This window comes from Panicum virgatum, chromosome 9K, assembly GCF_016808335.1.
Source record: "Panicum virgatum strain AP13 chromosome 9K, P.virgatum_v5, whole genome shotgun sequence".
In the NCBI taxonomy this organism is placed as follows: domain Eukaryota; kingdom Viridiplantae; phylum Streptophyta; class Magnoliopsida; order Poales; family Poaceae; genus Panicum; species Panicum virgatum.
Window position 1 is genome coordinate 41292730 of NC_053144.1, and position 60948 is coordinate 41353677.

Below are 60948 nucleotides of genomic sequence, written 5' to 3' on the forward strand. Positions count from 1 at the left end.
ATAAATCAAAACACTCCTATTTCTCTCTTCCTCCACTCGATAGGTGAACCCCACAAGTTAGTTTCTCCTTTAACCTCCAGCCATTCTCCACCATGGAGCGGGTGCAGTACGGGGCGGGGGTGACCGTGGTCGGGAGGGCACACTTACACACGGATCATACAAGTTGCCTCCTTCCCCGTTCCGCGGAACGGGAACTGTACGATCACAGGATCGTGGATGGGACGCGATTAGGGACGTCGAACCAGATCATGAGTCACGTTTTATGGATTGTGTTTTGATATGGAGTGTATTTAGGTGGGTTGAAATGAGTTATGTTAGATAATAGAGTGGGCTGGAGCAGGTTCTATATAAATACGGGTTGGAGTGAGTTGAATTGGATTGAAATTGATTTTTTGTGTAGAGTCAGACCATGAAATTAAAACCTCACATTTACACTATAAAATTTTATCGAAATTGGCCCAAATTTGTTGGAGATCTCAGTAGAACTGACAGCTACTCTGTACAAAACAGTATGGCTAGACCTACATGTGGGCTCCATGTCAAGAGCCGGACTCTGGAACTAAAATCTCACGTTCACACTATAAAATTTTATCAAAATTGACCGAAATTTATTTGAGATGACTCAGTATGACTGACAGGTACTCTGTGCAAAACAGTGTGGCTAGACCTACACATGGATCCCATGTCAAAGTCGGACTCTGGAATTAAAATCTCGTGTTCACACTATAAAATTTTATCGAAATTGACCGAAATTTGTTGGAGATGACTCAGTATGACTGACAGATACTCTGTGCAAAACAGAGTGGCTAGATCTGCACGTGGGCCCCATGTCAAGAGCCGGACTCTAGAATTAAAACCTTGCGTTCACACTATAAAATTTTATCGAAATTGACTGAAATTTATTGAAGATGACTTAGTATGACTGACAGCTACTCTGTGTAAAGAAGAGTGGCTAGACCTACACGTGGGCCACATGTCAAGAGCCGGACTCTGGAATTAAAATCTCACGTTCACACTATAAAATTTAATCGAAATTGACCGAAATTTTTTGAGATGACTCAGTATAATTGGCAGCTACTCTGTGCAAAACAGTGTGACAAGATATATATTATAAACTTTTTTTAAGAAGCGGATTCTTATTGAGTTGTAATTATAATTTGGATAATAGTTTATTACATTATGAGCTCAAATATTTGGGTTGGATTGATGTGTGGTAGTGGTGGTGGTTTGGGATGAAATGAGTTCATATAATATCTCTTATGAGAATGAAGTGATGTGCGTATAGTTTGGTTTCCAGTCCATTTGCATGGTGAATCGTGAGGAAGAAACGAGATCTGAGTGAGAAAGAAGAAACAAGATCAGAAAACAGGAAGAAACTTACCAACTATCGGACAGCGGCATTCAAGTATCGTCACGTCGCAACAAGTGTGGCTCTTCGGCAATGGACGCCAAGGCGAGCCTACATGCCATGATCGAGCCATCTCCTCTCCATGTCCTTCACTCCTTCCTCCCCGGCGTTGGCAATCGGCACCAACGTCTTGGCCACAGCGCTAGTGAAGCAGAACTAGATGGCGGCCCAAGAAGCCGCAACACCAGGGTTTGTAACGGATCATACGACCTTATTAGTCTCTTCACAATTCAACTTGGATCTTCAGTTTTTTACCTCAAAAATTATATAATATTAGAGCCCGGCATTTAAATTATCTATGCCAAATTTGAATATTCTTTACCACCCCTAGTTATACCTAATGTAAATGGGCTGGAGGCCCAGTGTAAAGTAATGGCAAAAAAATCTAAAAATCAGGGGGGTGGGGGGGGATCAGGGAAAATGGCAGAACAAAAGATCTAAACTTTGGACCTCCCACACAGCAACCAAGTTCCCATACCATTTGTGATAAAGAATTGTATACGCTAATTTGAAGTGTGAAGTATGATCACGACGTTCCAGGTACGTCATCACAATTGTCTAAGGATCATGATCCAATATACATCGCATGGTAGTATTTTTTTTCTCCCTCTTATTATATCCTTATATCCATTATCATTTGCTTTGTTTTGCAAAAGAAAATATGACTGATCATGTTAAGATATTGTGTTTAACATTTGGGATACTAGATTCAACCTTTCTTCAATCTGATCCAACAGTTCAAATAAGTTAGTTCAACATTTAATATAAGTAAAATGTTGAACCAACTTATTTTAAAATGTTGATATTGAAAATAATATTTTTTTAGAAAATATAGTCATATAGAACATCATGGTATGGACGAAATTGAAATTGAGTGCACCTCATTAGAGAGAAAATTGCGTTTAATTTTGAAAATGACATGTTCTATCTGGCAGTAGCCTACCACGCCTCTCCAGGCCACACCATGTAAGTAGGGTGCTCTTGTGCTCTGGCCCGCTGACCGGCAGACCGGCCAACCTCTAACCATCTCCTAACGGGACCTCCTAACGAGCTTGGGAAGAAAAGCGTTGTTTGTTTGTTTCCTTTTCTTTTCCCTTCGGTATTCCTAACCATTACTGGGACAAATTTTCGTTTTCCTCATCAGTTGATTACTTGATTTTTTTTTTGTCCGTTGAATTGTGCCTCGGGATCGGTGGTTGGTTTTGTTTTGGTAGCCTGATGGTGTTGTTGGGCCGTTTTTGTTTACTTTTCTGGCGTCCTCATGTAAGTCGGCCCAACCCATCACTGCAATAGGCTTTTCGGAATGAAGATGTTTTCGTTGTTCATTTGAATTCGATAAATGCACTGGTCGATTGAATTTTTGCCATTCGCATGGCATCGTCCAACTTTGCTTTTGTGAACAACGCTACGCTGCACATTTTGATTGAACTGAAAAAAAAAATCGACTGATGCAATAACAGAAAAAAAAAACACTCGAATCGTGACGTAATGTCAATGCGTAAGTCACTCCCTCTCCCTTTTCCTGAGGGGAAAAAAAACTTCGATTGAGGCTCGCTGAAGGCCACGGGGAAATAAGCCTATTTGGACAAGGCATCGAAAGCCCGGGTAGCATGCTGCAATGGGCCTTGGCCACCGCCCACAAGTGCATCCCATACATCTTCTAAAAGTTTTTTTTCTTCCACATCTTCTACTGTTTGAGATTCGTACAAACTAATTCTATCTGCCCGATCCGGCGCTGTAGTCACCCGCCTCCACCACCGTGCGCCCGCTGCCTCCACCATCGTACGCCCGCCACCTCCGCCATGGCTGCCCGTCGCGGCCTCCGCCGCCTCCGTGGCTGCCCGTCGCGGCGGCCACCACCACCCCGGCTCCCTCTGTTGCCTGTTGCCTGCCACCCTCGCTCCCGGCGCTGCCCGCCGCCGCCGTCGCCGACCCAGCTCCCAGCGCCACCCGCTGCCTGCTGTCAAGATGTTGATTTAGAAAATGTTGATTTAGGTTTTGATGATTGCTGAATCTATAATGTCATGATGTTGAGATAGCTGGTAAAAAATGTTGAATGTGGTTTTTTTTTCTACAAATTGTTGAACTGTGCTGTATAAAATGTTGAATCTATTCTTTTCAAATGTTGAATTATTTTCAAAAAAATGTTGAATCTAATTAGACTATAATTTGGGCCTAATAGGCTTTAAAGTCATGTTGCTTAACCATTTTTCGGAAGTTATATAGGAAAGTATTGTCCTCCCCACCACCCACCCCACCCCACAAGGCCTGTCGTCATGGTTAGCCTAACCTAACGTCCGGTAGCAAAAAATAAATGAAGTCATAATTTTTTTTTTGCTCAAATCACCGCCAGGGCAGGGCATCATCCACCCACCAGCTGCTGTTCACCGTCCATCCATGGTTGCACTCCAGTCCACGGGAACCCAAATGCTCACGCAACGGCGCAAACACTTGTCGCCTGACTAAAATACATAGGGAATCGGCCAGGCCGATGTTCCAGCTAGCAAGTCTATTTTGTTTGCTTCCTGGAGTACTATTATTTAAGGCCCGACGGAGGTTTAGCCCGGATGATGCCGTGCTCTCTCTCAGGGGCTCTTTCAGTTTTGCAGAATGTTAGCAAGGAGGGTATGCGTTTTTGTGATGTGATTGGAGCTCCGGCCATCTCGCTCGACTCCGGCCAGGGTCCCATGAGGTTGGGCGAAGATTTCACCGGAGTTTTGCAGGCACAAAGGGAAGGTCGTCGGTGACCATTCTATGACAAAACCGTCATGTGACGTGCAGTAATGAGAGAAGTTGCTCGCGTGCGTGCGTGTGGAAGCTATACGAAAGCGCAACATGGGACGCGCTGTCTGAAAGTCGAGCGGTTGGCAGCAACACATGTTCCAGGGGCCAGAAAAATGAGCACGCAGTTCCCTACTGCCAACCATCCAGATTCCAGCACCAAAGTACCCTTCAACCATTCCAGATTTCCTTGTAAAAAAAAAACTATTCCAAATACCTCACCCCACACCGGGTGCTCCTCAGGGTCACACGTGTGATCCTAACTGGACCTGTCAACATCACTTCCACCCCTTCAGGATTTTGTGTTTTGGACCTAAAATTGGTCCAACAAATCAACCCACTCGTGTTTTGTTGTTCAAACAATAATAATTGTTGCAGTAACAAAAATAAAGTTCTAAATTTTGTGTGATGCTTTGACTGACAGTCACGCATGTGACTCCTAACATTTGCACCCCATCTGGGTTGGATGCTATTGGGTCTTTTGGTTGGAGTTGGATCGCAACACTACCACACCACCACTGACACGTGGGACTCACGAGGGCCGGCAAGCGGGCGTCACAGGCTGGGGTGCTCCATGAGTCAGAGCATGTTTAGCCTGGCTTCACCACCGACTTCTGATGAAGCCCTACCAAAGGGCTATTTTTAAAATAGCTCCACCATCAGGCCATGAAGAAGCTGCAAAATGTCTTCCCCTGTGTGACTGATTGATTGAAAATAAAAGGATGTGTTTGGTAGGGCCTCTAGCTTCACTAAAAATGACTCCGGCTCCTCTAATAGAGCTGAAACTATTTTGAAAAACATTTGAAAAGGTTTATGACCTACGGTGACAGCCCTGCCATATCCTCCGTCCCCCGCTACGACTGCACTATCGTCGTCCTCCGCTTATCTGGCGGTGGCGGTGTCCTTTCGTTGCCCTGTGGAAACTTCTGCCGCCGTGCACGACTGTTCTTCCCATCACGCGTCCCGCTGATGAGCACTTGCGCCGAGGGCATTTTCACCAGGGACGAGAGGACTACTCGAGGTGGAGATGTTTTGTGGATCCACCCCACTAGTAGAAGCCTAAATGGAATTTATGGACGCCTCACGTCTCAAGCCGGGCGAAATTGCCCAATTGGGAGGGCTTAGACTGAAGCTGGCCTTAAAGCTGGTTTTCTAGCCCTTCCAAAGAGGCCCAAAATTGTGGCTTTCCATGGCTTTCACCCTCACCTAGGGCGACTGGGCTCTATTTATTTGAGCTTCTAGGCAACTTTTCAGCACAAAAGTTATAAGGTCAAAAAAAAAGCAAACTTCTCGTGCAGCTTCCGAAAATCTGAAAAGCTAAGAAAAATTGAGTTTATATGTGTAAGCATCTAGGCCCTCAAGGTATGTTTTGGTGATTAATGACAACCATTATTGTGACTAATGAGTTTGTGCAGCTTAATAGATCATTATCGCTCATTTGGTCATATGTCAAAAGAGAGACCCCTCAATTTCGGTTATTCTAAAAGGCGATCTCGGTTTTCAACTTATATATGTCAAGGCTAAGGATCTTTCTAGTCCTAAGTGTCACAAGGTTGAGAAGGACACTTAGGTTAGTATAGGTTTTATAGTTTTGTAGTGATCGCACTATTAAGAGGGGCTAAGGCTTAGTAACTTGAGCATGGACATGGTCATTTGAAAATGGATGCACACTATGGTCACTCAGGTTTCTAGAAGTTCAAATAAGTGGTTCTCAAACTATATCTCAAGAATATTTGGATTTCATTCAAGACTCAAAACAGAAAAGACAAAATCAGAAAAAGTCTATACACCGGTTTAACCGACGCTCTCAATTTTCTATACGTCGGTTAAACGAAGTCAGCAGAGTCTGGACAAATTCAATACACCGGTTAAACCGACGTGTTTGAAGTTAACGTCGGTGTATTGGTCCAGAGTTGGTTTTTCCAGGGAAATTCAAGTTCTATTCACCGGATTAACCGACGCTGTTTGAATCAAGACGTCGGTGCAATTGACCAGTGAGATGGTTTTTTCAAAGGAATTTAAAAGTTGTACTCACCGGTTAAACCGACGATAGGTTTGAGTTAACGTCGGTGCAGTTGTCCAGAGACTTGGTTTTTCAGTGGTTCAGTGGACAACTACACTCACCGGTTAAACCGATGCTACGTCGGTTAATCTGCCCCAGTTGTAACGGCTAGTTTTCAGAAGAGGCAGTTTACATTCACCGGTTAAACCGACGATGACAATGGGGGGTACGTCGGATTAACCGGCGCTACGCAGTTTTCTGGCAGCTTTTCTCCAACGGCTCTATTTGTGTGAGCTGCCTATATATACCCCTCCAATGGGTCATTTCGCCCACTCTTGACACCAGGCAACATCCAAACACTCATACCATAGTCAAGAGCCACTTTGAGCTTCATCATTCACATACTTGTGCTTTCAATCAATCAAGAAGCAAGATTAAGGACTTGAGTAGAGAAAAGCTAGTGTGCATCCATTCTTGGTGATCGGTTCTTGCTCAAGTGAAGGCCTTAGCTTGTTACTCTTGGTGATTGGCATCACCTAGGCGATCTTGGTGATCGGGGTGTTTCTCACGGAGCTTGCCAAGGATTGTGGGAGCCCGGAGAAGAAGATTGTACGTGGCTTGAGCTCCACCACGCCGGGATGGTGAACGGAGACTCTTAGTGAGCGCCCAAGTCTCGGTGACATGGGAGGTGACAAGACTCTTAGTGAGTGTCACAACGTGGACTAGGGGTGTGTGCCAACACATCGACACCACGGAAAAAAATCCGGTCGTCTCTTGTCCACTCTCTTTATTCAAGCATTTTCTTTCATGCAATTTACTCATGAGCTTGACTTAGAGATCATAACTTAGCTCTACCTTGCTAGTCTTTACTTTGTTTTTATCTCTCTTAGCTTGTGTAGGTAGTTTAGTTATCCGGTTGGTGAATTGGTGCCCTACTAGTATTGCATAGGTTAAGGTTGCTTTACCTTGCTTTAGAATTTGAAAAAGGCCCAATTCACCCCCCCTCTTGGTCCATCGATCCTTACAATTGGTATCAGAGCCTCGTTGCTCATTTGGATCATTAGGCTTCACCGCCTAGAGCTATGGCCAAGATGGGTGGTTCGCCGCCTCACTTCGAGGGCAAGAACTTTGCCTATTGGAAAGTTCGCATGGCCGCATACCTTGATGCGATTGCCCCCGAAGTGTGGTTGGCCACTAAGACCGGATTCACCGGAACTCCCACCGCCGAGCAATTAAAATGGAATGCAAAGGCTAGAAATGCAATTTTCGAAGCCATTAGTGAGGAAGTCTTTGCTAGAGTAAATGGCATGGACTTAGCAAGTGATATATGGAAAGAGCTAATTGAAATTCATGAAGGCTCCACAAAAGTCCGTGAACAAAAATATCACTTATTTAGAGCTAAATATGATTCTTTTAAAATGCTTGCTCATGAAAATTGCAATGATATGTATTCCCGCTTGAATGTCATTGTCAAGGACATTAATGCTCTTGAAGTTTCCAAAATTGACAGTGGCTCCATCAACCGCAAGATTCTCATGCTCCTTCCGAAGCCCAAGTACAACATTATCAATGCTATGCTTCAAAAGGAGAATCTTGATACAATGGAAGTGGGAGAGCTTGTGGGCGAAATTCGCGCTCATGAAATGAGTATCCTTGGTATGACAGAAGAGCCAACAACAAGCAAATCAATTGCTCTCAAAACCAAGGTCAACAAGCACCGCAAGCTCAAGATGATCAAGCAAGAATCTAGCTCAAGCAATGAAGAAGAAGATCATCATGAAAGCTCATCCGATAATGAAGAAGATGGGGAACTTGCTCTCATGATGAGAAAGTTCACACGCTTGAGCGACAAGATAAAAAAGAAGGGTTACAACTTTGACCCCAAAAGAAGGATGTTCCGGTATAGGGAAGATGTCAAGTACAAAACATGCTACAATTGTGGGGAAAAAGGACACATCTCTCCCGATTGCCCCAAGCCGGACAAGAGAAAGAAGAATAACAAAGGCAAACATCGCCATGATTCAAGCGATGATGAAGAAGATGAGAAGAAAAACAAGAACAAGAAGCTTGAGAAGAAGAAGAGCCATGACAAAAAGACCAAGCTCTTCCCAAAGAAAAGGGGCAACACCAAGAGAAGCTTCTTGGTGGAAAAGCAAGAGTGGGTGACTGATGTCTCATCAAGCGAAGAATCAAGTGATGAAGAAGACATAGTCACCATCGCTCTCACAAATGAAGAACCATCACTACCTCCACCTCCAATGTGCCTCATGGCCAAAGGTAACTCTAAGGTATGTGAGAGTGAAAATGATAGTGATGATGAGCTTGACCCTAATGAGTTTGCTAATCTCATTAATGAGTATACATCCGTCATCAAGAGGGAAAAGGGCAAAGTCAAGGTTCTTGAGAGCACTCGTGCCAAGTTAGAGCTTGCCCACTCCGATTTGCTTGGCAAGTACAATGACTTGCTCAAAAAGCACAATGAGTCACTTGTACTTGCTAAGCAAGTTGAAGAGAGCCACAAAAAGCTTAAACAAGAGCATAGGGAGTTGGCTCACAAGTATCAAGAACTTGAATTTGCCTATGAAGCAATTGACCCAAGTCTTGAGAACTTTGCTCATGAAACTATTGAGAAGGTCAATGCTTCTACTTCATGTGATGACCTACTCATTAATGCAAATGCTACTAATGCTTTGCCCGAGCTTACACCTTCTAGGGAAAAGGAATTGATGGATCAAGTGGCAAGCCTCAAGAGTAGTGTGGAGAAGCTCTCAAGAGGAGAATACATCCACAAGGAAATTCTCTTCAACAATGCACGTGACTATGGCAAGAGAGGTCTTGGTTCATTTCCGGAGCCAAATCAAGGCACTACTCCTTCTCCGGAGATCAAGATTAGCTTCATCAAGGAAGTTGGATCATATTGCCAACATTGCCAAGTCACCGGGCACCACACTAGGGAGTGCACTTTACCATCACGTCCTCTTCCTAAATTACCCAAGAATTACTCTTCAATGTTTGAAAATAACCATTTTCTCTTGAGTAAAGTGAAGGGCAAGGTGAAGGCCAAATTCATTGGCAAACTCACTAAGGAGTCAAAGAAGAAGCTCCCCAAGCAACTTTGGGTCCCAAAAGCTCTTGTCACACATGTGCAAGGCCCAAAGCTTGTTTGGGTTCCTAAAACTCAAAAGTGAATTCTCATGTGTGTAGGTGAACTACAAAGCCGGTGGAAAACATTGGGTACTTGATAGCGGTTGCTCTCAACACATGACCGGCAATGATAGCATGTTCACCTCCCTTGAAGACCCCGGCGATCATGAACACGTCACCTATGGTGATAACTCAAGGGGAAAAGTTTTAGGTTTGGGTAGAATAGCAATTTCTAAAGATTTATCTATTTCTAATGTTTTGTTTGTAGAAGCACTTAGTTTTAATCTTATTTCAATTGCTCAATTGTGTGATCTTGGACTAACGTGTGCCTTTGACAAGAATGGTGTTGTAGTAACTCATGAAAAAGACAAGTCATTGGTATTCACGGGGTTTAGGCATGGCAACATTTACTTGGTGGATTTCTCTTCAAAGCAAACAAGTACCATGACATGCCTCTTCACCAAGTCTTCTCTTGGGTGGCTTTGGCATAGAAGAATTGCTCATATTGGCATGAGCAACCTCAAGAAAGCCCACAAGAGAGGGATGATCACCGGCTTGAAGGATGTCACGTTTGACAAGAACAAGCTATGTAAAGCATGTCAAGCCGGGAAGCAAGTTGCAACACATCATCCCATCAAGACGATGTTGTCTACCTCCAAGCCGCTCGAGCTACTACACATGGATCTCTTTGGTCCAACTACATACAAGAGCATTGGTGATAACCTCTATTGCTTAGTAATCGTTGATGATTTTTCACGTTACACTTGGGTTATGTTTCTAGGCGATAAGGGTGAAACTCCGGAACTCTTCAAGACATTTGCAAGAAGAGCTCAAAGGGAGTACAACTCCCCAATTGTGAAGATCCGGAGTGACAACGGCACCGAGTTCAAGAACATGAAGATTGAAGAATGGTGCGATGAAGAGGGCATCAAGCATGAGTTTTCCGCCACCTACACGCCTCAACAAAATGGAGTGGTGGAAAGAAAGAACAAGACTCTCATCACCCTAGCTAGAGCAATGTTGGATGATTATGGCACGTCCGAGAAGTTTTGGGCGGAAGCAATCAACACGGCGTGTCATGCATCCAACCGAGTGTATCCTCACCGACTCCTCAAGAAAACTCCATATGAGCTCATCACCGGGAAGAAACCAAATATATCATACTTTCGGGTCTTTGGTTGCAAATGCTTCATCTATAAGAAGAAAAGGCTCGGTAAGTTTGAAAGTAGATGTGATGAAGGTTTCTTTCTTGGTTATGCATCAAACTCCAAAGCATATAGAGTATTCAATCAAACCTCCGGGTTAGTTGAAGAAACATGTGATGTGGAGTTTGATGAATCTAATGGCTCCCAAGAGGAGGTTGTTGGCTATGAAAATGTAGGTGATGAGGAGATCGATGAAGCTTTGAAGAAGATGTCCATTGGGGATATCAAGCCGGAAGAGGTGCATGAAGACAATGATCAAGGGGGAGGACCTTCCTCATCTACACCAAGCACCTCCACGGCGCCCCAAGTGGATAAAGATCAAGAAAAAGATGATACACAACCTCAAGAAGATGTGCCAACACCAACAACCCAAGTTCAAGAACAAGAAGAGCAAAGTGTTCCACCACAAGCACAAGTCACTCATGATCCACCCCAACAAGCATCAACGCAAGTACCACTAGTGAAGCATGGTCGCATCTCCAAGGATCATCCAATTGGTCAAATCATTGGTAGTCCTTCCAAGGGAGTAAGAACTCGCTCTAAACATGCTTCATTTTGCGAACATCACTCGTTTGTTTCTTGTATTGAACCCACTAGCATAGAGGAAGCGCTTGAGGACTCGGATTGGGTGATGGCCATGCAAGATGAGTTGAACAACTTCACCCGCAATGAAGTTTGGGTCCTCGAAGCTCCTCCAAAAGACAAGAACATCATCGGCACCAAGTGGGTCTTCCGGAACAAGCAAGATGAACATGGGGTGGTGGTACGCAACAAAGCAAGACTTGTGGCAAAAGGGTTTTCTCAAGTCGAAGGTTTGGATTTTGGTGAAACTTTTGCTCCGGTCGCAAGACTTGAAGCTATCCGTATCCTTCTTGCTTACTCTTCACATCATAACATTAAGTTGTATCAAATGGATGTGAAAAGTGCATTCTTAAATGGTGTTATTAACGAACTTGTTTATGTTGAGCAACCTCCCGGGTTTGAAGATCCGAGGAATCCTAACCATGTTTATAGGTTGCACAAGGCACTCTATGGGCTCAAACAAGCTCCAAGGGCTTGGTATGAGAGGCTTCGTGACTTCCTAATCATGCAAGGCTTCAAGATCGGGAGGGTGGACACCACGTTGTTCACAAAAGACGTCAACGGGGATCTTTTTATTTGTCAAATTTATGTTGACGATATTATCTTTGGCTCAACTAATGATTTGCTAAGCCATGAGTTTGCTACCATGATGTCTAGGGAATTCGAGATGTCCATGATTGGCGAATTGACCTTCTTCCTTGGTTTTCAAGTCAAACAAATGAAGGAAGGGACATTCATCCATCAAGAAAAGTATACCAAAGATATCTTGAAGAAGTTCAAGATGGATGAGTGCAAGCCAATCAAGACACCCATGGCAACAAATGGGCATCTCGACTTGGATGTGGACGGTAAACCGATTGATCAATCCCTCTATCGTTCTATGATAGGGTCTTTGCTTTACCTTACCGCATCTAGGCCTGATATAATGTTTAGTGTGTGCTTGTGTGCCCGCTTTCAAGCTAACCCAAAGGAGTCACACCTTTCGGCTGTGAATAGGATCCTTCGGTATCTCAAGCACACTCCTAGCATAGGCTTGTGGTACCCCAAAGGCGCTAGTTTAGATCTCTTGGGATACTCGGATTCGGATTTTGCCGGAAGCCGTGTGGATCGCAAGAGTACATCCGGGGGTTGCCACTTGCTTGGGCGTTCTCTAGTTTCTTGGTCAAGTAAGAAGCAAAATTCCGTGGCTTTGTCCACCGCGGAAGCGGAATATATAGCGGCCGGTGCATGTTGTGCCCAAATCCTATATATGAAGCAAACCCTTTTGGACTTTGGTGTGAAACTAGATAGGATCCCACTCCTTTGTGACAATGAAAGTGCCGTAAAAATTGCCAAGAATCCAGTTCAACACTCTCGCACAAAGCACATTGATATTCGCCATCACTTCTTGCGTGATCACGAAGCCAAGGGGGACATTTCCCTTCAAGGTGTGAGATCCGAGGAGCAATTGGCGGATATATTCACAAAACCTTTAGACGAGAGTACCTTTGTTAGGCTAAGAAATGAGCTCAATGTGTTAGATGCGGCAAACGTCATGTAAGTTGCCATGTCATATAGAAAAATGCATACATATAGGACACTTGTCTAACCATGGTAAGATAGTGATGAGCAAGGGTTTAGCTAGAGGTGGTGGTCCACTTGTTTTTCCTCTAGGCTTGTAGAAAGGCTCATCATGAAGAAGCTTCCCGTGGGTTCAAACTTGACAAGTAGATCTTAATTTATTGTTATGCATTTCTTGTCATCTAGATGTGCACTTCATGTTTACTATACTTTCGCATGTGGTTGTAGTTTGCATCATCATTGCATGCGTAAGGGTCACAAAGGAGATCACTTGATGAAAATGAGACTTGTTTTCATATACAAGATCTTAATTCATGAAAAGTGAAAAGAGCAAAGTGTTAGGTGCGTTATTACCTAGTGAGCAATGTCATGATAAGTTTGAAGCTTTCTATCTTCAATATTCCTATGACATGGCTCATACATTTTATTTGGCGTTTTGTCTCTCTTGCGGCTTTTCCTTGTGTTTGAAAAGAAATTTATTTAAGCAAGTGTGCTATCCTATTTATTTTGAGGGGTAAAGTCGCCTATGCAAGTCCATTAACTTGAGTTTATTTGAATTTTATAAGTTTATTGGACTTAGCATAGAAGAGTGAGCTGAGTGTGGGGTTTTTGGCTTCACCGGTTAAACCGACGTTCAATGGAGCATCTTCATCGGTTTAACCGGCGTTACTAAGTTTGTCTCAGCTCAGTCAAGTTTCAGACGTTCAACCGGCGTATACAAAAGTCAGAGCATCGGATCAACCGATGATAGTAAATGCAAATCAGACCTAGCAATCAACCGGTGTTTTGATCAATCAACCGACGAGGACACTTTTGGCAGCATCGGTTCAACCGGCGTTCAGTTTCAGATCTGCAGAAGCCTCGGGTGAACTACACCGACGCAATCAACCGGTGACCAAAACCTAGGCGTCGGATCGACCGGCGTTAAGAAAAATCGTGGGCCCGCCTGTCATATATGTCTCTTGCCCGCGCTGCCGGCCTCTGTTTCGCCCGACTCTCTCACGCCGCCGCCGCTCGACTCGCTCCTCTCGCGCCGCCGCCTTCCCTCCGCGCCGCCACCACTCGCCGCCGCTCGCCTGCACGTCGAGTCGCCGCCGCCGCGCCCTCGCGCTCGCCCAGCGCCGCCCGTGCGCACCGGCGCCGCCCGCGCAAACGCTCTGCGCCGCCGCCTGCGCGCGTAGCCGCCGCCGCCGCCATCACGCCAGCCGCGCGCGCCTCCGTGCTCCAAGCACCGCCGTGCTCCACGCCGCAGCCGCAGCACCACGCCGCAGCCGCAGCCCCACGCCGCAGCCGCAGTTCCACGCCGCAGCAGCACCCGATCAGCGCTCACCAGGTGCTCGACAATTTGCTTGTTCGAGATGGGTCGCGAGAAGAGAAAGGGAAAGGAGGTCGTGGTCGAGAAGCCCGCTCGCAAGCGGACTCGTGCAGAGAAGGAGGCCGAGAAGGCCGAGATGGTGGCCAAGGCCGCCGAGGAGCAGGCATCAGGCCGCGCTCGTCCGTTCCAGATCAGGGAGGACCCCAGAGGCAGAGGCAGAGGCAGAGGCAGGGGCATGGGTAGAGTCAGAGGTGCCAGGGCCACCAGAGCCGCGACGGCAGCAGCAGCAGAGTCAGATCAGTCAGATACAGCTGCAGATTCAGATTCAGAGGCAGAGCAGTCCGAGCAGTCTCAGGGGCAGAGCACACAGGAGTCACCGACTCTACGACGGTCTGGCCGCACTCGGCAGACATCCCCAGCAGCAGAGACTTCACCAGCGACCGAGCGTCGCACTGGACCGAGGACGCGAGGAGGTCACCAGCCACAGGAGCCTCGCAGGTCCACAGCTGCAGCAGCAGCAGCTCGTAGAGCCGAGGCCCTAGAGGCCGAGCGCGCAGTGTTCCGTATGGACACTGTTGTGCGTCTGGAGCCAGGTGTGCTGCTCCAGAACTTGACCCGAGCCAATGCGGCCAAGGTCAAGAGACTCAGGTGGAGTGTTGACGAGGAGGTTTGGTTCCCGGTGACCCGAGACAGCAGAGTCGACAGGAGGTTCTGGACTTTGCTACAGGCCAGTTTCTACGAGACCTACCAGAGGCGGGGCCACCGGATCTTTCAGCACAGGGTTCTTGACTGGGTCTCACTGAGGACAGCCGCAGGGGGAGCAGATGTGAGAGCACACTTTGCTCACTTCAGAGGTCTGCCTAGACTGCTAGAGATGGAGCAGAACCGTTATATCGAGGACTGGGTCAGAGTGTTCTACGCTACAGCTTGGATAGCCCCCGAGCGCAGAGCTGTACACTTCATGTTTGGAGGGCAGGACTTTGGTTTGTCGAGGGCGACCATTGCTGGTATTCTTGGAGTTGACCTGGTCGACGTCTCGCTGCACGAGAGGGTTTACGGGGACTCAGATCCACCCCGCAGGGCGATGGTTGGCGGGATTGCTCCTTCTCACGAGGCGATCACTCAGTGCTTCCGCCAGCCGTTCCCAGCCTCTTACGCCAGAGTGCCGAGCTTGCTGACCCCAGAGGCTTACGCAGTACACATGGCCCTCCGGAGGACTTTGCTACCGAGGAGTGGCTACCCAGAGGGGTTCACAGGTTTGCAGCAGCTCTTGCTCCTACACATCCTCACTCATGAGCCATTTGATATAGTTGACTTTATTTTGGCTGAGATCGAGGATGTGATCACTGATGGGATGGGTGTGGTGCGACAGTTTCCCTATGCGCACTGGATCAGTTACATATGCTCTATGATAGTGCCAGCAGAGTCACCCATCAGTGCCCCTTACCGTCACGACGAGGCTCCCAGGTTCCCTGTCTACCGACCCACGGCTCCACAGGACAGGAGGAGGGGCAGACACGCAGATAGAGCAGCGATGGCTCGACTGTCACCGGAGGTTCAGGCACGAGTGGCAGAGGAGGATGAGGCACTCCTAGCAGCAGAGGCACAGCTTCCCGGGGGAGATGATGAGATTCACTGGTCTGAGCTTGAGTCAGACTCCTCCGACGACGTTGAGTACTTTCCTTCAGCTGCCCCAGCCAGTCACGATCACGAGGCAGGAGGTTCAGGACAGCCAGCACCTCCGACTTCAGCAGCTGCTACAGTCTCTGAGTCTCAGGTGACTCAGCCGTCCGAGCTCACTTCACTGCTACAGCAGCTCGTGACCCAGCAGAGAGAGGACAGGCTTGCTCAGGAGGAGGCCAGGAGAGCCCATGAGGCCCAGATTGCTGCTATACAGAGAGAGGCCGCCCGAGAGCGGGCTGCGACCGAGGAGCGTTTTGTCGGGCTTATCGACAGAGTTTCACAGAGGACAGACGCTCAGTTTCAGCAGATGCAGCAGGGGATGATGGCGATGTTCGGGATGATCTCACAGCTTTACTCTCACACCGGACTCGCCCCGCAGCAGCCAGGACAGTCAGGCCTTCAGGGTGTTGGAGCACCTCAGCTTGCCGTCACACCAGCTCCTCCTCCTCCAGCTCCTACTGCAGCTCCAGCTACCTCAGCGACACCGGAGACCACGTTCTCGATGTCAGCACTCTTTGGGTCTGCCGGTCGTCCGCTCTTTTCACCACTGCCGGCGACCACACTCTTTCAGGACTCACCGCCAGCGGTTCAGTCGGTCGCCCTCCCCTCCTCACTTCAGGCAGCACCTTCAGGGGGAGGAGCAGTAGAGGAGTCCCTGCTTCCACAGTCGACACAGCCGGCAGCCTCAGCAGTCACCTCTTCAGATATTGGTACTTCTTCTGCTGACCCGGTTACGACTTCTACGGATCCTCTACCAGGCAGTGCCAGCACGAGAGCCTCCACGACAGTTACTCCCCCAGTGAGCTCAGACCCAGACCAGCAGCTTCCATCTGTCACCGAGGGTGAGAGTTCTCCGTCCGATGACGACGACCCGGACCGCTTCGTCGCCGTACCACGACAGCACGACCCGTAGCTCGCCTTTTGGTGCTTTGATGCCAAAGGGGGAGAGGTGTTAGGGTGAGCACCAGAGTTAGGGGGAGGGTAGAGCTAGAGAGAGCTCGTAGTTATCAGGACTTTGATTCTTTGTATCTCTTTGGGGAGGGTAGAGCTAGAGAGAGCTCGTAGTTATCAGGACTTTGATTCTTTGTATCTCTTTTGGTGTTAGTTCATGGATATGTACATTTGTCGCTTGAGTATGCCGTGCTTTGAGACATATCTATGAATTTCGTTTGAGCCGTTGAGCTCTTTGGTCCTTCTTTTTGAGTTTGCTTGTGTTTATCCTGCTTTATCTTTCTCGCTCTCTCGTTATTTATGTTTGTGTTGTCATCAATCACCAAAAAGGGGGAGATTGTAAGCATCTAGGCCCTCAAGGTATGTTTTGGTGATTAATGACAACCATTATTGTGACTAATGAGTTTGTGCAGCTTAATAGATCATTATCGCTCATTTGGTCATATGTCAAAAGAGAGACCCCTCAATTTCGGTTATTCTAAAAGGCGATCTCGGTTTTCAACTTATATATGTCAAGGCTAAGGATCTTTCTAGTCCTAAGTGTCACAAGGTTGAGAAGGACACTTAGGTTAGTATAGGTTTTATAGTTTTGTAGTGATCGCACTATTAAGAGGGGCTAAGGCTTAGTAACTTGAGCATGGACATGGTCATTTGAAAATGGATGCACACTATGGTCACTCAGGTTTCTAGAAGTTCAAATAAGTGGTTCTCAAACTATATCTCAAGAATATTTGGATTTCATTCAAGACTCAAAACAGAAAAGACAAAATCAGAAAAAGTCTATACACCGGTTTAACCGACGCTCTCAATTTTCTATACGTCGGTTAAACGAAGTCAGCAGAGTCTGGACAAATTCAATACACCGGTTAAACCGACGTGTTTGAAGTTAACGTCGGTGTATTGGTCCAGAGTTGGTTTTTCCAGGGAAATTCAAGTTCTATTCACCGGATTAACCGACGCTGTTTGAATCAAGACGTCGGTGCAATTGACCAGTGAGATGGTTTTTTCAAAGGAATTTAAAAGTTGTACTCACCGGTTAAACCGACGATAGGTTTGAGTTAACGTCGGTGCAGTTGTCCAGAGACTTGGTTTTTCAGTGGTTCAGTGGACAACTACACTCACCGGTTAAACCGATGCTACGTCGGTTAATCTGCCCCAGTTGTAACGGCTAGTTTTCAGAAGAGGCAGTTTACATTCACCGGTTAAACCGACGATGACAATGGGGGGTACGTCGGATTAACCGGCGCTACGCAGTTTTCTGGCAGCTTTTCTCCAACGGCTCTATTTGTGTGAGCTGCCTATATATACCCCTCCAATGGGTCATTTCGCCCACTCTTGACACCAGGCAACATCCAAACACTCATACCATAGTCAAGAGCCACTTTGAGCTTCATCATTCACATACTTGTGCTTTCAATCAATCAAGAAGCAAGATTAAGGACTTGAGTAGAGAAAAGCTAGTGTGCATCCATTCTTGGTGATCGGTTCTTGCTCAAGTGAAGGCCTTAGCTTGTTACTCTTGGTGATTGGCATCACCTAGGCGATCTTGGTGATCGGGGTGTTTCTCGCGGAGCTTGCCAAGGATTGTGGGAGCCCGGAGAAGAAGATTGTACGTGGCTTGAGCTCCACCACGCCGGGATGGTGAACGGAGACTCTTAGTGAGCGCCCAAGTCTCGGTGACATGGGAGGTGACAAGACTCTTAGTGAGTGTCACAACGTGGACTAGGGGTGTGTGCCAACACATCGACACCACGGAAAAAAATCCGGTCGTCTCTTGTCCACTCTCTTTATTCAAGCATTTTCTTTCATGCAATTTACTCATGAGCTTGACTTAGAGATCATAACTTAGCTCTACCTTGCTAGTCTTTACTTTGTTTTTATCTCTCTTAGCTTGTGTAGGTAGTTTAGTTATCCGGTTGGTGAATTGGTGCCCTACTAGTATTGCATAGGTTAAGGTTGCTTTACCTTGCTTTAGAATTTGAAAAAGGCCCAATTCACCCCCCCTCTTGGTCCATCGATCCTTACAATATGTAAAGCTGAAAAGACTAGTTTTTTGAGCTTTTTGAGTACAGAAAATCAAAAGCATCACCTAAAAGAAAAAATGTCTAAATTACTTCCCTCAACTATAGCCAAAGTCTGAATAATCCCTTAAACTATAATTTGGTTTATTTTACCACCCAAATTATACCCTTTGGTTCAAATTGCCCCCTAATACAATTTATTTAATTCCTCCATGCATAGATGGAGTTTTAAGTTGAATTTTTTTATCATTATCTTGATAGGTTAGATTGTTTAATAATAAAGTAACTATTGGTACAAAATTATATGGAAACTAATAAAGAAAATTATAACATTTTCAAATATGCATTGTGATGTACATTGATACTGCAAAATTTGAAATTAAAATTGAACTTGTGTATGAAGAAATGAATAGGATAAATTGAATTATAGTGTAAAATGAACTAAATGGCTTAGTTTAGGGGATAAATTGAGGCAAGTTATAATTTAGGGGGTTATCCGGATTTTGGCTATAGTTGAGGGGAGTAAATTGAACTTCTTTCCATCTAAAAGTTATTATTGACTTTTTAGAAGCAAAAAAGCAAGCAACAACTTTTCAAAAAAGCTCCAAAAGTTGCAGCTCAAACAAATAGGTCATAAACTTTTTTTGGCAAATATTTTTTAAAACGGTTTTAGCTTCAACAAAAAACTAGCTACCTCCGTCCAAGAATATAACTATTATTAGGTTTTCTTCAAGTTAAACCGTTTAAAGATTGATAACATAAAAATGATATTAGTTTATTCATGATGAAACCAACTATTGCAATATGTAACCTTTTCTATTTAAAAATAATTATTTTGAAGATACTATTGGGTAAAAGTAAAAATATTGGACTTTGATCAAATCTAAAAATTGCTATATTTTGCAAGGAATGCAGCACTTCAGGAATTCAAACTACGCCAATCGAGCCCGCTTGTCGGTGGAGTTGCGTGGGCCGAGGAACGGGGTGCTCGCACGTCGCTGGGGCTTGTGGGCTTGGGTTGGGACGGGGGACCCACGCGCCTGTGTCAGCTACACTGCACGGACATCTTAGCCCCACTAGGCTTGTCTCCATGCGGGCCCGCGGGCTTGTGAGGAATGGAAATGCCCGTGCCGTCACGCCGCCGTTCGTGCTCTCTTTCTCTCTCTATCTCTTCCCAGTTCATGCCTAGCTCTGCCTGCCTGCGTCAAGCTGCACCTCTGCAAATTTTCTACTCTATAGTTTTTTTAGATTACACAGTATAATATAGGCACTCATAATGTACGCACACTCACACCCCTATGAACACACGTACGCAAATTCTACCCCTACGAGCATCTTCGAAGACTGAGCCGGTAAATTCTCGAGATTGACGAAGTCACCACAGACGTCTCGTTGTCGACGAAAACATCGTCTACAACTGAATGCCCAACACCGTTAAATCCTAGAATATTCGCTCCTATGAAGAGTCGAACCCAGGACCTCAAATACTACTAAGACTCTTGTAACCACTAGACTATGGACCTTTTCGCTTCTACTCTATAGCTATGAGAGCGCCATTGGCTAGCTCCCTCCAACGGACCTCGCTGATCTTGCAAATTCACTTCAGGAGTTCAAGGGCCCATCTGATCATAGTACTCTCTTTTTTTTCTGGAACACGAATATTGGACCAGCATTAACTTGTGTGCAATTGTTGAGACAGCCAATTGCCATAGCAGCTCCTGCGTTTGTTGCTAGCATGGGCTTGTTTGGCATGGCTCTGCCAAACAATTTTTTTTGCCAAACAGGTCAACTCCAAAACTCCATGGAGTTCTAAAACTCTGGAGTTGTAGTTCATTTTTTTTTTGAATTTTGGAGCACCTCTTTTGCAGCTCTAGAAACTTCTATTATGAACCTATATGTGGAGTTGGGTTAAAATTACCCATCATTGTCACCCATTACACAAAAAACGGTTCGTTCTTTTCTTTCTCTCTCGCACGTCGAGCGGACCTCCTCTCGGCCGCCGCCGCCCTCCCCTCCAACCTCCGCCCCCGCAGGTGCCACCCATGGCCACCGGTGGCCCGCTCCGCTGTCGCCCACGGCGGCCTCCCCTCGGTCCCGGGTCCCCGCCGGTGAAGTCCTCCCGCCAGTTCCACCCTCACCGCCGGTCCCTCCCTCACCGCGGGTCCCTCCCTCCCCGCAGGCTCCACCATCTGCCGCTGATGGCGTGCTCCGCCTTCACTGACGTCGCCCTCCCCGTCGGTGGCGCCCTCCTTTCCCTCCCCGTCGATCCTGCCAGCCCCTTCACGCCGCCGTCCTTCCTCCTCACTGTGGTGCTCGCCGCGCACGGCGAGTAATCCAGACGGCACGCATGCGGAGGCTGCCTCGGTGGTCAGTGCCGCTCCCCTCGCGGGCTCGCTGGAGCAGCAGCAGTCGCCTCCTTCCACTGGCATCGAGCGACGGCGACGGCGACGACTTTGCTTGTGGATTTGGGGGAAAGAAGACAGAGGGAAGGATAGAGTATGACATGTGGGTCCCGTGAACTAAGGGCAAAAATGACAATCCACCCTCACAGTCCTTTTTTTGGAGCTGGAGATACCATTCGTGCCAAACACACCATCCAGCTTGCTCCAACTCCATCCAGAGCTAGTGTAACACCCCGGTGTTAATTTCGATGCTAATCGGGTGCTTAAACCGCTGATTACGGACTTAAGCTCATCGTTAGCGTTAATCGAGTTCGTGCGGTAAACATCGTTTTAGCAGTATTCGATCGAGTTTTTGTCTCTGATCCGAGCTTCAAATCAAGTTGTGCCCAAAAACAAAGTTGTAGATCATCTTGTCCTCTACAACTTCTATTTTGGTCAAATTTCGGATTTCAATGTGAAAATTTGAGTTTTGGGCGGTCAAACTTTGATCAATTTCAATTCAAACGAATTAAACCCGGTTACTGTGCTCTCCAGTGAACCGTACGCGCGCCCATGCCGTGACCCGCGTCGTCGCCGGCGACGCCACGCGTCGGCCGTCGACGATCCTCGCTCTCCGCGCGGGCGCGTTCTATCCCTTCTCGAGGCCACGTTGCCCTTATCCAGTCCCGGTTCCGTCTCCGTTTTCCCCACCCCATCGTCTTCTTCCTTGGGCTCACGCCGAGCAAGCCGAGCAGAGCTCGCTGCCGGAGCTGCCCCGGCCAGACCTCACTGCCCCGCCTCGTTTCCTTGCGCCCAGTGCCGCGCGAGCTCGCCCCGAACCTCCTCCATCCATCCACGAGCGCGGCCGTGCCGTATCCCGACCGAATCGAGCCCGCGACCGCCGGCCACCATTGACAACCCCGTCGAGCTCCGCCCCCTCTCGTCGAGTTCCACTTTCCGGCCTCCCTTCGCTCAAATCGAGTCGCCGGTGAGCTTCTCCACGCGCCCCTCTCCCTTCCCAACCCTATCCCCGCTCGATTCCGCGGCCGCCGGCGCTGGACCACCGCCGCGCCACCGTGGTCGCCATGGCGCCGCCGCTGCGCCCGCTGCGGGCTGCCTCCGCGCGGGTCCCAGTCGCGCGGCCGTGCGCCCCCGCTCCGCCGGACCCTCCTGGCCGCGACGCGCCCCGCCCCTTCGCCGGTCAGCGCCGCCACCGGCGAGAACGCCGCCGCCGCAGCAAGCCGCCGCCGCCCCACGCGCTTCCCGCCCCGCCGCGCATGCGCCCTGGCCGCCACCCCTCTCTCGCGCCCTGCTCGGCCGCGGGCCCCGCGCTGGCTCCGCGCGCGAGCCGCTGCGCTGCCCCGCTGGCCGGCCCATGGCCGCCGCGCGCGCAGCCGCGCCGCCGGCGTGAGCGGCCGGGCAAAACAGAGGAGCCGCCCGTCCCCTCTCTCTGTTCCACCGCCAAGTGGGGCCCACGGCTCCAGATTTGTTTTTCTTTTTGTTGTTTTCTGCTGAAAAGTTTGATAATTTCTACAAAAATGCAGAAAAATCCTAAAAATACAAACTAAAGTTTGTTAGGTTTCTAAAATCAAGGTCTTCAGATGAAAAATATTTGTGCAGGTGAAATGTCACCTTTGCCCCTGCTTAAATTGTGTTTTGTGTTTAAACTAGTTTATTTAATATCGGTTGTTTTGTTTGTCTAAAAATCAGGAAATTTATGCAGTGGCCTAATATTTGTATGTGTAATCCTCTATAAAAATTTCAGGTGTGGGTGCTGTGCACTTTTGTGTAAGTTTAATTGTGTTTAGTTTAACTGGCTAGGGTTAAAGTAAATGCTTTCCATCGTCGATAAATGTTGGAGATTTTATGTGGCATGCTTTACCAAAATCATTGTTATTCTGATAATCCTTGTGGCTTGATCATACCTGCAGGTTGGTCTTGCTTTTAATTTGATCCTAGCTAGGCTCTTTTCTTTTATAGTTGTTGTATTTAATTCTTTCATGCACGCATGTGTTTTGCAACAAAACAAATCCCTAGTTAAGTTAATCCATGTTGTTCTAGGGTGGTATTTAAATCTTTCGAAGTGAGTTTAGTAACTTTTGCTTGATAGGAAACACTTCAGGCTAAAAGACATTTGAACCAGGAACCCGTCTCAGCGCTGAACCATCTCTTTTGAACCATAGTTAGGGCTGTGTTTTATCCATGCTTTCTTGTATGTTTACTGCATTGCTTTGCATCATTTCATGAGTTTCATGCATGGCATCTTTTTATACGTGTAGACGTCACGAACGAAGCGGTTGACGAGCCGGTTGCTGAGCCGGTCCAGGAGCCACAAGCAGGAGCACATCAGGAGGACGCAGTCGAACACGCTCCCGAAGAAATCGCTAACCCCGCTGACCTGCAAGGCAAGCCCCGGAGCATATCCCTTATTTTAATTACTCCATGTTATATTAAAGTAATGTGCATTTACGTTGAGGAATTGATTGGAACCATAGATGCATAATCTTGAATAACCAGTGTCCTTACTAGTGCAGTTATCATTAGCACCGCTATGCTTAAGTAAACCGGTAGAAGACGGGTGATTTCCTGTCACCCGCGAGATATAGGGTTGTTACTTCAGGCAGTGTTATGAGAAATAATGCAATGAGAAGGGAAATTGGAGACCGGGCGGAGGTAAAGTTGGATATGATTATTGAGTAAGGAAAGTTGAGTCTCCGCCTGCGTCGATTGAGGACCGTTCCGTTGTTGGCCCTTTGACTGAGGATTGAACAGTACTAACCGCATGCCGGAAGTAGGAGGTAGTCGAAACCGGTAAGCTCAGTACCATATGCGCACTGGTAGGCGGACTTGATACTGTCTTCACCAGTGGAGCTAGTACAGAAACTCATGGCTGACCCTTCGTTGGTATCGGTGGGGCTAGCAGTCCCGGGTCGCAGGGCAGTTCGCCTATTCGGTGTGCATATGTGAAGGGTTGGTGTGTATAGCCCGACGGGGCATATACATGCCGTGTTGGTTAGGTCCACCTTGCAAGGTTAAATCGGATCGATTCGCCGTGACTCGCGGATATGAGAGCCTTGGTCAATGCGTCACATCGTAGTAAGGATTGAAAGGTCAGAAAGAGAAAAGTTGGACTTTTGTTGATATTCTTGAAAAGATAATATGATTAACTATGTGTGCTCTAGAGAATTAGGCAAACCTAGTTTCTAGCTATCAACACAATTGGAGCTAAAATATCGAAAGTAAGGATCCAGTTTTAGTAGCTTTTCAGCAAAATAACCCAGAGCCAAAGAGCTGTGCATGTCTAGGTAATGGGCTAAGTATACCCATAGACGGGTAAGCCTTGCTGAGTATTAGAATACTCAGGGTTTGGTTGTAACCCTTCTGAGCAGGTTGTATTCCGGAGAACTTCGAGGAAATTAGAGCGTCCTGGAGTGGTCAGCCTCTTCCTCCAGGTTGGACGGTCGAGTGGGTTCCGTCTTCTCCGTGAAGTGAAGGCAGGTGAGCCTCACATCAGTGGGCAAGATGTGAAGTTCGTCTTTTGGTCATCGACGTTATTTATCGTATTGTATTTTGAAGCTTGTTTCAAACCTGTTTGTATTTCCGCTGCGTTTGAACTCTGTATTCGAATTATAACCTTGGCTTGTAAAACTTTATTGTAAATTAATTTGGAGACTGTTGTTTAACTCTGGTTACAAGTTAAGTTTGAAAACTTTTGTTGCTTGTAATCACCTGTGCTCGTCTTTTGACGAGAGTTCCTGTGCAATCGATCCTGGTTAAAGCAGGCAGTCTGAGTGTACTGGTGAAGTGCAGTAGTGGTGGTTTAAGTTAAATGGTTAATTAGTGCACTTGATCGGTATTATTTGGACTGTTCTGTGACAGCTAGCTCCAGCTGGAGTTTTGGAGTGGAGCTGCTCCAGACAGAGTTGGAACCATGCCAAATAGGCGCTATGTTACTTTTTTTCACTCTCGTTCCACACAGAACCCATGGGCCCATCGTCGTCATGCTCACGTGCTCTTCATTTTTTTTGCGGTAGCTGAACCCCAACCCCAAGCATGAGCTAGCCATATGGAACATGAGAGCTTCACGTGTTGATACCGTGAAGGTCGTATTTCGATTTTCTTTTCTTTTGTTATTTATTGCCGTTCTCCTTTATTTTTCCTTTTTTATTACTATGTTCGTTCATGTTTATTACTAAGGCTGTGTTTAGTTCGCGAAAAAGTTTGTGCTTTGGTACTGTAACATATTTCGTTGTTACTTGACAAATAATATTCAATTATAAACTAAGTAAGCTTAAAAGATTCATTTTGTGCTAATCAATTAGACTATGTAATTAGTTATTTTTTCAACTGCATTTAATGCTCCATGCATGTGTCCAAAAATTCGATATGATGGGTACTGTTGAAAATTTTTTGGGAACTAAACATGGCCTAAAGAACTTAGAAAACAGCTGAATTAGTGCAGGTTTAATGTATTGAGGTCCAGGAGATTTAAAAACACATCGATATGGGCGTGTGGCATTTTGCATGATTAGAACCAGATATAACTAGCACAAGCAGGTCAAAACTCCCGCTAAAGAAGAGCTTCACAGATGGCTCACCTGTCGGTGGATCCGTATGTATCAGCCGCGGTGGGGTGCGCGAGCCCGTCGTTCGCTTCGCTTCGCGTCGATTTTTCACGAGAGCCGGAGGGAGGGTCCCTCAGTGACATCATGGGCCCACAAGAAGAAGACTGTTTCATGCTGGCCCTACGTGTCGGCGACGGGTGCAAACTCGCCGCGGTGGCGCGTGAGGCGTCCGTCCCTGTGTTCTTGTCTGCGTCCGTCCAATTCGTACATGTGCGCCCGCGTCATGTTGGGGGGCCTTTGGGGGACGGGCGGAACGGAACCGCGGAAGATAGACCGGAGGCGTGCAACGGTGCAATGCAAAGTTACAGAATCGCCCCTTCACGGGAGTTCACCGTCAAACGAGATTTATCGGGACAATGGACAAATCAGTTCCTACTGCTATCCCGATCTGTCGTAATGTTTTTGCATGTCTTGGCCTAATACGAATCCTACAAATTCCTATCTGCAGTCTACTAGACGTGGTAACTGATGGATCGTGGTTCTAATATTTCCTTCACAATTCAACTTAAAATTTAAATATTTTTAACTTCAAAATATATAAAATACTAGGGTGTAAATTGGTGATCCTTAGGTACACCTTCAACTCTCTTTAGTTTAAATAAATGAGGCCTCACTTTGAAAAAATAGTACTAATATTTGAACTAAAAAGAATTGGAGGTGTACCCACCAATCTACAGAACTCTTCCATTTTTAGAGCGATCCTTAAAATTTTTAGGCTAAACTTTTAGATCCTTTACCACCGTATCTACTGCTAGTTGTAACTTGGTCTTCCAATTTTTGCATTGGCAGGCGCACCCAATGCATGTGTTCCTACTTGCATGAGTTTCCATGATTCTTTTATCAACTAAGATAATCTTACAATTTAAAGCATAAGACATTTTGGTTTTTTCTAAATTAAACTTTTATGTCTTTGGTCAAGCCAGAAAGACTACTAACATGTATAATATCAAATGCATGGTGAATTTAGTAAAATTAGGTTTATGTTATAAATGTTAGTGTATTTTCTCAATAAACTTAATAAAAGCTATTGAAGTTTGACTTAGGATAAAAAATATTATGCTAGCTATATTGTCAAACTTTTTGCTGCCTCCATTCTCGATATGGTGGTTGTTTACCTTTTCCGATCATCGATATATTTTGATAGTTTATAGTAATATAGTACTTAGGTATAGATTTGTACTGGTATGATATAATTTCTAAAATGAAAATGTAATAAATATATTTGTTATGCCATAAATCTTGATATGTCTAAACATGCCAAACCTTTTTCAAGTTAGGTGTCATAAATTTTGTGGTGACAAAAAAGAAAGGGCAAGCAAAAGACCGAAAGAAAAGCATGGGACAACCTTTGACATCATAATTGACCAAGGTGCTTATTAAATGATGCAAGAGAAGAAAAAATAGGCATGGCACAGAAAAAAAGGAGTCAAAAATCAATGATGGTGATGAAATTGATAGGTGAAGTACAGCAACATGAAGATGATAATGTAATATATATAGTGTGACAAATTGAGTAGCGCTATAAAAGGGTGCAACTTAGGATTTGCTGCCTTGGTCCTGCGACCCTCTATTCTAAAATAAAATCTAACTAAATCCTAATGTGGCATTTTATTGAGGTAAAATGACAGTCATTTCTTTCTTTCAAATGTAGGGTTACCTTTTGGAAATCAATACACCTGCAAAATAATTTTATACGTACAAATCAATTTGAGGGGAAGTGTAATAAAAAATGCTACACTCCATACAAAATATTAACTCCCAACAGCTAGAAACTCAAGTATGCTTAATAAGGTGACAGTATTCAAATCACAACTAGCATGAACTTTTGGTATTTGCATGCATAGTATATATATATAAAAAAGACCGAACTTCTGAGAAAATAGAAAGGACGACCACATTGTCATATATGGAAGCACACATACCAAATAAAAATATGCCTCTTGATCAAATGGGTAACATTGTCCTTCAACTCCATAACTTCTTGTTCCGGGTTCAAAGCATGACACTTTCCTAAACCAAAACCTGGGCTCACTCTCCCCTAGATTAGAAATGAAATGGGAGGTGTGAGATATGATGTAGATTTAAGATTTATCCTACTCTTTTACCATGTTGTTACAAGGTTTTGGTTGTCCGTCTTTTTTATCATGTCTTTTAACTTCTCAATACTATGGGGAGATTATTTCATTAGTCCTATGGTGCATTTGAGCCAAGGTTTTACGAGATTTAGTGATTAAATCAATCCTTCAATTCCACAATGCTCTTGTATTGGTGGTACTTTGTTTTTCATCTAACCTTCAGCACCATTTGCAATCGATCACTCTTGCATAGTTGGTATTGATGTTCACCCATCATTTAGATTATGCACATTACCAACACATGCTATCAAATTTTGTGCAATCAGCTACTAGTGTGAAAAACATCATTATTATTGGGAAAGTTTTTGTAACCGCAATATTGGCGATAGTATTAAAAGTTGGAACAAGTCCATTTTACCCCCCTGAATTTGTCAAGGAGTCCGGATTACCCCCCCTGAACTACAATACCGGGAATACACCCCCCTCAACTCTCAAAACCGGACAAATCACCCCCTGACTGTGTGGAGGTGGTTTCCCACGGTGGGCCCCACTTGTCAGTCCCACATCTCTCTCTTTCCCTCTTTCTCGCTCTCCCCGAGCTCACCGCCACCGCCGAGCTCTCTCTCTCTCTCTGCGGATCGAGCGCGCACCTCCTTGCCCTCCCCGTCGGTCGTGGACCTCGCACGCGGGCGGCGCAGCGCACCTCCCTTTCGCTCCCGTGCCGGCGCCCCTCCTCCCTCCCCTGCGGCGGCGGCGGGCGGGCGGGCCATGGCCGGGGCTCGAGCTCGGTTGTTGGCGGAGGGCCGCGCAGTGTGACTCTCCGGCCTCCCTCCCTTCACCGCGCGGTGCAGCGGCGGCGACCGGATCCGCCCCTCTCTCTCCCCCTGAGCTCACTGCCGCCGCCGAGCTCTCTCTCTCTCCAGCGCGTAGGCGGCGGCCGACCCAAGCCTGGCCGGCGGGAGCCCGGCGCGGCGGCCACAACACACAGGTGGCCAGGCCATTGGCTGCGCCTGCTGTCCCCGCATAGGCGGCCGGCGGGCGGAGCTCCAGCGGCGGGGCGAGGCGGCCGGTGGCTCGAGAAGGCATGGACCGGCCCACGGCGGCCGGCGGCGCGGGCGTGCGAGCGGCTCAAGATGCAGGGGGTGGTGAGCTCGGGGGAGAGAGAGAAAGAGAGAAAGAGAGAGATGAGAAGCTGACAGGTGGGGCCCACTGTGAGAAACCTCCTCCACACAGTCAGCAGGTGATTTGTCCGGTTTTGAGAGTTGAGGGGGGTTGTATTCCTGGTATTGTAGTTCAGGGGGGTAATCCGGACTCGTTGACAAATTCAAGTGGGTAAAATGGACTTGTTCCTTAAAAGTTCGAAGTTATATTTGGTTATTTTGTAACCGAACCGGTCCGCAATTAATGAACTAAAACCTCCTCCAACTAGGCCATAATTAATGAACTAAATATAACTTCGAACTATCACAAAAACCTAATTTTCAACCTTCAATTAAGAAACAGGATAATAGAGGCCATCCAACTGTTGAAACCGGACAAATTTAGCACTAAGAAACTGGATAATAGAGGTGGTTTTCCATTTTGTGAGAATTAAAATATTCAATTTTAAACTAAAAAATTATAACTAATTCATTTTAAGTAAAAAAAAATTACAAAATGAGTATCAAAACTTTTCTAAAAATGTAACCTATCTATAAGCACAATACTTGTTAGTTATTCAAATCTAAATTTTTTATGTTTATAATATTTGGTTGCTTATAGTTATACTTATTATTTTTGAATAACTAAGATTTAAATGGAGAAATAATAGATATGTTACATTTTTAGAAAAAAATTGGTACAAATTTCATATTTTTCTGATTTAAAATGAATTAGTTTGTATTTTCTAGATCTAATTAGATTTTTTTATTTTTTTAAATAAAAATCACCTTCAAACCCACCCCAAGGGCCACATTTATCCAGTTTTAACAGTTGGATGAGATATGTTGTCCGGTTTTGTAGTTGAAGGTTGAAAATCAAACTTTTGCTATAGTTCAAGGGTGTAAATTAGACCTCTCCCCTAAAAATACCACATTTTTCTTACACATGCAATCAAATTTTAGGAAATTGACAGCTAGTGTTTTCCTTCGGCATTGTGGTTTGGGCATCAGAGATAAAAGCACCATTATTTGTAAAAAGTAATAATTACTATAATGCTGTACAAGTATACATCGCAGCATGATTAAAAAAATATTCCAAGTTACATTTGGTTATCTGGATAACCAAACTTGTCCTTCATTAAAGAACTTGAACAAACTGGTCCGTAATTAAAGAACTAAAATAAAAACCTCCCAGAACGTGAGTAATCAAATTCTGGACCGTCCACTAATAATGCCGGTGCTAGAGAAAACCACCAATCTTTGGAAAGTTTTTATCATACTACAATATCATGCAAATATATATATCCCCCGGTATATATAGAATTAGTGGTTTGAAGTTACGTTTGGGAGAAGTAAGCAATGCCGTAGCACTCCACCAATAACCAGGCCGCGGAATTGAATAGTGTACCTTAAATAGCCGTGGCACTAGAACCCGGACGCGGATACATCCCCATCCATTTCCACAAGCCACTGATTGATTGGAGATACCTCATACGACGACCGACCTGCAAGCAAGCAAGAAACAGAGAGAGAAGCAGGGCAGGCAGCAGATTCTCCCATTCCATTCTGGCCGTGTTTAGTTCCAATGCAAAAAAAATTTGCAATGAAATCTTGCTAATTTGAAATACTAAATGAAGTTTATTTATAATTTTTTTTTGCACAGATAGGTTGTAAATCGCGAGACGAATCTAATGATGCTAATTAATCCATGATTAATCCATAATTAGCGGATGGTTACTGTAGCATTCTGTTACAAATTATGAATTAAGTAGGCTTATTAGATTCGTTTCGCGATTTACAGTTCATCCATGCAAAAAGTTTTATAAATAGGCTTCATTTAGTACTCCATACATATATTAAAATATTTGATGTGATGTTTTTTTGTTAGGCTAGCTCCAACGGTGCCCCCCATCCCTCCCCCCACCCCATATCCGGGGAGCTATAGGGGGAAATCCGATCCAACGGTTCCCCCTATAGCTCCCCCTATATACGGGGGGAGTTTCAACTCCCCCCACATATAGGGTGAGTTTCAACTCCCCACATATCTCTAATCACACCGTTTCTTCACGATATTAATCTCGTTTGAGCCCCGTAACATGATGATAATGTGTATTATGACAGTACAAATACTGTATGATTTTTTTAAAATTCAAAAACGTTAAATAAATAGTTAGTTAATGAGTGATAGTATATAGGGGGAATAGATATGGGGGGAATGATTGGAGAGAAGGAGTTATGGGGGGAGGAATCTTTTGGAGGGAGGTAGTAAAATATAGTAAATAGTACGTTTGAGGGGAGTTAGATGGGGGGAATGGTTGGAGATAGCCTTACGGAGTTTAAAGATCTGTTTAAAGATCTCTCCCGTCCAATTAATCCGCCGCTCTGAGCTGATAGCACCCCACGTCACACCACCCAATCCCCTTTTCTCTCATCTAAGCACCCGACGCCATCCAAAAACTATTTCTAATTAATTAATCAATAATTCTCCATTAATTAATTAATTTATCTCAAGGAGAGATGATGATATTTGTAACAGTACCAGGGAAAAAGGCCACGTACAGCCAAGGAGCCCAAGCGGAGCCCTACCCTGTCACTCACCTACAGCCCTTTCCTCTGCTGCAGTTCATTATCTTTCTCCATTTTCCTTTAAAAAACTAGAAATTATATTTTTTGAGGAAACAATTTTTTATTTGGGGAACTCTCGACGTGTCAATGTGAAAAGAGAGAAAAAAAGGAGAGCGGCAGCGGGGGAAGAAAAAACAAAACAAACTGGAAATGAATTCCAACCTGGTGCGACCGCACCGAGATGCGGACACCCGGTCGCCAACGCGCGCACGGGCGCCTCGCCCCAGCCTCCCGCCGCGCGTGACAGACAGCTGGCTCCCACCGGTGCCTGGGCCCACTCGCCATAGGGACGGCCCGTCGTGGGTGGAATTCGCCTGGGGCGCGTAGCGCGGGGACTGGAGCCGCGGCCTGGAGGGCTATAAATAGAACCCCACCCCCTGGCCTCCTCCCCTCACACCCACCCCCCCTCCTCCCCTTCCCCCCTCTCTATCACCAAGTCGTTCGTCACGCAGAGGACCCCCCGGCCGCTCGTTAGAGGCGAGGCGAGCAATCGAAAGCCGGAAGGAAGCCACACCTCCTCTCTTCCAAAACCAAACCGAAAAGGGCAAAAAAAAATATATTGCAAGAGAAAAAAAAAGGAACCCAACACAAGCAGCAGCCCAGCGGCGCATCACAGGGGGAAGGCAACGAAGCAGGCAGGGGAGGGCAAACGGGGAAACCAACCCTAGTCAACAGCCGCCGCCCTCGCCCGGCTGGATCTGGCTGCCGTCGAAGCTGACGCCCGACGATCGCCTGGTACGGAGATCCTACTCCTCCCATCGGGACCATACCCTAGGAGCCGCCGTGTCACGGAACGGGCGGATTGGAACGGAACGGAACGGAACCCTAGCCGCGGAGGGTGGGTGGCGCCGTGTCGGTTGGTTAGAGCACGGGACTGATTTCTAATTTCATTTCTCTGGAACGGGACCCGTTGGGGATGTCGAATTCGCGCTTTAATGGAACGAGGAAACTTTTTTTTTACTTCCTCGGGGCGATTCTGCCGAATCTGGAAGCGGAATGTCGAATCTAGCAACTGTTTGGGCGCGACCTGCTTTATGGGGAGAATTTGGGGGAGATTTATTGATTTAAGGCGGGTATATAAATACGGCGTCCTGGTAGATCGAAGAACCAGAGGGTTAGTGGACCGTAGTGTTATGTAGCAGGGAGTAGAAGTTAAGGTCCCCCTTTCTGGAGTGAAATGTGCTGTTCGGATGGTCCACGTGCTGTTGCTCTGCTGTTTTCAGTGAACTTTGCTTCTGTGATTAATTTGTTGTTAGGTTCTTCTATTGAACATAGGGTTACCAGCTCAACGTTATTTCTATTACCATTACCTTTCAATTAATTCAGAGTGTGTAGATTGTCATAGCTTGAGGAGTCATCTTGTCATTTCTACTTGCAGGGATAAATTGTGTTCTGTCTTAATTAGATTCCAAGTCTGAGTAGTTCTGGATCATTGACTTATTTGTTTTGAGTTTGTGAACAGCGGTTTGTCCTTTGGATTTGAATCTCTCTTTTGAAATGCTCTAGTCACTATTATGCTAATTGTCATATGCTAGTTTGTGAACAGGTCGTGTGATATGGCAAGTAGAAAGTCCAAAGGTTCATTGATGTTCTTCTCCTTGGGTGTCCTGTTTTTGTTAGTTACCTCCCATTCGCGACATAGCTGAAATTGTGCAGGACTTGGACTCATTCTCGGTGCATTTGTCAATGTGTATAGTGGACATCCTGTGTTTTAGGTTCAGGTCATTATTTTCGTTTATAGATGCAGGGTGCTACATGTTCTGATTTAGTTCTGATTAAGTCTGAATGGCACTGAGTTATCGACACATTCCGATTGAGTCAGCAGGTGAGTATTATCTGTTATTTTAGATAGAGGTGTACGAGAACACTATTTAGCTATTTATATGGTTAAGTTTTGCATAAAGGGTTTGTTTGTCATTTCAGATGCTGGAGTTCAGTTTGTTGTTAGCTTTTAATTTGGGCTGGAGTTGCTATTGTCAGTCAATTTTAAGAGATGTTGTTGTTTATTGGTAGCATAGATTTGGGTCACATGTAATGCAGTATCATTTGGACCGTCCTTATCAGTTGTGGATCTAAGCAAAGAGTTGATGTTTTTGCTATTTTGTTGATACCCATTCTTTTCGTAATTTTCCCATGGTTTCTGTTTGTTTGGAAAATTATTTTATTTTAGATGAACTTAAAAACCAGCTCGATCCCAACCTGTAATTTATTTGTGTGCTGTTAATATTGGATAGCTTATTAACTGCACAATAGTTATAGGTTAAATTTAGCTCATCTGGCATCTCCTTTTATATGGAAAGTGTGTTCCTTTCCTAAAACTAAACATGTGTGCTTCTCACATTTGTAATTTCTATAGTGTGGCTTTGTGGGTTTCCTTTAGAAAAATGACACTGTGTATAGACTATGCGTAACCATGTTAAAATTTACATATATGCAATATGCACAATCTCTTTTTATGCCGTGCATGTCTATGTACTTATTTACTGTAAAAGGGTCTGCCTGGATGCTGAGATCCTGTGTCACTAGAATCCAAATTCTTGAGATGGGTAGGAAGTGGACAACAAGAGAAGGAAACGCTCTGGTTCAGAACATGAAAAGAATCCAGCGGAGAATGACATTCAGATTGCACCACCTGATTGAAATTGTTCTTCCCTGCAGTATCAAGCAATGATGACTCTGCTGTATCTGTTCACTTCCTAGTTCATCTCTTGTTGGCTGGCCACCTCATTAGCGGACCGAAGCATCCAAGCAACCTTTGAAAATCCTATTCTTTTGTATTACTGATATATTGTGCTTGTTTGTGTTGCAGATATTTGCCCCAGCAGAAGGGCAAAAGTAACTTCCTTCCATTGGGTCCTGTTATTCAAGAAAAATATTACTGGGTCAGCTAGCTGAAAGGTTCAAGCTATATGCATTTACACATGACATGGGTTCTCGTGGAAGGATGTTATTTGACCTTAATGAACTTCCAGCAGAAGCTGATGATGAAGCTGCTGGTGTCGTGCCGCAAGAACCTGCTGCTGTCACACAAGAAGCTGCTGTTTCCGTGTCACAAGAAGCTGCTATTGTTGTGTCACAACCTCAGAAATCCCTTCCTGTTCCGACAACATATGCCCCATCTCTGTTTCAGCCAGGGGAAGGATCACAGTCACAGGGGATACTAAATAATAATGCCTTTAAGCACGCATCCATTGGTTCTGGTTTTCAACCATTTGTGAGGAGCAAAGACTCAAATAACACAAAGGAATCGATAAAGGCAGAAGATAATATGAATTCCAGTATGGCATGTTCATCCATGGTAGCTAATCACATCACTGACAATGCTGCTCCAAAGACGGAGCCTGGCAATCAGGTGTCACACATAGTTGAAAGAGAAGAAGGAGAATGGTCTGATGCAGATGTTATTTCTGAAAATGCAGGGAGTAGTGTTAGCAACAAAGATGAGTCAGTCGGAACTGCAAGTACTCATGTGAAGAAAGAATGTCAAGACAGTGAGCCCCATCTCATTAAATCTGGTGATGTGACTAAAGATGATACTGCTGCTGAATGTAGTGATGCTGAAATGACTGATGCGTCTAAAGATCAGGTTCTTCGTGGTACCACAGGATTGGATAGCATGCCAAATTTGGAATGTAAAGGAAATCAACCTGGAGATGATTTAGATGCTTGCAGCAGGTCAAAGGATGTTAAAGGAGTGGAAGCCAATTATGCATTGAAGTTTGCGATTAACCCTGCAAAGAGACCCAAGTTAAATGAACACAAGGAGGCAATGCTTGGTAAAAAACGAGCTAGGCAAACTGTCTTCATCAATGTAGAAGATGCGAAACAAGCCGGTACAATGAAGACCTCGACACCAAGGAGGCAGTCATCCTTTCCAGCACCAATTGTCACACGTACTGTGAAGGAGGCTTCTCGTGCTGCTGGTGAAAAAGCTGCAGAAAAGCAAAACCAGCAAGCAATCAGGGAGAGGCAATCTGAAATGATGGGTTCAGAACGAAGCAATTCTGCAGATCCTAGTGACCAGCATGCTGAATCTAATGGTGATGCTGAGATTGGTCCTCAGGGTCGGTCAAAGAAAATGAATGCAGAAGAACCTTACTCAGATGGATATCAACAGCCTGTACAAAGACAAGCTTCATTGAAGCAATCCATGGACTTGAAGCAACCAAAGGGTCGACCATTCTCTTCCCAACGGACTGCTGCAGGACAAAATACTGCTGATCAGAAGCCAGCCAGCAAAAGGTCAATTATTTCCAAAAAGCAAACTTTTGCAAACAATATGCAATATCAGGACTCATCTGTTGAGCGACTTATAAGGGAGGTGACAAACGACAAGTTCTGGCACAATCCAGGTTGCTTCTTTATTATCATGTTTCTTTTAGTTGTTTATGATGTTTGTTGCTTTACATGGGAAATCTAGAGCTATGCTTTTGGTTGCATTTTATTACATGCTTGCATGATTTGGGGAATTTGTTTAGGTCCTGCCATACAATTACTGCCCCTCTGTTTTAGTGTCTCCAATTAACCCCTGTTCCGCTAGGCGTCGATTAGCCGGCGATTAGGCGCGACTACGCGCTGGGCGAAGCCCGTCGCCTCACCTATGGGGGTAGTCGCCCATCTAGGCGGGCGGAGGTGGTGACTGGCGCAGAGAAGCAGGGACAGGGGCGGCGGAGGTGGCGACCGGCGCGGAGGAGGCGGGGACGGGGGCGACGGAGGTGGCGACCGGCGCGGAGGAGGCGGGGAAGGGGGCGGCGGAGGTGGCGACCGGAGCGGAGGCGGCGGGGACGGGGGCGGCGGAGGTGGCGAACGGCGCGGAGGAGGCGGGGGCGGGGGCGGCGGCGGCGCGGAGGAGGCTGGGACGGGGTCCGTGACCGGCGCGGTCGGGATGGAAGGGATAGGGTTGGATGAGGTAGATAAGGTTGCTGTACAAATTGGGCTTGGGCTGTTTTATGGGCTTTTTATGTAATATTTGGCCCATATGTGTCCTGTTTTTTCTTTTCTAATAGACTTTTGTAGGTAAAATATGAATGGATATAGAACGCCTAGCAACGCCTAGGCGCGATTAATCCCGCCTAGGCGCTAGGCTGAGGGTCAGCGCCTAGAATCCGCCTAGCGCCTAGCGGAACCATGCAATTAACACAAGCAGGACAGTGACTTGACACCCATGGAGATTATACCCTTGTTCATGTATTTTAGAATATAAAAATGTGGAAGCTCAATGTACTAAATAAATAGTTCAAATTGTATACTCTTCACCACTAGTATTCTGTATGTACTAAATATTGTTCACATTTGGTCCAAAGTAGAGTCATGTTTTATCATCATGTTCTGATGTGGCTATTGGAATATCCAATGGTATCTTGGTCAATGAATTCCTCACTAGTGATTGCAAATGTTCTGTTCTCTTGTTCTCAATTTTAGGAGTTCCAGAATCACTATTGCGTATGCTTTGCTTGTGTACCTGTGTTGCCTTAATTTGACATTTAACTTGAATTTCTTATCTGAACAGAGGAGGCAGAACTTGAGTGTGTTCCTGGAAGCTTTGAATCGGCTGAGGAGTACATTAGAGTTTTTGAGCCTTTGCTTTTTGAGGAATGCAGAGCTCAGCTTTATAGTTCGTATGAGGAGAGTCTTGAGGCTGTGGGGAGGGATGCACATGTAGCAGTACGAGTAAAAACCGTGGATAGACGAGAAAGAGGTATGCGTTTTTTCTGAACTTTTATAGAACATATTTAAATCTCCAATTAGTGCAGTCAGCTAATCACCTGATTGTTCTTTGGTTGATGCATCCAGGATGGTATGATGTTGTTGTTCTACCGATGCATGATTATAAATGGAATTTCAAAGAGGGTGATGTCGCTATTCTGTCATTCCCACGGCCTGGTTCAGGTAGATCACTGAATTGTTCCTTAACGCATCTTTTTTCTCAGAAGATCTCCAGAATACGTGTATTTATTCCTTTGTTATTTGTAGCTGCTCAATCAGGTCGATCTAGCAGGAGGGCTGTTGGTTCAAATGAAGATGCTGAATCAGAATGTGGACGCCTTGTTGGTACTGTTAGGCGCCATATGCCTATTGATACACGCGATCCAATTGGAGCTATTATCCATTTTTATCTTGGAGATTCTTTCGATTCTAACAGGTACTAAATTTTTTTCGGAATGTGATTGTTCTTGTTTATGTCATATCGTTCAAATTGCATTTTCACAACAAATTTATTATGGCCTCTACATTCCTAAAGGATCTAAACCTGCATTTGCTTTAATTTTGTTTCTCTTTGGAAGGATCTCACAACCAGTTAATTGGTTTTCTGTTATTTCTCATGTTTGTCTAGCTAAGGTTGTTTTGTGAGCTATATTTCTAAATCCAGTGAAGTGTTTTGGTTGCTTATACATTGAATCGAGTCATCGACCATAAGGCATAGTCTGTAAGATTGATTTCACTGTAGCTCGGGTTATGATTGGAGTTGTGTGCTAAACTTAAATAGATTAACTGTTAGACATGCATGTTTTGACCTATCTATAGAATGCACTAGAAGACGCGAATGTTTACTTATTAGATACTGTAGTTTCATTGCCGGTGATACAATATTTAACAATCTCTCCTGTTTAAAAGGTTTGTCCTGGGTATTTTCATGTTCCCTCGAAATAGCAGTAAATTGTAGCCTAAACGCAGAGCCCTCTAGCTTGCATTTCACTGCACTTCCATTCTAGTTTATTTGAGAACAAGAAGTGCACTTCCTATTTAGATATGGGCAGTCAGGGCCATACAGCAGCAGGTGTGAAGTGGGCACCTGCACAGGCCATCCACATTTTCTTGTTTATTTAGTTTTATTAAAATATGGTAAAATGATAATAAGCAAGCTTTTCAACATTTCTAGATTGCTGTTGCTCTTCATGACTTTCGGCGCTTTCTCTCATCATATTCTCTTAGCCACACAAGTAATGCTCGTCATGTATAGAGTTAGAACACTTATACTGAATGTTATGACATGGTTTGCTTCTCTGCTTACTGATTCCTTAGGCGCAAGCATTGAAGATGGAGCCAATCATTAGTCAGCAAAAAAAGAAAAAGAAAGAGAAAGGACATGATATACTTAATAGTTGTCCACTTGTGTTCAGGATAACGAAGTTGCGTATGACACTTTTAATAGGGAAACTAGAATAGGAGTATAATTTGTGATTTAAATGGTCACGATCTGCAGTATATTTGAAATGTTTGTACTGTATGAAATTTTAAATTTTTTCTTTTTCAACCGACAATCCATTGTTAACTAAAATAGGATATTATAGGGCCTCACTTAACCCTAGAAACCTATTTGATGACTCAAGTTAAACTATTAGGAACCAATAAAGCCACCCCCCCCACCCCCAACATCTTGCACACGCTTTGTTGTTAACTCTGAGACTGCAACTTCCGATTGCTTTGCTATTGTAGTTTCATTTAGGAACAATATTGATAACTTGTTCTCCATCACTTGCATATTTGTTGACTGGTCTTGTTCTTCTTTTGTGTCGTATGCATTGCAGTGAATCTAATGTCCTGAGGAAACTCCAACCTCGGAGTACTTGGTATCTAACTGGACTAGGTTCTCTTGCAACAACACAAAGGGAATATGTTGCTTTGCATGCGTTCCGCCGTCTGAATGTGCAGGTGATGCAATATTACATGTAATTCTTATCTTTCTTTCATTCTGACTAAATAAATCCGTGGATTTTGACAAAATATTTTCCATCAGATGCAAAATGCAATACTTCAACCGAGTCCAGAGCATTTCCCGAAGTATGAAGAGCAGCCACCTGCCATGCCAGACTGCTTCACTCCAAATTTTGCTGATCACCTTCACCGTAGTTTCAATGGCCCTCAACTGTCGGCGATTCACTGGGCTGCAACGCATACAGCTGCAGGCACAAGCAATGGTATTGTGAAGAAACAAGAACCGTGGCCTTTCACATTGGTACAAGGTCCTCCTGGTACAGGGAAAACTCATACTGTATGGGGGATGCTAAATGTTATTCATCTTGTTCAGTATCAACATTACTACGCTGCTTTGCTCAAGAAACTTGCTCCTGAAAGCTACAAACAAGTTAGTTGTAGTACTAGTACCAGCTCGGAGGCTGTTGCTGCAGGGTCAATTGATGAACTTTTGCAGAGCATGGATCAGAACCTATTTCGCACTCTTCCCAAGCTTTGCCCTAAGCCTCGGATGCTTGTTTGTGCCCCATCAAACGCTGCAACAGATGAGCTGCTTGCTCGTGTTCTTGACCGCGGTTTTATAGATGGAGAGATGAAGGTCTACCGCCCTGATGTTGCACGTGTTGGAGTTGATTCACAGTCTCGTGCTGCCCAAGCTGTTTCAGTTGAAAGGAGGACGGATCAGCTTTTAATGAAGGGCCGTGATGAAGTAATTGGGTGGCTACATCAGCTAAAAGGCCGCGAGCAGCAACTGTCACAGGAGATAGCTTATCTTCAAAGGGAACTAAATATGGTTGCAGCAGCTGGTAGATCCCAGGGTTCAGTAGGGGTAGATCCTGATGTTCTTGCCCAAAGGGATCGCAACCGCGATATTCTACTTCAGAAACTTGCTGCGTCAGTTGAAAGTAGGGATAAAGTACTGGTGGAGATGTCAAGGCTGCTGATATTAGAAAGCAGGTTCCGTGTTGGCAGCAACTTCAATATGGAAGATGCTAGGGCTAGTCTGGAAGCCAGTTTTGCCAATGAAGCTGAGATTGTTTTTACAACAGTGTCAAGCAGCGGGCGTAAGTTATTTTCTCGCCTAACTCATGGCTTTGATATGGTTGTTATTGATGAGGCTGCTCAGGCTAGTGAAGTAGGAGTCCTTCCTCCATTGGCACTTGGTGCAGCTAGATGTGTCCTGGTTGGTGACCCACAGCAACTTCCTGCTACTGTTATTAGCAAAGCAGCAGGAACGTTGCTTTACAGCAGGAGTCTTTTCGAGAGGTTTCAGCAGGCTGGTTGTCCTACCATTTTGCTGTCAGTGCAATACAGGATGCATCCCCAGATCCGTGAATTTCCATCAAGATACTTTTATCAAAGTCGCCTTACAGATAGTGAGAGTGTTGTCAAATTACCTGATGAAGCCTATTACAGAGATGCACTTATGGCACCTTATATCTTTTACGACATGTCACATGGCCGTGAGTCTCATAGGGGTGGGTCATCTTCATACCAGAATATCCATGAAGCACAATTTGCATTGCGTTTATATGAGCATCTTCAGAAGTTCCTGAAAACCAATGGTGGCAAGAAAGTATCTGTTGGTATAATCACACCATATAAGTTGCAGTTGAAATGCCTTCAGCGGGAATTCAAGGAGGTTATGAATACTGAGGAAGGGAAGGATATCTACATAAATACAGTCGATGCTTTTCAAGGCCAGGAGCGTGACATCATTATTATGTCATGTGTACGTGCTTCAAACCATGGTGTGGGTTTTGTTGCTGATATACGCCGTATGAATGTAGCTCTAACGCGAGCTAGGAGAGCTCTGTGGGTATGTCTCCGCCTTTCCTCTTTAAGATGCATTAAGAGAATGTTCTACTGTTTTACAATAATTCTTTTTTAATGCATACCATGTTACTAATAGTCTTTGGTTGCCTTTCAGGTTGTTGGTAATGCCAATGCTCTCATGCAGTCTGAGGACTGGGCGGCTCTGATAGCAGATGCAAAGGCCAGGAAATGTTTCATGGACCTGGATAGCATTCCGAAGGACTTCCTACCCACGAAGGCTCCTTCTAACACCCCAGGCAGGAATTCTTCCAACAACATGCGTAACATGAGGACTGGTGGTCCAAGACCAAGACATTTGGACATGTTTCCAGAACCCAGGGCTGGTGTGAACATCAGGCCTGATGAAGATGACCGTCCCAATTCTGTTCCAAGAAATGGCAGTTACAGGAATTTGGATGATTTTGGGCGACCTGGTGACCGCCCCAGGGATAATATGCAGTTTGGAGTTCCCAGGAGACCAAATTCATCTAATGGTAGGAGAGAAGTGTGAGGAGAATAAATGCATTACCATCTATGGCTCTGGAACAGCATGCAACAATGATTAACAGCTCTGGGACAAAGTCCTGATGCAGCAAGATGCTGATGCCTGTTCAGAAGATCTCTTGCTTGTGCATTAGATTCCTCGGATACCCTGTGGCAGGATTTTCGCAAGCAAGCATTGCTATCAGCAGATGACAAGCGGATCCACCATGAAATGTGGCGTCCAGTCAATGGGTCAAGATGCTGTCATGCTGGATGATAAAAGGCTCATGATGTCAGGTTGAGATAAATGGCTGCTGTAGCTCTCAGTGTTCTGGAGCTATACAGGAACTCCTTTCTTAGAACTAGGCGTCAGCTGGAGTGATCATGTCTTGACATTGCATCCTTGCTTTAGCCGGGTCCATCTTCTTTCCGTAGATAATACATGCATGGGCATTGTCCATTTTGAAACATGCCAGGAGAAAGCACACTGGCTCTAGAGCAGGGTAGGTTTCAAGCATTGTTGCCTGATTGCTACTGCGATCGTTGCATGCTTGATGTCTGGTAGGATCAGTATGCTAACATAGGCAGGGCTTCTGTACCATATGACATAAGCTCCTTCTGTATACAGGGTCAGGATCTAGAGAAAAAAAGTTCATTATTTGATTCAGCTCATGTTGTCACCTGTAGTTCCTTGTTCCAAATATGGGGTTTAAAGTCCTGTGCATATTGTTGAAAAAAATGTTCCCTTGTTTCCTGTTTGTAGTAGTAATTTACCTGATTTTTCATTGTTAGTGTCGTGTTTCTTGTGTATGTTGATCTGCGGTTTAGTTTATGCCATTTGCAGTGATATGAATATGATGTTGCCCTGCTGGTGTTTCTGTCAGTCATGTATTTAGTTGAGCAATCAATGTTTCTGTAAGTCACTAAGTTGTATGCTTCCTTGATATTTGCATGTTGAAGTTGACTGAAATATTGGAAGTTAGCCTAGTTATTCTACTCCCACATATTTTCTGGGAATGGGATGCATATATAAGAGAACTGAAAGGGGGTGATGATGTTTCAGGCTTATATGCACACTTGAAATCTGAAGTGTACCTTTGATCATCTCTGCATTGATGCTGATGGTTCTGGATTGCATGATGCCGGTGATTTTCTGGGTAACTTGCTCCAACAGATGGGGCACATCTGTATCAGATGTTTCTGGATGTTTTTGTAAGTTGACAGACTTGGTTTGAATTTGCCCCGTGTGTACTTGCTGTGGTAAGTAGCATGTTGATGCTGACAGCAGTATTGGCTATTAGAGTATTTTCAATAATATTTTTGTTTTATCTTTTGCAAGTAAAATTTAATGTGGTGATGTTTTTTCAGGCTTACAAGTCTGATGAAGTCCTGAAATTTGAAGGGTGCTCTTCAGCATTTGCTTGTATGCTGGTGGCACGTTGGTTGTGACTTGATGAGATCCCAGGTACTGCATATGCTTGCTTCTTTTGTTTTCTTTTTCCTTCTTTGGAGTTGTCCTGGGCTAATTTTTGATTGGTTCTTGTCATCTTGTGCTGTGCTTGATCTGGATGCGCAGGGCTCGTGATGGGTGGAGTTTTGCGAGCTCTTATGAGTTGTGACACCTGAGTGCCCACATGGTAGATGGTATGGTCAAGTTATTTAATGGAGTGTGGATCGATGAATTCTTTTGGAGATTTGAAATGGAACATGATGGGTGTTACAGCCTAGGCAGCCTATCTGATTTGTTAGAACAGGCTAGTTGTGGATTTGTACGTTGGCAAATATTGTCATCCTACCTTGTTGGGGGGGGGGGGGGGGGGGGGGGGGAGGCTCTTTTGGTGATTGTGCTGGGAAGTGGAGCTTGGAATTGGGCTAGCTGGGGCTGGAGATCTGAACAAATTCCAGAACCAGCGGACCATCAGGTGCTCCTGAACCTAAGGATACTGAAATTTGGCTGTCGAGCTGATATACGGCAGAACAATCTCTGGTTCCAAATGGGGACGAATCAGGAGTGGTGCCAATTAGCGGTCCAGATACTCTGTTCCTGCTTGTTAGTTATCCGTCTTTGCTACTGGCTGGTATCTGAAGATCGATTGGGCGGCAGCGTTTTTGACTCGGCCAGTTTTTCAGTGTCTTTTAATCCTCTGCCGAGTCTGGACTATTCTTCCGCTGCCGTCCGAACAGCTCGACGGCAACGTAACATCTAGGCCCCTTGTCAAATCCAAGCACAAGCAGACACGGCGCAGGATCCAAACCCCAGTTTTTCTCCGGTTTGCCTAACGTGTCCTTGGCCGTGTCTCCCAGCTGACCTTGTTTTTACATAAGCCCCCGCCTTGGGTCCGCCACCAGAACACAACAGAACAGAGTCCCAGACACCGTGTGATCGATATATGCCATCTCGCGGCGGCAACGCGCAGGCGCAGGCGCAGGTGCAGCGGCAGCGGCAGCCGGCTGTGGTGGTGGTAGCGGTTGCGGAGCCGGCGAGGCGGCGGCGCGCCACGATGCCGGTGAAGAGCAGCGCCAGCTTCCGGATGACCGCGCTGCCGATGGTGGTGGCCGCGCAGCTGCTGACGGCCGCCGTGCTAGTGCTCGTGCTCGTCTGGGCGCTGCACTTCCGGGGCGGCGTCTCGTGGGAGCGGACATCCAACCCTTTCCTCGTCTACACGATAGAAAAGAATGAAAGATAATCCATCTGCTGCTACGCTAACCAAGCGCTACACAGTGAGGAGTAACATGTGCGACCTTCTTCAATTTTCTTTCTCAGGCACACCCTCTGTTCATGGTGATTGGCTTCGTCATCTGCACTGGAGAAGGTAAACGAGAGTCTTATTACTCACTCCAAGTGATGGGAGAAACCAAAGGAAGGTTGAGATGTGTGGCTCATGTGTCGCGTGCAGCGGTCATGGCGTACAGGATCGTGCTCGGGCCGAGGCCGGCCAAGAAGATGGTGCACCTGCTGCTGCATCTCGTAGCGATGGCCTTTGCTGCCGTCGGCCTCTACGCTGCCTTCAAGTACCACCATGACACCGGCCTCCCTGATCTCCGCTCCCTGCATTCTTGGATCGGGATTGCCACCATAGCGCTCTATGCTCTCCAGGTGAGTGAGTCGCACGCCGCGAGGATGATGCTCTTCTTTGTTGGCACCAATTTGTAGCCCACGTAGGCCGCAACCAGCAGGTTAAACACATTATAGGCGCTTGTGGTGAACAGAACAAAATTTTGCAAGATGCTTCCCTCCTCACCCTAAAATAGAAGTAAGAACATAGTTTATGTGGTCCTTTTTCGGACCATGTGTCAGGGCTTCCATGCTTAGGGATGACTTTATACCTGGCTTATAAAACATGTGGAGTTTATTTGGATACTTGAGTGTCTAAGCTTCATGAAAGTTCTAAACTTCACGCACTTACACAAGTGCAGAACGAAACATGACATATGAAGCAAGCTCACAACACAAGAAATCAGATCATACCTTTCATGCAGTAATTCTTTGGTGACGTGGTGATCTCACTGTTGATTTTGTAGTGGCTGGTGGCATTCGTGTACTTTTTGTTCCCTGGGGCTGCGATGACAATGAGGGCAGACTACGCACCATGGCACATCTTCTTTGGCATCGTCATCTTCCTCATGGCCATTCTCACCGCTGAGACCGGCTTGGCAAAGTTCGTCTTCCCCTTCAATGACTACCCGAGCGAAGCATTCGTCATCAACTTCACCGGGCTTGCCATCCTCATGTTTGGTGTGGTTGTCATCTTAGCTGTCATCCTTCCATCAAGATACTAGCAAGTGAACCATTGGTCAGTGATTCTCTTCAAACCATTTTGGGATGCAGAGTGTTTGTGCATTGACATGATTGATATTGTTATTGAGTTATAGACATCGTCGCTGGTACAACTGAATGAGTCTGATACTAGTTATGTCAACTATGTGTTCTTACATTTTTGTTCCCTAGGGTATATCCTGTGCAGATTGATTTTCAAACATTATTGCTGTTGCTGCTGGTACAAATTAAAATTTCATGCATGTGACCATTGAACGCATTTCCCTTGTCAGAGCTTAGCGGAGTGAATGGCTGTTGCATCATGCATGATTGCATTTACAGTTTACATCGCACCTGTTCCCTACATAGGCAGGTAGTTTTGCAGACAAGAGGCTGCAATAGCAGCAATTCTAGAAAGAACAAGAAGTCAGGAATTTTGATTGTTTGTGATGCATGGTATGTATTTGAATAATAGTAAATATGCCTATGCGTTCCTAAGGACGAAATTATATAAATATATTGATTAGCATATACATATTATAACATTAAAAAAAGGCTAAAGGGAAGAGGTCGGTGAGGTTTGATTTAGTGTGGAACAGACTTAATCATCATAAACCATCTCATCACATTGTTGCCAACGTTAACTTAAATTATGAAGGGAACATATCACGTGTAAACCAATCTCTCTATGAAAACTATGCAAACTTCAATCTGGGTCACCGGATCAACATCCAAAGGGCATGGGAAGGGGAGTAATTTTACAATTAACCGCCCGCCCTTAGATTAGGTAATCACACTTTTACAAATCCCCCCTCCCACTCCCCCTGCGTCCTCCCCTTGGATGTTGATCCAGTTTCCAGTGGTTCAGATTGAAGTTTGCATAGTTTCTACGGATAGGTTGGTTTGCACCTGATACGTTCCCAATTATGAATTTCATAATCATCACAAAATAAGGTAGAAAAGAACATTAGTTGACACATTTGAACTCTTCAATTTCGTAGATTTTGTCATCAAGCTAAAGGTTGAGAAATTATATTGTACAAACATTTTCCTGCTCTTGAGGATCGACCAAGACTCCCCCCTCTTGTCTCTTTAATTTACTCATCTAGCTTGCATATATTCTTGCACAAAGAGATGAAATCTACCTATTATTACTCCCTCCGCCCTAAATTATTAGTCATTTTAATTTTTCTATACATAAATATATATTTATATAATAAATCCCTACCACTAGGTTGCTGTTATCTTTTATGTATCTATGTAGGATTTGAAGCCTAAAATTGGTATTTAAGCATCATCAATAGTGGTTTTAGTATATTTATATAATAAGCCCTCTTGTTTCTAAGATTTGTAACATGGATTACGCACGATCGGTCACCCATAGTTGAACTTTTACAGATTGATTCTGATGCCGTTGCCGCTTGGAACTGTTTAGCCGGTTCTTTGACTGCCCATGATCTTGCTGACGAGTACAGTGCTATTGAGGTTTGGCCCATTCAGGGCACTTCAGATTTTGTTAGCTTTGAAACGACTGATTCTATGCTGAGGCGCTGTAACACCTCAGTGTTAATTCTGTGCTTAAGTCACTAATTATAGGCTTAAGCTTGTCATTAGGGATTAATTAAGCATGTATAGTGTTCATCAACTTAGCTATGTTCGACCACGTTTTTCTTCATGATCCGAGTCTCAAATCAAGTTCTGCCCAAAAGCAAAGTTGTAGATCTTCTCTTCCTCTACAACTTTTATCTTGGCCAAATTTCAAGTTTCTATATGAAATTTTAAAATTTGGGCGGTCAAAATCGAGTAAAAACCAGTCAAACTGGATCCCTGTGCTTCCCTGTGCTCATCGGCGACGTCGTACGCGCACCCATACCGGCGACCGCTCACACCGCCGGCGACTCCACGCGTCGCCTCGCCGGCGATCCTCGCCCTCCGCGCGGACGCGTTCTTATCCTTTCCGGCGCCGTGTTCTTTTTCCCCTCCCCTTCGTCGAGTTTGAGCTCGAGTTGAGCTGAGTTGCTGCGTGCTGCCGCCGGCGTCCTTGTCAGCCGTCCCTCGCCGTCCCGCCCAGATTCCATGCGCCTAGAGCCGCTCCACTTCGCCCTCTACCTCCTCCGCCTCTCCCCGAGCTCGGCCGTGCCGTTTCCTGGCCAGAATCGGCCTGCGCCGCCGCGGCCGCTATTGCCGCTCCGCCAGAGCTCCGCCCCTCACGATCTCGTATCTCCGGCCTCCTTCCACCCAAATCGAGCCCGTGGTGAGCTTCCTCGCGCTCTCCTCTCCCTCCCTGACCTCTTTCCCCTTCGGTTTCGGCGCCGCCGCCGCAGGAGCGCAACCGCGCCGCCGTGGCCACCGTGCGGTGCCGCCGGCGCACGCCGCGGGCATCCCCTGCGCGGGCCCGCGTGCCACCGCCGCGTGCCCCGAGGCCGCTTGGCCTCCCTAAGCGCCGCCTCGCCCAGCCCCGCGGCCGCCCTGCTCTACCGCGGCCGGAACGGCGCCACCACCGCGCGGCCACAAGCCGCAGCCGTCCAGCCGCCGCCGCCTAGCTGCGCCCCCATGCCGCCCCTGCGCGTGCCACGGGCGCACTGGCCTCTCTACGCGCGAGCCCGCCTGCGCTGCCCTGCTGGCCGGGGCAGGGCAGGCAGAGCAGAGCACCCCCCTCTCTCTCTGTTCCACTGCCGGGTGGGGCCCGCTGGTCAGGGGGAAATTTGGGGTAGTTTTTGTTTATTGTTTGATTTGAGCTGAGGTTTGTAAAAATTCATATAAAATCAAGGAAAAATGCTTAAAATGTGAAATAAATTTTGTTGGGTTAGTTAGAATCAGATCTACAGCAGAAAAATATCCATGTTGGTAAATCTTTAATTGCTGGGCAAAATAAATGCTTTCTTTTTACAGTATTTGTTAACACATTTATAAGTATATTTTTTAGTGCTGGTAAAATTTTTGTTGTTACATCATGTCTGCAATTTAAGTTCTGCAAGTGTTTCGCTTCTAGCCACAGTTTTTCTTTTTGTGTTGCAAAACAAATTTTCTTTTCTGTATTATCCTCGCATCATTTCATTGCACCGTTGTAACTCCTGCATGGCATCTTTCCATACGTGTAGACTCCACGAACGAAGCGATCTACGAGCTGGTTGCTGAGTCGGTCCAGGAGCCGCAAGCAGGAGAGCAGCAGGAGGACGCAGTTGAACACGCTCCCAAAGAAGTCGCTAACCCTGCTGACCTGCAAGGCAAGCCCCGGAGCATAACGCATAATTTCAGTATTCAATGTTTATCTAAGTATTTGTGCATTTACGTTTATAGGAGTTGTATGAAACCCTAGTATGCATGTTTTCCATAGGTACCTATAAGCCTCTACTAGTGTGCAGGTCGTTAGTACTGCAATGCTTAACTGGTTTCGGTAGAAGCCGAGTGATTCCCGTCACTCACGAGTTATATGTTCTTGTTGCTTATGACAGCGTGACTTGAGTTTGAATCAGTGCAAAAAGAAAAATAAAGACCGGGCGGAATTGAGTTTGATTATGGATATGAAGTGAATGGAAAGTAAATCTCTGCCTGTGTCAGTTGAGGACCGTACCGTTGTTGGCACATTGATCGAGGCTTGAACAGTACTGACCACATGCCGGGAGTAGGATGTAGTCGAAACCGGTAAGCTAATTACCTGACTTGCAACGATACTTTGAATCGCGACCTGCTACTCTGGGAGTAGGATGATGGCGGGTGTTGAAGTGTATGTCGCCTCCGGGTTCTCCGGGAGTTCACCGTGAGGGGCCCTTCACATGGGTTTTGGCAGGCGTGATTCAGACGTCAGGGCGAGGAGGGGAACAGTTGACGTGTGTGGCCCAACGGAGTTTTCATGTGTCGTGTGAGTTAGGTCCACCTTGCAAGGTTAAATCGGATTGATTCGCCGTCTCTCTCGGTTAAGAGAACCTTGATCTCTCTGTCACATCGTAGTAAAGGATGGAAGTGAGAATGGAATGAAACATTTGATTGTGTTTACTAAAGGATTAATTTGATCTACCATGTGTGCTCTAGGTGTTTCAGAAAACCTAGTTGGTACTCCAATACTAAACTTGAGCTAAAATATTAAAAGTAAGGATCCAGTATTAGTAGCTTTTCAGCAAAGCAAACCCAGAGCCAAAAGCCTGCATGTTTAAGAGTCGGCTAAGTATATACCATAGTCGGGTAAGCCTTGCTGAGTATTAGTATACTTAGGGTTGTTGTTGTAACCCTTCTGAGCAGATTGTGTCCCCGCTGACTTTGAGTAGGTCTGTGCGTCCTGGATTGGACAACCGCTTCCTCCTAAGTGGACCGTCGAGTGGGCCCCGTCTTCCCCGTGAATTTCGGGTAGGTTGGCATCACATCGGTGGGCAGGATGTGGAGCTCACCGTGTATCGTCGTTCGTAGTTACCGTATTGTATTTTGAACTCTATTTAATTTCCGTTGCGTTGAACTCTGTAGTTTGTATTCAAAACCTTTATGTAAAACCCGTGTTGTAAATTAATTTGAGAATCTCTGTATGCTTGTATCACCTGTGCTCGTCTTCGTGCGAGACTTCTAGTGCAAATGTGATCCTGGAGTACAGTAGTTTAATCGGGAATTACCCGACGGACTGCTGGATTACACCGTTTTAAGTGCGTGGTAACTTGATTATTCATTGAGATGATAGTTAGCGCACTAAACCGGTTTAATTTGGGCGGGTCTGCTACAGGCGCCCGCTGTTTTGAGAGTTTTTTGAAAACTGATGAGAGCTTTGAGATATCAGTACTTGATGTGGAGACTCTATAGTGAAATGGGGTAGGCTATGCTAGCGAAAAATAAAATTTTCTACTGTATAAATCAGGATAACTGCTGTTATAGATCACGGGATTACCACTAGACGCGTTGGTGCGGGACTCCTGTCGTGCGTCGTGGCAGTGTAGTCGATCAGCTCATCCCACGAGCAGCTCCTGGATTCTTTCATGTTGTTCGTCCAAGTGCTACAGATGCAACACCTCCAAGGTATCCACACATGCAGGGAGAAAGCATCACACACCGGACTGCTAGGTCCGCAGGTGCAATAAGGCGTGAGCGTGGGGAGCGCGGCGGCTGGTCAAGCGAGAATGCTTAACCTAATCCTAGCGCCCCGCCCCTCAATATATAGACGTCCCCGATGGGCCTCTGGGTCCGAATCCCATTAGTACTTCTAAGCCTTATCTAATTCGGATCCAATCCTCGTTAGGCTTCCGGCCCCTTAATTGTGCAACCCCATAGGCCCACGTACGTAAAGATATGACTAGAGTACTCCTACTCAAGTTATCTTGGTCGGCAACATATCTTTTGTTAACTCTAGAATCTGATTCCATTTTTGCATTGCCCGTGACTACAGAGTTATATGGACTTAGAGATCCGTGCCATCATAGCTCAATACATGCCCCTGAACAACCAAGGAGATGTTGAGTCTCATTCTCATCACATTGAGATGTGAGGAGGATGAAGACATGAGATGTGATCCTGTGCATAACCATAACGATCTTATGTCTCATACGCAAAGCAAGATCTTCCTGCAAATTTAGCTTAGGCTGTAGACATGTGTTTTACAATTTTGTTTAGTAATAATTGCCATATCTTGTTTCAGTACCAATAAAGGAGATGGTAGATGGGAATGACTGGTGTCCAGTTATGTTTGTGGTCAGTGGTACAGGAATAGTGAATGAGAAATTATGTGTATTTGTAAGGGCAGCGGACTGGACTCTTATGTGCCTGATAGTGTCTAACAGAGACGATTTGTTCCCAGCAAAACATATGTTTGAGCGGAATCGTTAACTGAGAAAGTTAGCTTTGACTGGTTAACTCAATTCTAAAGCATTCTGTGATCGCATACTGAAGTTGTGTATTTATCAACATCTGAGCTTGCAACATGTAAATTGAAATATGAGGTCGTCAGAGCTTGTGCTAATTGCTTATTCAGTTGTACGCTACGCCGCTCAATTGGATTTCAGTTTCTAATACTGAAATTCTCTATCTAAAGGTTGTTGCCTCAGTGATGACACAATTTCAGCAGGATATGGAAGTGGAGTTGTTGACTTTATAAAAAAAATCATTGGTAGGCACAGGTGCTCTGTACTCATGTTCTTGGGTCACAGTTAATCAGTTAGAATCAGAGGAGTTTGCGATGTGAATTATGAGCTGAAAGTTTTGAACATAATGTCTCGTAGCACGATCCCCAACGGGACAAATGACCGAACAAAAAACTAGTGCTCTTCAAATCCAAAATCCTCTTTAATCCTCTATGCTCTGTTCATATACTGTCCGGTTCTTGAATCAACTAGGATGTCATCGCCTACGTTCACAAAAGAGGGCACCGTGACAACAGCTCCAGTTTCTAGGGTTGCAGGCTTTGTTCCTCCTACGAAATACAGTAACAATATGATTCTAGTTACAGGGATGCCAACTTCCATCAGAAAAAGGCCAACATAAGGTTGTGTCCTTCACAACTAGATTATATGTGGTTACTTTGGTTGCAACACACGTGGTTACTGGTTAACCAATTGCAGATACTTCTTGCAGAAGCATACTACTAGATCATAGAGAGTAATGTACCTTGTGCACTATCGCTTGCCCCGGGGTCAGTATCAGTCACAGTCAGTCTCACGGTGATGGGCAGCTCGAAATCAATGATCTACAAAATTAACATAGTTAATGCAGGATATTATGGTGAGTAAGAACAGACAGTACAATAATCTAGCATATTATTCCCCATGGTCCTACAGAAAATTATTTCAATGTAATTCATTAGTAAAATGAATGGCAACTATTCTGAAAATCAAAATTGGAAATACCTTCCCATTCCAGTACAACAAATTGCAATCCATTCCCTCTTTCAGCCATTTTTGCTTGTCACCGACATCTGCTTCGTTCAACCGACTTTCTTCAAATGTTGTCTGGAAAGGGAAATTGACAAGAGAATGATAAGATAGAAAAATTAAAATATACCAGGATCTTATTTCAAATTAGAAAGTGGCTAGTTTGCATTCAGACATCAAGCTATCTGGGAAGACAAAACAAAATCATTTTTTTTCCTGAAAATGAAATTGACCATTGTGCCAACAGATGTGGTTCTTTGCCTTTATTCAAACATCTTACATCACATTTTGGAGCTGTCTTTAATAAAACAAACAATGCTGCATTGCTTCAACAATTTGAGTAGAAACCAATTCACAGTGGGTTTTCAGGCAAGTATTTGGTTTATAAGATGATCAAAGAAAAGGGTGCCTTGGGGTGTTAAAGTGGGACAAATTCTGGAGGAAACTGAAAGGGGGGTGGTAAGTGGTTGGTCACCGCACTACCATTCATTAAGAAATACTTTAGTTGTTTTTTTCTTCTCGAACACGGACAAGAGTTCTATATCTTTTCATTGAGAATAAATTGAGTTAACACAAACTTAAAGTAATGCTTTTGATACCAGAACTCCCTAGAAAATTATCTAAATACAAACCTCACCTCTACCAACCAATGCCATGAGAAAAAAAAGTAGAAAATCATAAAGCAAGGTGGTTTGCAATGATAGGCATTTTCACTAATAATTTGGGTGGAAAGTGAATTATCTACCAGATCCATGAACACGAACTGGGAGCCATCCTTGTATGTAAATTGCTTGGTTTCCTTTGAAAGGGATGGTTCCTGTAGCTGAAAGTTTTCATGAAGAAGTGACTATTAGTTGTTGCGTGACTGAAGAACATTAAGGAAGAAACAATGAGCATAAAACATGGATTGGGTGAAGCAAAAGAAATCCGCGGTAGGATAAAGATACAGCACAAGCTGTATATGATTCCAGAAATAAGAAAAAGCAAGAGTCCAGTTAACTAAGCTAAATCATGTACCACCAACTTTTTTCCATAGCAAAAAAAAAAAAAGATGTACTACCAACACAGACATAGAGGGGGGGGGGGGCAGAAGAACTGCTAAAGTGTGGCAAGATTCAGAAGATGTAAGTTAGAGGCCAGATTACCGTACTTCCAGCTCGAAACGTTTTCTCAACTGTATTGCCTGTGACATAATTGCGCATTTTTGTCCTGACAAAAGCAGCACCTTTTCCAGGCTTGACGTGGAGAAACTCTGTTGTTGGATGGAGAGGAGGAAATTATATTTCTCATAACAATGATAGGCATTGCGTGGCAGAAGCTAAGGATAAAACTTAAATACTCAGCACAGATTTGCGCTTACAAAGGAAGCACCTTTTCTATCTCAATGCGTTCTAGTGCTAAGGAGACAAATCAATAATGGTCGAGAAATTAAATGGGCTATATAGACTTGATAAAGGTTCCACAAATTATGCTACTAGTAAAAGTATGTTAATTGTTGCACACATCCTTCAAGAGCAATTGAGAAAGAATAACAAGAGATAATCTACCGCGCTGTTGTCTGATCTAACCGCCCATCAATCAGAGGAAGAAAAACGTTCTAGCGAGAAATGTTTGTCACCTAGAACTTTCCATGGCGCGCCGTCGACCTCAACGTTGGTGCCAACCCTGATGTCATTGCTGGAGAGCGCGTAAACCCCTGCAAGGGAACAAGTTAAGCTGCCAGCATGAAACAAAAGCAAAACGTTGGGTGCTCTGAATTCTGAAACAGTAGCAGAAGAAATGGTGTGGACTGAGAGGAGAGGAGTGAAGAGGAGGGGTAGAGAATTTAGTTACGGGTGAAGAGGCGGGAGCGGAGGGGGCGGGTGCAGGAGGGCAGGCGACGGAGCTGGAGGGAGGCAGTGGCTGCCGTGACGCCATGGGGATGGTGGCAGGTGGGGCCTACGACGAGGTGGCGGAGAGAGGTCATTCCTTTGTTGGTTCCTGCGCAGCGCAGGTGACCGATGGATGCTGTGAGGAAGGGGGAGTTGCTACATATCATCCAGGTGATTTCTCAATTAGTTTTCAATCACTTTTTAATCCAATAGAATTTTGACATGTCATCAGAGATCGATACAGCCACTAAAATCACTAAGAAACACAAGATAAATCAATAATTAAGAAGTGGGTGATAATGCAAAAAAAAAATCACTCAGATTGCTCCACACACGTGACTTGATTATTCCCGTGCCACGTGAAATAAGGGACTATGGAGTAAGAATTGGGTCTATACTAAAGACAAATTTCTACCACAAACGAGGATACTTCTTTGATTTGCACTTGGTCCCTGGTACATGATAGGGTAAATACAAAACCGAAACCAAACCAAAATACGATATGAGCACAGATTTAACAAATGGTAGCATCAGGATTTCCGTTGCCCCCCTCTCCCATCAATACAAAATTGGCACTGAATATGTCAAAAAAATTGCATGAAACATTAGATTCGTCATAGTTTTCAAAAAAAAAACATTAGATTGGTCCTATATTGGCACTGAATATGTTAATTAGTTGACTGCATACAAACTGCATATATTAGTAGAAAAAATAGTGTAAACTGCAGATACTGTTAACTGAAACAAAAACTGAACCGTGAACACTAAAACTGAAAATGCAGAAGATCTAAGTTGAAAATTAAAACTGAAAACTAAATCCGAAAGGTGAAGGACTTGCACTTGCCATCGTGATCCTCATAAACAAGCTGTCATAGTGACCAATAACTTGAAAAAACAAAAAGCGATTAGGCCGACTAGCTCGGCGTTTCGGCGATGGCGGCGCGGCCTCGTTTCCTTCCGCCGCCGTACCATTCTTTCCGCCCCGTCCCCGAACCAGAACCTCCAGCGGGCGGAGCAGCCTGTGCCGCAGCCGCGCGCCCTGTGCCACGGCGTCGAGGCCAGGATGGGCGGCGGCAGCGGAGGAAGTAGGGGAAGGTGCGCGGAGGAGGAGGACGAGGCAGGGGGCGAACCTACGCGGCGGCGGAGTCTGGGATGGCAGGGCAGAGGAGGCACGGGCGAGCGACGAGGACGAAGGGAAGGCGTCGAACCAGGGGAGGGGAGGCGTTGGGTGGAAACATAGGGGCCCCGGAAAGACAAGGGGGGGATAAGGTTGGCTGGTGGGCTGTTTTGGGTTTTTCTTTTCAATTCAAGGCCCACTAATTTATTTATTTCTTTTCTTTTAGCGTACTATACGGTAAACTGATAATCACCCAATTAACTCACGAGGCAAATTACTGCAAATGTAGAAAAATCAAGCCAAAAATGAACTGAAAAAAAATGAAAAGAGGGGGGTAGACGAGGACGCGATTCGTCCTAACCTTTATCGGCGCTGATGACGCTGCTACCAGAAGCACGACAGCTTCTCATGGAAAAAAAAACGCAGTCACCCGCACCCTGACACTCACTAGTGGTGCCAGGAGGATAAGGAAAGCTGAGTAATGGGCCACGGGCCGATTAAAGCAAACGGGCCAGCAGCAGGACAGAACATAAAAACACTAGCCATTTTAGCACCTGTTGCACGAATCTTGAAGGAATCACGGATGTAGAAAACTGAGTGAAAATAACACACCCGATGGACATGTAGAAATTTCGGAAGGAAGGGGGTGGTGGAATGGAACTAGTGTCGATAAAGTTGGACAGCAGAAACATATGTGAAGCAGACATATTCAATTTCGATATATTGAACGATTAACCGTTTAAACAAATTCGTGATGCTTGGGAACTAAGGGTACAGTGAAACCGTCGAACACTACAAACTTGTTGTGTTCACCCCTGATATGGAAACTTTCAAAAGATTCGCAGGTCACCGATCCGAGTTGTCCACTAAAAGCCCATAGACGAGACATAGTTTACCTATTAAAGACCCTCCCAAAAACACTAACCAAAGAGAACTAACCCATTTTACATTCAATGATCATCACTACGACCTTCAGACACACTGGTAGAGGTGAGTACTCCAGCTCAATTGATTTTCACCCTTTTACTGCGACGCAAAAATGCATCCTCAAGCTGCTCCTTAAGCTTACGGCTACGACGCTTGCTTGGCGTACAAGTGATAGACCCTGAACTTCAGCTACATCATCATTACTGGCAAAATATGGGATTAAGCATGGAGCAGTAACAGCAGCATCCTTTTGGCTCACATCAGATGTATTCTAACACATAACTATCAACCAAATACATAAGTCTGAATCTCAAAGATAACTGAATTTGCATATTGCCAGCAAAGATAAATATGCTGAAACTCATACAATTAGTTGTCTTAACAAAATAGGACGCAAAAAATTAACTCCAATAATATAATCTCAAACAAAGGTTATACAATGAACTGCTATTACAAGGTAGGCTCTTAAATCACTCAAGTGATGCTCAAAAAAAAAATCACTCAAGTTGATCGGACACAGCTCCAGGAGTTCATGACCTCATTTTGTGTACCCAGTGATAGAGCTCTTTTACAATAATTGTAAAGTACCAACGGTTACTTTCAGGTATTTTTACCTTGAATTTTTTCTAGTCGTTGATTTATGAAAATATTTATAAAAATTAAATTAAATTAGTATTCGGTCCCACTTTATAGTACTTGGTCCCACATTTTGAAAGTATCCGATACTTTATTCTAGGTACTTGGTCCCACATTTTGAAAGTATCAGGTACTTTATTCTAGGTACTTCGGAGTACTTTCTACCTTCACCACCATAGAATTTTATCAGATGTACGGCTCCTATTTTTTTCAAGTGAACATATCTGGTGGAAACTAAACTTTCGTGAAAACTCGTGCAAACCACGACAAAAAGATTATCTAAATTCACGAAAAAATCACACATGTAGATGATATGATGATACACAATCTTGTAAAATATCTTGTCCAAACTCTTCGTTTGTGAGATATAAAAATTTAAAATTTGTTATTTTTATATCTCACAAACGAAGTCGAGTTTGGACAGGATATTTTATAAGGTTGTGTATCATCATATCATCTACATGTGTGATTTTTTTCATGAATTTAGATGACTTTTTTACCGTGGTTTGCACGGGTTTTCACGAAAGCTGTGGTTTCCACCCGATACGTTCCCTTTTTTCAATCATTATAAAATTTCTCTTACATAATATAGAGAGTCTTTTACCTCTATAACATTAAAAAAGTTGGTGCTTACCTGTGTACCACTAAAAAATTCGTTCGCACCTATGTACCATCGCTCGAACTTTCAACGCCCTCTGTACCATTATGGACGGAGCTAAAAAAAGACCATTATACTCTTCGGGGCTCAAAATTGGTTTGCCCTCCATGCCATTCTGTTATATGCCTCCAGATGCAAAGTGCACACCTCTTCTACACATAATGATGCAGAGTGCACACCTCTACACAACGAGGTAAGATCGTAGTATTTTTTTTAAAAATCGTACACATTTAAAAAAAAGGAAAGATGATCTAACACTTAAATAAAAAAGAAAAAATATGTGATCTGATATCACTCTTTCGAAGAACTGCTCGAGCGTGTCCTTGCCGCAGCTCGGCGTCTTCTCGTCGCTGTACTCCCCGGTCTCGGGGTCCAGCAACAGCATGCTCTCCGAAGCATAGTACCTGCCAAAACAAAGTCATAAATCAAAATTAAAAAATAATAACTTTTCCTTTTGTTCATGTAACACGAATCATTCTTATCAACTTCATTATTCAGCAGGAAACATTCAATGACCACCGAATGCTAGTATGCTAGTACTAGATGATTTGCTCAAACGTTGTGATCGTAGCACCGATCCATCTCTACTAATCATTATTCCGGCTACGCATGCGCAACATACACACACGCGCAGAGAGAAAGAGAGAGAGCTCATCTCGATTGAGGCCACCGACTCACCGCGGCTGGCGTCGGGATGGGCCGCTCGGGCCGTTGACCCTGCGCCGCGGTGCAGCGACCCCGGGGTCGTCTTGCGTGCGTAACACCTGAAGTATCGATATATTTGGAAGTTACCACTTTAGACATTAAATTGCACTAAATATTAAAATTCTAGTAAATTTTGATAGAGGCTCCTTCGTAAATTCTAAAATCTGTGGCACTAAAATATAAATATAGCAGAGTGAATATAAAGATAGTAAATAAACTTTCTCATCAACTAACACAACCAAATAAATAAATCTTAAGCAACAACCAAACAACCACGTGACAATTCTCAATACCAAAAGAATTATTCAGCCTAGATGTTTGTTTAATGAATGAGTGTATGTATGCTCATCATGAAGTGGCTACTCCCATCCCATGCAAACTTGATCAGCGAGTACCTAAGTCAAATAAGCAAAGAGTGAGTAAATATACTGAGGAAGCAAATTTCAGAACCGGAAAAAAATGATTGCAAGTACATGAACAATGGAAATTCAGAATCAATGGAACAACAATGAAACAGTAGTTTCCGCCTGAAACGGACATCACCTGAAACTTTATTAGCATTTATCCGTAAAGCCGAATAAGTGGGGCCAGCACTTATTCATAGGAACCTGAACATACGAACCAAATTGCACAACCGGTGTTTATGCAAACCCCCGGCACTTGAACGATATGAAAGGCAACACACTGATCTTGAACATTTGATAGAATCAAAAAATTATGACATGATGCTTAAAGAAATTTACATATGAAATAAAGACATTGAATAAACGTCGCCCAAGGGCAGAAAGAAAGCCACAAATATAATCACACATCAAGAGGTTCGTCATTGCACTTGTCTTAACCTTGCTGAGAATCCGGCGTCACACGCTCGCCACTAGAATTCATCGAACCTGTAGAATAAACCACTCTTATGAACTAGTTCATATCGACCAAAAGCCTATACAGTTGAAGAAATCCCGAGCTAAAAACCTAAACTATTAACTCTCACAATTTCAGAAAATTCGACTAATTCTTTGAGTTACTCGCTGTTTGGCCCATAACTTTTGATTCGCTTAACAGAATGCAGTAAATAAATACATCTTGAACATCTATAGAGAATTTCCTGCAACTTTCGTTACAGCACCCAGGGGAAATTTGACCTTCAAATAAGTCGAAAATAGATAAACAGTTTCTGCACACAAATTTTCTAAATGAAACAGCAACACAGTTTTGAAGATATCTCCTAAACCGCTAAACGGAATTGAATGAAACCAGTGCCATTGGAAAGATATCGACGAAACCTACAACTTTCGTTGTTAGAGCAGGATCAAATTCTCCACCAATTAATACCAGAAATTTAGAAAAAACTCAATCTAATTAATATGACATAACTACAGCGCGGTATAATTCAATCGAGCCCGAACTTTGAAATATCCACGTCCATCTACTGTTTGCAGGTGATTTGTATGGAAAATCACACACGATTTGAAAGAACTTGAATGAAATTTGAGACCCTAACCTTTCTCCTGCTACTCCCTTCCTAATTTCTCCGCTCCCTTTCTCCCTACTGCCTTGCTTCCCTAAAGTATCCCGTAGCCCAATCGATGGAGGAGGACCAGCAGCGATGCCTGGGAGGACCAAGGGGGGACTTAATGGGAGAGGGCGACCGTGTGAGTAGAGGGTCCGTGAACCTGAGATGGCGGCCCTAGCAAAGGGGTCGGAGGAAACGTTGCAATCAGGTTGGAGATTTCATAAACCTAGTCAACATCCGACGGTCCATATTAATCGGTTTGCCACTAATTCACCCGTTATCCAAACTTATCCAAACTTGTCATGTGAGTAATAAAATGGATTTGTTTCGACGAACTCTACGCAACTGGTCTCTGATCATTCGTGCGACCAACGATTCAAAAAATCAATTTTTGATTAACTTCTAATTTAAAAAAAATCTGAATACCAGATATTACACGCGCGGGCGGAACGCCATTGCCACGCCCAGCCTGCCGACGGTGAGAAGCGCCAGACCGCGCGCGCCGGACAGCTCCTCGTCGTCCGTCCTGGTGCCCCCGACGAGTTGCCTGGCGTGCACCTGCGCCGCCACGCGCCGGGAGCTCGAATTGCCGTCTCGCTAGCCCCGCATGACGCCAGCCGCGAACGCGGGTGCTCGACGCGCAAAGCACCACGCGGTCGCGGTCCCGTCACCGAGCGTGGCCCCGCCGGTCACTGGCCGCCACGCGGGCGCACGAGCGGACCCCGCCGCCGACTAGCGCGGGTGCTGTCCTGCCAGGTGCAAAGCCGCCGGCGTCCGGGCGCGTGCAGGCAAACGCGGCAGCCGCCGCCAGCCGGTCCCCATTGGCTATGGGGCGGACGACGCTGTATGTGAAGGTGGGGTCCCGCGCGGCCTCGGCAGCGAGCTCCTCCTCGAAATCGAGCTTGGCGTGCAGCAGGTGGATATAGTTTAACTGCTAGTGTAAAGGGCAAAATGATCTTTTCCACATCTCGATCCCACCTATCAATACTCTTAAACTGTTAAATCCTAATAAAAGGTGGACAGAGTGGTACAGAGAGCAAAATGAATTCGAGCGATGGTATACAAATGCGAACGAACTTTTTAGTGGTATATATGTGAGTGCTAACTTTTTTTAGTAAGACACCATAAAGGTGTCCCATATCTAATTCATATAAAAATACAATCGGTAATACAATAGAAAGACAACTTGACATAAGACGACATAAAAAAAATAAAATTATACCGAAGAGTTCTCTGATCGTCTTCTTCATCCGATTGTTCATCGTCCACCGGAGTTTGAAAAACACTAAAAAGGCAATAAGGGAAAGGGATACTTGCAAACGCCATCGCCACACAAAACTTCGAAGACCGCAAAAGCCACTCGCTGCTTACAACGAGATCTAACAACCGCTGAAAGAACATCGGCTGGGGAAAACACCCCAAACAACACAGGCTT

General features: G+C 45.1%; 3 protein-coding genes and 1 long non-coding RNA gene across 10 annotated transcripts; 2 read left to right on the forward strand and 2 right to left on the reverse strand.

Annotated features, from left to right (window-relative positions):
* The first annotated feature begins 31890 nt into the window (after positions 1-31890).
* On the forward strand, positions 31891-42281 carry LOC120651431 (probable helicase DDB_G0274399). Of its 2 annotated transcripts, XM_039928904.1 has the most exons (9): positions 31904-32232; positions 34307-34395; positions 34473-35849; positions 37007-37195; positions 37291-37386; positions 37471-37639; positions 39027-39150; positions 39236-41011; positions 41123-42208. In XM_039928904.1, the coding sequence occupies exons 3-9, from the start codon at positions 34766-34768 to the stop codon at positions 41516-41518; spliced, it is 3834 nt and encodes a 1277-aa protein (XP_039784838.1). In that variant the 5' UTR covers positions 31904-32232; positions 34307-34395; positions 34473-34765; the 3' UTR covers positions 41519-42208. The 2 variants fall into 2 exon arrangements, with proteins under 2 accessions (XP_039784837.1, XP_039784838.1); XM_039928903.1 differs by having other exon boundaries at positions 31891-32232; positions 34307-35849; positions 41123-42281.
* A 321-nt stretch (positions 42282-42602) lies between these two features.
* LOC120651432 (ascorbate-specific transmembrane electron transporter 2-like) lies at positions 42603-45527 on the forward strand. Of its 2 annotated transcripts, XM_039928906.1 has the most exons (6): positions 42603-42750; positions 42859-42955; positions 43067-44156; positions 44255-44303; positions 44388-44587; positions 45013-45527. In XM_039928906.1, exons 3-6 carry the CDS (start codon positions 43881-43883, stop codon positions 45268-45270), a joined length of 783 nt encoding a protein of 260 aa, XP_039784840.1. In that variant the 5' UTR covers positions 42603-42750; positions 42859-42955; positions 43067-43880; the 3' UTR covers positions 45271-45527. The 2 variants fall into 2 exon arrangements, with proteins under 2 accessions (XP_039784840.1, XP_039784839.1); XM_039928905.1 differs by having other exon boundaries at positions 44255-44587.
* A 5831-nt stretch (positions 45528-51358) lies between these two features.
* On the reverse strand, positions 51359-55202 carry LOC120651433 (elongation factor P-like). 5 transcript variants are annotated; one of them, XM_039928911.1, is made up of 8 exons: positions 55091-55202; positions 53923-54096; positions 53708-53785; positions 53235-53341; positions 52835-52912; positions 52066-52167; positions 51827-51905; positions 51359-51632 (listed from the first exon to the last, which is right to left on the reverse strand). In XM_039928911.1, exons 2-8 carry the CDS (start codon positions 54053-54055, stop codon positions 51514-51516), a joined length of 696 nt encoding a protein of 231 aa, XP_039784845.1. In that variant the 5' UTR covers positions 54056-54096; positions 55091-55202; the 3' UTR covers positions 51359-51513. The 5 variants fall into 5 exon arrangements, with proteins under 5 accessions (XP_039784845.1, XP_039784843.1, XP_039784842.1 ...); XM_039928909.1 differs by having other exon boundaries at positions 53923-54116; positions 55091-55201; XM_039928908.1 differs by having other exon boundaries at positions 53923-54116; positions 55095-55200.
* A 2175-nt stretch (positions 55203-57377) lies between these two features.
* On the reverse strand, positions 57378-59772 carry LOC120651434. Its single transcript, XR_005666179.1, has 3 exons — positions 59502-59772; positions 57977-58893; positions 57378-57702 (listed from the first exon to the last, which is right to left on the reverse strand). It is a non-coding gene; the product is annotated as an uncharacterized LOC120651434 (long non-coding RNA).
* Positions 59773-60948: the final 1176 nt, after the last annotated feature.

Bases quoted from the DNA above. Each gene is read 5' to 3' on its own strand.
- LOC120651431 (XM_039928903.1), top strand. From the start codon at position 34,424: ATGGGTTCTCGTGGAAGGATGTTATTTGACCTTAATGAACTTCCAGCA. The intron at 37,196-37,290 runs GTATGCGTTTTT...TGATGCATCCAG, and splicing joins CGTGGATAGACGAGAAAGAG to GATGGTATGATGTTGTTGTT. The intron at 37,640-39,026 runs GTACTAAATTTT...TATGCATTGCAG, and splicing joins GATTCTTTCGATTCTAACAG to TGAATCTAATGTCCTGAGGA.
- LOC120651433 (XM_039928908.1), bottom strand. From the start codon at position 55,198: ATGTTTCCACCCAACGCCTCCCCTCCCCTGGTTCGACGCCTTCCCTTC. The intron at 54,117-55,094 runs GTAGGTTCGCCC...GATGATATGTAG, and splicing joins ATCCCAGACTCCGCCGCCGC to CAACTCCCCCTTCCTCACAG. The intron at 51,633-51,826 runs GTACATTACTCT...TGTATTTCGTAG, and splicing joins GGCAAGCGATAGTGCACAAG to GAGGAACAAAGCCTGCAACC.
- LOC120651432 (XM_039928905.1), top strand. From the start codon at position 43,881: ATGCCATCTCGCGGCGGCAACGCGCAGGCGCAGGCGCAGGTGCAGCGG. The intron at 44,157-44,254 runs ATAGAAAAGAAT...TTTCTTTCTCAG, and splicing joins ACCCTTTCCTCGTCTACACG to GCACACCCTCTGTTCATGGT. The intron at 44,588-45,012 runs GTGAGTGAGTCG...TTGATTTTGTAG, and splicing joins TAGCGCTCTATGCTCTCCAG to TGGCTGGTGGCATTCGTGTA.